General features: G+C 41.9%; 1 long non-coding RNA gene across 1 annotated transcript; it reads left to right on the top strand.

Annotated features, from left to right (window-relative positions):
• The first annotated feature begins 43566 nt into the window (after positions 1–43566).
• Positions 43567–71939, top strand: LOC121673016. Its single transcript, XR_006019115.1, has 7 exons — positions 43567–43702; positions 48166–48272; positions 54429–54600; positions 55410–60376; positions 61861–62047; positions 63762–63846; positions 69905–71939. It is a non-coding gene; the product is annotated as an uncharacterized LOC121673016 (long non-coding RNA).
• The last annotated feature ends 150 nt before the right edge of the window (positions 71940–72089 follow it).

The following is a 72089-nucleotide window of genomic DNA, read 5'->3' as shown; positions in this document are numbered from 1 at the left end:
GTAATTTTATTTAGTTATAAGAACTAGATCAGTTTACTAGGAAAAAAAAAACCCACTAGTGATGTTTGCATTTAATAAAAATTTGTTTTCCTAAACTATATTGGGCCAACATTGATTCAGCTACTTTGCTTTGTTATTTTTTTTTTTTTTTTGAAAGTGCATTACCTGTACTTTCTTACCTTAAAAGCTGCTGATGTGCTTGGGGAGGCTGATATCTGCATCCAGGTGAGGGGTTTGAGGTTTAGATTATTTCCTAAGAGCTACAATTCTTGTAAAACACCAGGTAAATTTATATGGAATTAATTGTCCTATCCCTACCAGCCTTCAAAATCTCAGAGAATACGTGGATTCAGACGAGAGTTTTATAACTCATGTTCAAATTTTGCTGGAGTTTTGGTGAAGGAAATGTTCAGCTTTTTTGTGTACTCCCTCTAGTGCTGAAGGTGCTGCATGGCTGAAAAAACAAACACAGATTTGTATTCACCAACCCAGGGGAAGAATTAATCTCATCTCTTATTTCTTTGTTGGTTTAGTTCCTTTTGGCTCTGCTCTTGTGGGAACTTTGGCCCATTTGAGCTGGTGGCAAATGTGTTGTGTGACCAGCTGCGCTTGAAAAATTAGGGTTAAGTTGGGCTTTAAAGATAGAATTGTTTCAAAATTTGCCAAATACAAAACAACAATGAGAAAAAGCCTTTGCTGTCGGTCGGTGCCTGATCGTTAGACAAAATGATTGGTCCCTAAATTAATCTTATATTCAGGCATCTATTTGTTGCAGTTCCTTGCAGCCACATTTAAACTGGGGCTGGAAAGAAAGACCTGGATGAAAGCAACTCGGATTTTTCAGTTACATAAAACTCTGAAAGGCTTTTACAAATTGCTTCTGTGTGGGAGGCAGCTTGCTGCAAAGCTGTCACTTGAAACTTTATCAATCAGAAGACAGTGCTGGTTTTAATTATGTAGATTTTCAAAGTAAAATAACTTTTTTTTTTTTTCCTTGCCTGAAAATGTAGAACAGAGTCAGGTGAGCTCTGGAACAATCTGAAAGATTTTTGAAGAGTTTGCTGGGCTTAATTGAAATAGCTTCAAAAAGCTGGCTTTTATGAAGTGTAGTGGAGTCGAAACGTTTTCAGCTTTCTTCTCTTTAAAAGAAAGATCTTTTTCTCCTTGTACATTGTGCAAATTGTCACTAACTTCTAATTATCTCTCTATCCAGCCATGGTGCCCATCTCAGTGCTGTAAAGATCTCCACTCTCTGCATTTTTATGGCCTAATTTCGGTGCCTTGAGCCCTAAAATAATGTGATGCTGTAGAATTTTGTGTCGGTCGAGGCGCAGCGGGGGCAGCGAGCGCTGGGCTCTTTGCAGAGCTCTGACAAATCCTCTCCTGGCACTGACATGCTGCAGTTGCCACCAAACAGGTAAAATCCCTGCAGACGTGCTGGAGTTTGCTAGGAAAGCTCCAGAGCTCCGTTAGAGATGCCATGAAGCTGCCTCTCCTGCATCTTCAGAGAGGAGAGACAATGAGCTGGATTTTATGCTGCTCTAGCAGGAGAGTCGGTGGGAAAGGAATGTGAATTAATCATGAACACTCCATTTTGCTAATGTGTTTGGTGATGGGGGAGAGAGACAGACAGAGTGTTTCCTTTTGCTCTTTTCCTTTTTGGGTTGTTTGACTTCATTAGGAGTTGGATTTTGCTGTTTGTTCTCACTCTGGGAAGCAGTCAGCACTAACATGTCATGTCGTGGTGACGGATATGTTCTCCAAAGCCTCTTCTCCAGTGTTTATTGTGCAACACAGTTGGCACCACTACCTGTGGAAATTGGATAAAATCATGATTTCTACCAGAAAAAGGCACTTGGGCTCTGATTTCTGCTGGTTTTGACACCGGCTCCTTCTTTTCCCAATTTTCACATCATCTTTCTTAATTCCCTCTCCTCTGGCAGTGCTGTCCTTTTTTTCAGCCTGGTGCTTGTAGGTTGTCTGAGAAATCTTCCTGCTGTGGGGGTGACTGAGCTGTGCAGGGAATAGCTGCTGATAAAAATGATGGATTGCAGCTCTCCCTCTGGGCTCCTTTCAAAGGCCTGGGTGACCCAGTGCTCAGCTGGGACAGGGTCACAGGTCCTCACCCCGACTTTTTGCAGATTCCCTTTTTGAGCTTCCGTTGCTTTTTCCGTGTCCTTTTCCCGCCTCTGCCTGGAGTCAGCCTTCTGGCCACTTCCCTTCCCCTGGCTGCTTTGTCTTCTCCTCCAGCTCTGTTTTAAATCACGTTGTATTTTTGGATTCCACACCTCCAAGGCTGTGACCTCTTCAGTGAACTTGAAGAATGGGCTTTTCTGTGGCTTGGAGTCTCTCAGGGTCACAACTGTCTGGGAGTGGGGCACATCAAAGTCAACTGTCCCAGTTTTTGGCATTCAGACTCGGAGCCAAAAAAAGAAATGTGGCTGTATCTTTGGGAATTTATGGCTCCCAAACCCTAGGTTCTTTTAGGTCACTCAAACAAAGGTGCCAACTGCTATGGATGAGCTCTTCTATCCCTCCTTTCCCCAAACTCCAGGTTCAGAAAAAAAATTAATCAGGAGTGTTGCAGATGTAGAGGCCAGTCCCTGAAGAGATTCCCACCATGCCAGAGATCCCAATCTCCATCTCTGCCCTTCCCTTTGTGCCCTAAGACCTCTGAGTGCAAGGACATTCCAAGAGAAGCTCATCTGAGTACTGGCTTCCCATTCTCAGACTGGCAGAGAAGTCCTTGACTCCATCCCAGGGAAGGGAAAGCTCAGCAGAGCCCTGCACCATCCTGAGACCAAGGAAAAGTTCCCAGGGGAGCCCTGGAGCAGCACATGGAGCTTGTGGGCCCTTGATGATCCATTTTATGCATTCCCATGTGGCCCTTGGTGCCTTCAGAGCAATTGTGCTTCTGCAGGAACCACATCCAGAAACTTCTCTGGAACAGAGTCATGGAGTCATTTAGGCTGGAAAAGCCCTCTAAGGTCAGAGCCCAACCATTCCCAGCACTGCCAAGGCCACCACTGACCCATGTGCCCAGGTGCCACATCCACACGGCTTTGAAATCCCTCCAGGGATGGGGACTCCATCCCTGCCCTGGGAAGAGGACCCTTTTGGGAAGGAATTGTTCCCAATATCTGATCTAAACCTCCCCTGGCACAGCTTGAGGCCGTTTCCTCTCATCCTGTCCCTTGTTCCTTGGGAGCAGAGCCCGACCCCCACGTTTCTTGCTTCTCTTCCATCTCCACCAAGATTTGAGGGAGAGATTCACCTTTGAGCCTGTTCTTGGTTTCTGAACCCAAGGAAGGATTGATGTTCTCACAACACTTCAGAAATCCATGTAGAAGCCAAATTCCACTCTCTTGTTTACTTGTCTATGAATTATGCCTGGAATTACCTAAATTTATTTGCAGCTAGTTGAGCATCTTGTGATTTATAGGTGTCTTCCCAGTAGTACTGCAGGAGATGGTTACTCACATCTAGCAAAGCCTCCAAATTTTATTTTCAAGCTGCAGGCTGTGAAGTGGGATTGACAGTTGCTGAAATTTGTGGCATTTGTAGTCGTAAAAGAAAATGTATTTGAAGTAGCACCCAACTGTGTTTGGATTACAGGTTATACACCCAAAGCACTTCTGACATTTCTGCACTACCCCAAATGCAGAAGGATGAGGAGAATTCACCATTTAAAGATTTGGGTCTAAAAGAAGGGGTCTAGAAGTTGACAAAATCTGCTCTTAAAATTCTCTCACCTCGTTTAGGAAAATGGGGTGATTTAAAATGCCATTCTGAGATTGACATGAAAATTTGAAGCCTGTATCAGCGACTGTTATGTAAATGGTTCTTGAAAAGTCTCTGGATCATTTACTCAGAGGTGTATTTAAAGGAGGAAATGACTTATTCATACATTGTTTCATGAACTCATACTGTGGGTTTTTTTTCCAAGCTACTTGAAAGGAAGCTCAAAGGATTATGAGAGTGTAGAAAGCCACGTGATAAACAAGGGCAGTGGAGTGGGTATGGAGGTGACAGGAAAACAAAGCCTGGCAATAAATACTGAACAAACAACTGAGACAACAAAACAAGCTGAACTAAATTGCTGAGACAAGTCTTGACTTGAGATGTTTTCACTGGGAACGTCAGAAATTCTTTCGGGACTTTGACTTGCAAACAAATGATCATTTCCAGGGAAGATGCACTGATAATATCCACCTGTCTTAGGCATTGCTCTGGGGTTAACTCTTGCTTAGGAAGGATTCTGGTCTTTTCATAGGGTACTGTGTGTCTTAATCCTTGAGAAATGATGATTTTTTTTTTACCCAGAAGGGCATTAGGAAGGACCAACCTGGGCAGCTGGGAGTCACCTGTGACCCATCAGATTATCTGGGTAACGAGCAAAGAAAGACCAATACAAAGATCCTTCCCATAATACCACTGCTGAGCCCAGGTTCCATCATAGTGTATTTGTGATTTGATTTATTCTTTCTAGAAATCTTTTTAATATGTTTTTATAGCTTCTGATTTAATTAATCCCTTTCCAGTTCTTCTTTATCTGGGTTGTTCTGTTTATCCATCAGCTCATGCAGCCTCAAGGTTATTGTAGCTCAGAGGAGCTTTATGTGTTTTGTACCTTTGCTTAGCAGGGTTTCTGTTGGTTTTTTTAATACTTTCTTAATTCCCATATGGTTCAGATCTATGGGAAACATCAAAACATCTCTGTTTTTAAAGTATTTGGTAGAGAAATGTTCATAAAGAAAACCCAGTTTGTTGTAGTGCATCAGGTTCGTGTTGGAAGCTGTGTCCATAGCAGAAAGGTACCATGGAATATGTTGGATTGGCTATTTCTGCTTTTATGAAACTGTAATTGAAATATTAAACTTACCATGGGCTTTTCTTTAGGCTCATATTAATTTCTAAGTTAAGAGATACAAGCACCATCTCTACTTTTGCATTTGGGCTTAACTTTAAGTATACCCTTCTTCTTTGTTCTCGAATTATTTTACTTTTTATTAATCATTGCAGATCAGTTTGACTGGATGGAAAATAAAGTCTGGAAAAGGCTTAATCTTGACTGCAATGAAAATATATCTTTATATCTGATGGAGCAAATGCCCAGAGGGAATAGATTTAATTCAGCAAGGAGGGTTTTTCAAAAGCTTTTGTCTTCTGCCCTCTCACAGACAAATTTTGGCAGAAAAAGAGGGTTCTGCAGCTCAGTATAATCAATAACTCAACTGCCTTTCTTCAGGCTCCTTCTGGCTGAGTTTTAATTTGGTGTCTTTCTGGAATCTGTGCAGACCCTGTCAGAATCACTAGGGTTAGAAAAGACCCCCCCCAAGATATCAAGGCCAACCTTTGGCCGAAGCCCTCCATGCCTGACCACAATTTCAGTGAACAAATTGTTCCTAATATCCAATCTAAACCTCCCCTGGCACAAGTTGAGAGAGGACCTTAGTCTGGAAAGAGAAGAAGTTTCCAGCAAGGCTGGGTTTGGCTTTGTGCAGGTTGGGGAAGATCAGTTTGTTCTGGCATTGACAGCACTGACCCTCAGGGAGAGTCTGACTGCTGCTCCTTCAACCTGAAAAAATATTACATTTCAGAGATGCCTGGCTGTTGCTATTGGGATATTCTCAGTTTTATCTGAGTTTTACCTGGCCATGAAAATTTCCCAGGATGTCAGGGTGACTCTGAAATGCTGATACCTCGGGGATACAAATTGGAATGAAACCGCTGCTGGCTATAGGTGCTGCTGTTGAGATAGAGAATAACACTGATAAATTTAATGTAGAGCTTCCACTCTTGCATTTTTATTTGATCTTGGGGTGACTAACTCCAGTTTGGATGTAGAGCTGCAGAAATCTTCATGGTTTGGTCATTCACATCTGTTAATGGCTTTGAATCAATAAACCAGAGTCCATGTATTTGCCACAGCCATGGCAGAAGAATTATGGCTCAGATCTCCTTGACTTTAATGTCTCTGTGTCCAGCTGGCTGTGGGCTTGAAGACAAAGGTGAATATTCAGGGTCATGAAAGTGAAAAGGTATCAGAGATTTTCTCCTATTTATCTTTGCCAGTTGTACAGAAAAGACACATTTGGACTGAAAACTCCTCTGTGCAGTGCAATGATTGATTGTGTTACATTGGGAGTTATTTTTCATAAAATGTAACTCAAAAAACTGAATTCTGAAAGTCTGTTTGCTCAGTGTCCCTTTTCTGGGGCTGGTTTAGAAATGTCCTTGGAGGAATCCTGTTGTTTTTTTGCCTCCCTGAGAGCTGTGGAGAAAAAGGGTGCCCTGAGCCTCTGTAGTTAGATTTAAACAAAGATTTACTCAATGCAGACAGTATGATTGGATTTTATGGTATTCTATGCCTGGGCCAAAGAAGAGAAATCTTGTGTTTGAAAACAGAGTTTGTGGCAGCAGGAAGAACTTAGTCATGGAACCTCGGAGTTGCAGGAGGCAGAAAAGCAGGAAAGTGGTGCATAGGAAAATTAAGCTTAAATCAAGGCATTGTGGTTAAGATTTAATCCTTGTTTTTCAGCAGAGAAAAAATGTGTAACTCAAACACTGAAGAAAGTACACTTATAAATCTGAATAATAAATCAGGCATGTGTTTAGGCAAAGAAATTGCTTGTGTCCCTCTTGAAATATATATCTGTGGTATTTCTTATTTGAGTTAGGAAATAAGAACTTCAGGACAGTAAAACCAAAATTCTTTGCTTGGCTCCACAAGGTAATAACTCACCCAGTCCATCTCCATGTGATCCACACGTTTAAGACAGATAAATCAAGTGATGATAAGAGTTATTAGTTGCCCACATAAAAGAGCTTGGGCCTGACCTCATGCTGGTGGAAGGGATGATCAAACCAGAGTGGAGTTTGCAGAGAAGGAGGCAAGAAAAAACCCTTTTTGTGTATCATCCCAGATGTGTTTTGCCCTTCCCTCTCCTGCCATCAGCTGTTTGTCTTTATGCATGGTGTGGGAAAAGTGGAATTAAACCTATTCCTTATTTTGCTGCCCTGTGTTTAGTCCCTTCAAACCCTGGTAAATGTCCATCTTACCTTTCCTCTGTGACCATGGATCACTTTTATTCAGAGTGCCCGGACAGCTGGTTGCCTTTGGGTCCTTTTAATTTACTGTCTGTGTGTGAGTATTTTGTTAGGATTGAGATGTGGCAGTGAAACAGATGCTGATCTGGACTCTGTGTTTCTTGCTCTGTATATTGAGGTAAAAAAGCAATAGATGTGCCTTGAGGCTTCAAATCCCACAAAACTGGATTTTCCTTCTGTTTTATTGGACTGTATCAGTGTTTTGTTGCTTATTTTTATTTGCTGTTCAGAAAGTGAAAATACGTAAGTGACTGTGAGTATAAACTTCACTAATTCTGATAGGCAGCTTAATAAATAATAAATCCTGTATTTTTCAGTGTGACCATCACTCTGAGGTCTGAGATGCCGAACACTTTAGAGGCAAAACAAGCTGGATCCTTTCTTCTGAGATTTGTGTGTGCAGTAGCCCCAAACCCTCCCTGCTCTGAAGAGCCTTTTGTGCACACAATCATGTCTTTTAGGTATTTAGATATTCTAAGTACCTTCTGTGCAGAAGCAGCAGAGATCAGGGCCTAATGGGACAAGAAGCAGAAGAAAGAGCTCATTGTCAGGAGGTAATAACTCCTTGTCATTCTCTGTGGGAGGCTGGTGGAGGTTAAAAAAAAATGGGAAAGAGTGTTGCTAAGCACTTGCCATATCATGTCTTGGTTAACCAGGATAGCCTGGTTTTAAGATCTCCTCTCCAGCAAGTTTTAAATAACTGTCCTGCAGCCTTTTGCTGGGAAGTGAAGCTGAATTTACTTAGTCAGTCTTCTGAGATTAATAGATAAATATTAAAAATACAGTGTTGTCTGACCCCTCTGAGACCCTTCTGGAATATTTTGTCTCCCTATTAAGGTTGTCCCATCAGTACCTAGTATTTGTCAGGCCATGTTGCTTTTGATCCTCTTGACCTTGAGCAGCACGTTGCTGGAATGTGATCCTGAACCCCCATTTTCCTGGAAATGCCCATTTTTCTGTAGATTACCCTTTTGGGGATGTGAGAGGGGACACTTTGGTGGGGGCAGTGTGGCCATTCCTCACCAACTCATCATTGGTTGCTCATTATTTGGACTCTTCCTTCACCTCCATCATGGAAACTCATTTCCCGACTTGAAATCTTATCAGAACCCCCTGCTGCAATCGAAGTCTGGTGACTGCCCTCCAAAGCCAGGAAGGCTCTTTGACATTTGTTAGCTGGCTGATCTGTTTGAGAAATCTTACATAAACTCCAGCAGGGGAGCTGCCAATTCCTGCACGTTGGAGGAGAAATGCTTCCTTATTTGGAGAGGTTTGCTCCTACTCGGGGCCACAGCAGTGGTTTCCAAACGCCTCTGGTATTTGATGACTGTGGCATAACTTTGGAGGTCTTTGTGTGCTTTGTGTGCCTCCTTTCAGCTGTTTTGAGATCATCGGGTGGCAGTCGGGGACAGTCCTTCTCTTTGCTGCCTTTGGAGTGGAGGGCAATGAAGGGAGGGATGGGCTTGTTCTATCCCAAAAGCAACCTACAGAAAACCCCCAAATTAAACCACCTCCTTCTTCCTTTTTGTCTGTATTTTTTTGTTTGTTTTGCTGAGGAATAGAAAAGAGCAAGATGAGAATCTCTCCAAATTTCTGGGAGACAGCAAGGGTGGCTGCTCAGCTTTGGGAAGGGTCCTCACCTTCACCATGGACAGGATGTCCTTGGGCAGCAGCAGCAGGGGCTGAGTCCTTGGCACGGTGTGGTCCTGCTGTGGTGTAGTGCTCGTGGTCCCTTGGGACAAGGATCCATGTCTGGGGAAGGGAATGGGACTGGGGAAGAGTCTGGAGCTCCAGGAGTGGCTGAGGAAGCTCAGCCTGGAGAAAAGGAGGCTCGGGGGGACCTTGTGGCTCTGCACAACTCCCTGATAGGAGGGGGCAGCTGGGGAGGTTGGGCCCTGCTCCCAGGGAACAGGGACAGGACAAGAAAAAGTGTCCTCCAGCTGTGCCAGGGGAGGTTTAGGTTGGATATTGAGAATAGTTTCTTCCCAAAAGGGTCTTCTGCCTAGGACAGTGGTGGAATTCCCATTTCTGAATGGATTTAAAAGCTGTGTGGATGTGGCTTTAAAGATGGTTTAAAGGTCTTTTCCTTTTGAGTCCATGATTCAGGTCCATGATTCCATGGCCACCAGGGTCACTCCTGCAGCACTGGTGTGAGGCCACGTTTGGGGGACGGAGCTGAGGCTACTTCCATGGTAACTTCCATCAGTGGATCAAGTGCAGAAATGCCAGTAATTAATCACTTTTGCAGTCTGGGGTGGTGATGCCAATTCTGTAATGGGGGGGGCTTCAGAAATACATTGGAAAAGAAAGGCTGAAAAATCCCTTTCCCTTTCCTCTGACCTCTGTTTATATTCAGTGCACCCCCTGCACAATGCTTTCCTCTCTACACCTATTTTTCTCCACAAAATGTTTGTTTAGGAATGCGAGTTACTTTGTGTTGCTGCTTCTCTGGAATTTATTTGTTGCCATCTCCAGAGTTGGTTTTACATGTTTAATTTTATGATGTTCATGAGGCAACGTTGGCAGGAACGGCGCTATAAAAAGCCTTCATTTCATGGAGTGGTACAAACATGTTTTCAGCTGAATTGATGACACTGAATATAAAACACTTCTCATTTGCTCTTCCCCTTAAGGTTTGTTTAATGAACTAAAGTTTTTCTTATTACTTAGAGGTGCAGTTCTTCCTACCCATCCAGAAAGGATACAAAGCATAATGTGCATTTATGGCTGCCATTTCTGTGAAATAACCTGCTTAAGGAACCTTTCTCTGTGCATCTTGGGGTGCTATGGAAATTACTCCACTCTCTTCTTTTTTCTTACTCTTTCTCCTTGAACTCTTTATTGTGAATAAAAATGACTCTGAATGAGATCTTTATTAAAAAGCCAGTTGGGAAGGTATCAAAATTTGGATGCAGATTTGTGTTCGCACTCGGGCAATGTGTTTGAGGTAATTTTAGGGGTCGAGACCACCCTTTCTGGTCTTCAGATTGCATCAATGCTGCCTGTGAGCAGCCATGATTTATTGAATTTACGTATAATATCTCTCCCTGGCAGTGGGGTGATATTAATTAAAGTGTTCATTACTGTTTATGATCTGATACTTTGCAGGAGGCACTTCCTTAGGGGATTAATAAGGGCTGGGATGGAAACACATGTGTTTCCAATGCTGTTTTCCATACATTGGTGTCTAGAGGCTCAGAGTGGTCCTGTCTCCATCCAGGACTCATCTTAATGCTTAATTAGCTTTCTGGCAGTGCTGTCCAGGTGTGCCAGGTCACGTGGGGAAGCTGGGAGGGGGAAGAGGGGTGAAGCAGAGCCTGAAGTGAGATAATCTGTGCTGCTTTCCCATGCACGGGTGTGGACATGCAGTTAATGCTTCATCAAGGACTTGGTCTCCTGCCCACCACTTCAGCTGACCTAGAATCCAGTGTAAATATTAAAAAGAGTTAGAACAAGCTGTTGCATAAAAGACTGTGCCATAGATGCTCACTCTTGTAACTCTTCATCTTCCGGCGTAGCTTCTTTTCCCACCACTTATTTATTGACACGGCTCCATATGGGACAGCTCCAGTTTGGGCAAAAATCAGTCATTTCTTCAACTTCCGCCACACCTGAAGTGAAAATTAATGTCACCAACCTCAGGGTGCCATGGCACACCAATGATGGGCACTTCAAGAAGGAGATGCCACACCTCTGACTGAGCATCTGATAGACATGGGAGACTTGGAAGAGAAGGTTTTGGAGCCAATGACTTACCAAAGCCTGTCAGAATAATCATTTTCCCCCCAATTTCAGTCAACTGCTGCCTGACAATTGAAAAGCAGGGATTCAGAGAGTGTTCACCCACGCTGGTGCCTGATCCCCAGTGCTCTGCAGCCATATCCTTGGAATAAAAAGGAAAAGTACACATATGAAGCACCAACTGGAGTTTGTTAAACATGGAGCATATGTGTTATTTAGAATTGGAATGTGGTGAGGTTATGAAACTATTCTTGGAAAAGAAGACAAATAAATTCCCTGTACATCAAAATAATTTGTAACAAATAGATTCATGAAAAGCTTGCTGGAAGATGGGGCACGAGGCACATGACAGAGCCCTGAAATTCAGCTTCCAGCTGGAGCCTCTCCATCCTCCAATGATGGAATTCAGGCAGTTTTAGGAAGGTGATTAAACACAGGGCATGCTAATGATTGGTAAAGGATTTTAATTTATTTTTGATGGACTTTGCAGTCTCCTGAGTATGACTTGGAATCAGACTTTCAGTTCTCACCAACATTATTGAGTCTGAACTCAGAATTACGTTACTTACAGTGATGAGTGAATTCCAGATTAGTCGAGTCCAATGGGAACTCAGAATTCCACTGAAGGATCGTGGTCTAGGTGTACCTGTCCATGTGATTCTCAAAACTGATGGTAGAACTCAGAATGCAACATGAATTCATTTTTTATTGTACAAGAGGGGGGCAAAGAAGATGCCAAAGGCTGCCCCCAACCCAAATATTGTACAGCGCATATCAAATGAGATCTGAACATCAGTGATTACATTTTTAGTAGGATGAGTGTTCTGACTGAAATGCAGCAATCTGTCACTTGGCCTTTCTGTGACATTCAGTGCATTGAAATTACCAGGCAAAGATTGCTTTTTGACATGCTAAATTAACTAAGTTGGAAATTGGAGCTTTATCATGGCTGCTAATTGTTACAGGGAGGGGGAAGAGTTGTTTGTCTTTTATATTCTGAGCAGGCTATTCAAACAGCAGTTAATAAAAAAATTAAAATAAAAGATATTCTCCAGAAGGGTCATCTCTGGAAGCAGTAGAATTAGTTGTTTAAGAGAAAGCACTTTTAATCTGAGCTGTGGCAGTGCTGAACACCTTCCCTTCAATTCCAGCCTAACCAGAACTAGGGCTTATTGTAAGGAGATGGAAGACCTGGAAACTCCATTAATAGGTGAAGCAAAAAGGATTTAAAAGACTATTTTAGACATTTAGAAGTTTTGGTTCCCTATGAATGATGTTTCACTCCTAAATTTTTTTCTCTTGGTGTTGTTTCTTCAGATATGTAAAAATCCAACTTAACCTACAGCTAAATGATGATGCTTCATATGCTTTGCAAAAGCTGCTGTAATCACAGCCCTTATGTTTTACTAAAAATTGAATAATGCTTTGTGCAATTATGTTTTCTTTAGAATGGGCTATGTTTTGTTTGCTCTCTACTGATTTTACCAAATGCAATTTTTGTTTCTGAGACACAAATGATAAATCCATGTAAATTGTGGCAGGTGATGGTATTGGGACCCTCTCTGTAAAGTTGTGATGTTTCAGATCTGAAATTCTGTTTATTCAAGCAGTCATTGTCTACAAATGTCAACAAATCCTTCTATTTTTAGCTCCCAGACAAACAGGAGTTCTGGATAAACATGCAAATGACATTTCTGGAGGCTTTTAATTGGTAGTTCAGTATCTACATCAGCGACCTTGTTGTGAAAGACAATTGATAAATATCAGTGAAATCTGAGAGGTCTCCAACCTTAGCTTCCTATTCCTAGGTGCGAGATTTAATTCCTGGGCTTTATGCTAAGCAAATAGTTAGAGAAATACTTGGCTGGTTTGTGTGGGAGAGTAACAGAATCAGAGAATCTTAAAATCCCAGACTGGTTTGGGTTGGAAGGGTCCTTAAAAGTCATCCCTGCCATGTGTAGGGACACTTTCCACTATCCCAGGTTACTCCAAGCCCCATCCAACCTGGCCTGGGACACTTCCAGGGCTGTGGTGAAATTAAGAAAGGATGAAATTAAAAGATTCCTGCCCATGAAGTCTGTTAATCTCACTTTTATTGTTTTTCAAGCAGAAAGAGTTACCAAAGTGCATGAGAGAGATTAGGTGATCCTACACGTTTTGGGTTAATACTGATTTCAGGACAAAGTGGTGAAGTTTTAAGCTGTCCTTGAATTTAAATGTTTATGTGCATGCCCAGAGGTTTTTGGCGCTCTCCAGCCCCAGGTGAGCAGCGTGGGCAGAGCAGTAATTGCAGCTGTGCACGTGGAATTGTGAGTAGAACATTCTGTGGGCAGCCTGACACTGCCAGGCAAAGGGAGATGAATGGAAGCATCAACTGCTGCGCTTCTGACAGGATGGGAGTGCGTGAATTAGGGAAGGCTCTGCTCATTCATCCCACTCCTGCTCTGGGAAGGAGTTTCAGGTACCAATGGCAGCTCGATGTCTGTTCATGGAATTCTGATTTATGAGGTGTTGCCAGTCCCGCTGCCCATCCTCCCTCTGGCAGTGCCACCCTGGGAGCACATGCTGAATTAAGGGAGTGGGATGATCAAAGGCAGGGAAAGCACAGCATGTGATTTGTGTGCAAACCACACAGGCCTGTATAAATCTGCTCGCTCCCCTGTTTGCATCCAAGGAAGTAACTCTGACCCAGGATGAAACCACGGGAATTCAGTGGGATGGTGTGAGCAGCATCCTTTCCCAATCCATGTGGTTAGGGATGGGCAGTGTGGGGACAGCTGCCTGCAGAGCTCCTGTTGGGACTGAGAGTCTAGCCGGGGATGTCAAGCTTGATGTGATGACAATGCATTTAATGGCTAATTCGGAAACATTAAAATTATAACTTTTAGGAAACTGTGAGGATGTTTCTTTGTCAAGTCTTTACTTTTTCCAAATCATATTTGGGGACAAAAGGAGCACAAGGCACTGACAACTTGATCCAACTGTAATTCAAAGTGTGTGCGAGGAGGAAATGTGCATGATCCAAGGAAAGTTTTGCCTTCCATTCCTTCCTGTGCATGCAGTGCTGCCTTCACAGGGTGTTAAATTCACATTAACACCTAAATGTCTGCAGCCCCGCTCCTGTCAGGGCATCCTTGGCTTCCCTGGGATCTTCCAGAGGGATGGAGCTCCTGTTGCCAAAGCTGTCCCAGGTGGGGGAAGACCAGAAGCTGGAGATGCCCCATCCCTGGAAGTGTCCAAGGCCAGGTTGGACAGAGCTTGGAGCAACCTGGGATAGTGGAAGGTGTCCCCCGTGGAAGGAGGATGGAACTGGATGAGATTTAAGGTCCCTTCCAACCCAAAGGATTCTAGAATTTCATGATTATTATACATCAACAAATACATTAAATAAATGAAATATAGTTTGTTAATTAGAAAAATTAATGGTGTGACATGGGTGGCACAACACAGGGAGAGAGGAAGTGAAGAGTAAAGCAGTTGTGTCGCTTTATTGCAAGGATTGCAGCTCTTTTAATTACAGACTAAGTTAGTTAATGCAAGTAAAGAGAGAAAATGAGACCCCTTGTGAGGAGGATGCAGAGCACTGTCAAACCCTCTCCCATTTCCTGGTAATTAGTGGGTAGGAGACCGTGGTGCTTCCCGTGCTGCTCACCTCCTGTTCCACAATCCGCGTTTGTACACACGGATTTAAATCAGGGAGCAAAGGAACTGGGTGTAGGTGGGAGTTGTGTCTCAGAAGTTCTGTCTCGAAGCTTTTGGATTGTGTGGCCTTGTAAAAGAAGTGAGAGACTGAGGACAGGTGTGTAATAATGTTCCCCAATATTTTGACTTGCAGTGTGAAGATACCTTTTTAAGGTAATTGTTATAATTAGAGTTTGCAAAACATTTAAAGTGATACAAAGGTGCCGTGAAGGAACGTGAGGTAGGAGAAACATTCTTGTATTTTAGGAAGATTTTTGATAAATTACGAATTTAGTTATTGATAATTTTCTTTTTTGAATTTGCTCATTATAACCTATTCTAATGCCTCTGAGGGGAACGAGGGTGGAGCTTGGTTCAGTGCCTGAATGGGCTCCAAGAGACTGCAGATGGACTTTGGACAAGGGATGGAGTGACAGGATGAGGGGGAATGAATTCACAGTGACAGAGGGCAGGGTGAGATGGGATATTGGGAAGGAATTGTTCCCTGGGAGGGTGGGCAGGCCCTGGCACAGGGTGCCCAGAGCAGCTGGGGCTGCCTCTGGATCCCTGGAAGTGTCCAAGGCCAGACTGGACATTGGGGCTTGGAGCAGCCTGGGTTATTGGAAGGTGTCAGGGGTGCAGCTGGATGACCCTTAAGGCCCCTTCCAACCCAAACCATTCCATGATTCTTTGTTGCCTTCCAATACAGGAATCCCTCTGGTTTCTGGGTCTTGCCTTTTCCAGCCTTGGTGCTCTGGCATTTGGGAGGGGGATCCCTCACCTCGGGGAGGTGCTGTGTCTCTGCACCCCACTGAGTCCAGCAGGACTGGGGGGGCTGAGTGCTGCTGGCATCACTTTATTTCCAGGACTTTTTGCCAAACCCTAAACCATCTGTGTGGTGGTAGATGAACATTCAGAATTTGATTGTGGCGTTTTCTGCAGTGCAAATTGAACAGGGTTGCAGGAAAGGCTGTTTTGCAGGAAATTGTTGTTTAGGTTTTGAACTAAATGTTTGACATCAGGAAGGAGTGGATTTAAGGCTGTGGGAAGCCCATCCAGTTCCCTTTGCTGCTCGGGGTGTTTTAGGCTGTAATTAAATTCCCTTTTCCACAGGAACCCCAGCTCATGTTCAGTGCACATGACAGCAGCAGGGAGGGGAGGATCACGATGCCAGAGCAAGCTCAATTTGACTCATTTAAGTTGTGATTTAAATATTGTAAATGTTTCTGTGTGCCGAAAAACTCCACTTGGCTGCTTTAGCCCCTATTTGGTAACGAATTATGTCAGAATAGGTTGGTGGGACACATTTGGGCTGCGTGGTTACACCCCTCTGTGTGGATATTTTCAAATCCTCTCTGGGGGACAGCAACATAACTTATGGGGCAAAATACAGAAGTTTCATGTCTCACATATTTCCAGGCTCAGCTTTATCTTACTCTTTGCCTGTGAATTTGATTGATATTACCATCTTGGTTTTCAGACAGAAATAATGCACCTCTCTGTTTTAACGATAAACTTCCTCTGTGTTCAAGTATAAACGAGGATAGTGTTACAAAAATGTACTTTTTTCTCCCCAGCTGAGGATTTCCTCTCTTCCCAGCTCTCCCAAGGCTTGGCTGGGATGATTTGGGATTTGTGAAGGACCGGGGTTTTGGCGTCCTCCTGGACCCACCGGTTCGTTCCTCCTTTGGTTTCCTCGCCCCTAAACGTGTGAATTTTTGAGGACAGGGCTCCCTCGCGTGGTGGCACCACACGAACCTCAGCTGCTTCCCCTGCAAGGAGAACCAAAATTCTCTTCTTTTCCCGCAGTTTTCACACAGTTGCGTAGGGATCTTTCCCACTGCTGGAGAGGCTGAGAAAAGAGAAAAACATCACTGAGCTCTTCTGTTCCTTCCAACCCAAACCACTCTGGGATTATAACCCCAAAACATCACAGGAGTTGTGTTATACAAAAGTCTAGAGAGCTTCAAGCTAAGCAAGGGTTTAAAGATTTTATTTTCATTTTTCTTTTGCTAAACCTTAACTCTTCCCGAGGCTCCAAATAAGTTTTTGACTTGGAGTTGTAGAAAATAGAGAGCAGGTTATTAATATGGTGTTGCAGGAAAAATCAGTGTTCCTAATGAAAATCAGTGTGCTCAGAATAGGACAAAAATTTGGCAATCAGCTACTGCTGCTTCATGAATATTAATTAAATTACATCAGTGTACATGGTGTATCTATATAGTATATATAGACACTATATATGAAGTGATAATATATTAAATACATATAAATAAAATTTATTTTTATTTATTATTTATAATCATTGAACTGCTATATAAATAGATACATATAAAATATATGTTTAATGTATTATCAGTTCAGATTGAAAACTTTGGCTGTGGTTATCCATGTGCACCTTCATGATGTGGAACTTGGGTCTACTCATTGTCCATTGCATGGGGCACTTCCAGTTTCTGTAGTGGAACTTTTTTCCTTAAAATTCAGCTGGTGAGCTCATCTCTCTTCTGCAGTCAGTGGGAATTAGTCCTGTCTCTATAAACTGAATTTTCATGGAGTTTAGCCTAGCTGAGACACAAAGGGAAGAAGGAATTTTCATCCTCTTCTCACTGTTTCAGTGTCATGAGGGGGCAGAGAGTGTTTTCATATTTCATAGCCAAAACTTGTATCATCTATTTTTTTTTAATTGTAGGTATTGTCTTCTTTTGAGAAGAAAACACTTGCTTTCACTCTCTCCTAATTCTACAAGTATTTTAAACTACATATATCTTAAAAAGTATTGGGCTGGGAGTATTTAATTAAGATTTTCAATTTTTATTTTCAGTTCAAGAACAGATATTTCACTGACAGATTAAAAACCTCTTTCTTTCTCTTTATGAACATTACAATTAAATGCTCAGCTGTAGAGTATTTAACCACCAACCCACCTCTTCCTGAGCTGATCCCTTTGGGGTGGGGCCTTCCAAGCATCCTCTTCCTCATGTTTAGAATTCCAGAATGGTTTGGGTTGGAAGGGATTAAAGCTCATCTCACTCCACTCCCTGCCATGGGCAGGGACACCTCCCACTATCCCAAGTTGTCACAAAAGCCATCACATTCCCAAAATATTGTCTGGATGAAGTCAGATCTGCTCTTTGGGATCATGGCTGCGGACAACCAGAATTTCCACATGTAGGGAATCATAAGCAAAGCTGCTTTTTCTTGCCTGATGGTAAATATGGAATATTGGAATTATTCTCCGTTTGCTTTTCTGCTGAAAATTATTCAGGGAGGAAGCTGAGCTTTTAACGCTGAGCTCAGGGCTTGTTTTGTCCTCTTTCCACTTGCCATGGGAGGGTGGAGAGGCTGCATAGATGGGACCCAGCACCCTCCAAGTGTCCCCACGGAGCGTCTGTGCTGCGCTGCCCGAGGCCAGGGGTCCCAGCCGAGACAGATGCCTTTGGAGGCGCAGACGTATGTGTTTCTGCTTTGTAAAAAAAATTAAAGTATTTTACAAAAAAAAAAAAAAAAAAAGCCACCAAAACTCTTGTGGTTTAGACAGCTGGTCTGGCAGTTGGTAATGTGAAGGCCTATTAAAATATTTATGCTGTTTGTTATTTAACTTCATTTGTTTTTTCCAAAGAATTTGGAAATGGGCTGATTAAATAAAATCGCGTGAGGCCGCCTGGGTCGGGAGTGACAAGTATTGGCAGGAATCTGGGAACACTGGCAGCACAGGGGACTAATATTCTGTCTTTCACTCTCCTGAAATCTCGTCGTTCTGTTTGCCTTCTGAGCGAGAGGAGGTGCTAATAAATACGCTGAAAATATTTTCACACTTCTGCTGGGTGGAATTTTGATTCGGGAGCTGGGGCACAAAGGCCTGGCTTCATGGAAACTTTGGAGTCGGTGACAAGGCTCCCTTTGACTCAGCCCCAGCAGTGGAAATCAATGTTGAAAATGACACCGCCACCTCAAAGTTTCAGTGGTTTGTTATTTTGGGTGCTCACAGAACTTGCTGTGTAGGTTTTAGTGAGGGATTCAACTTTCAACTTCTTAAACTTCTCAGCTGTTCAAACCGTGATGTCCCAGAGTTTGGACAAGTTTCAAGGAGCATTTAATTGTTTTCCAACAGGGAGCAGCTCTCATGGAAATGCAGAGTGGGGATTTGGATTGGAGAAAAGTAAAAAGAATAAAATCGAGTTTAGCATCCTCAGGGAATGATGACCGTAAAATCCCAGAACCATTCAGCTTGGAAAACCCTCTCAGATCATCGAGTCCAGCCATTCCCAGCACTGCCAAGGCCACCACTGCTCCATGTCCCCAAGTGCCACATCCACATGGCTTTGGAATCCCTCCAGGGATGGGGACTACCCCCCTGCCCTGGGCAGCTCTGCCAGGGCTGGACAGCCCTTTGAGGGAAGAAATTTGATATCCACCTGAACCTCCTCTGGCCAAACTTGAGGCTGTTTCCCCTTGCCCTAACCAGCAAACCTGACATTACACTTAAAAATTTACAAAAGGGAGGTTTTAAAAATCAGAGGGAGGCAATCCATATGTCTACTCTGGGTAAAAGTTGAACAAATTGGATTTTTCCCTGTGTTCAGGGGAGCCCGTGCTGGAGGTGCACATCCTCATGTTCAGGAGATGGGGCACTCCATATACAGTAGGAAAATGGGGAAAAATTCATGATGGAATGGCAATTAAAAAGGTGTTTTCACAATAATGAAAACCAAAAGAACTGATCACCAACAATGGCCAAGTTTTGAAATGTAGAAAGAAGAGTGGTGAGAATGAAAAGAGGGGGAAAAGAGGATAATGAAATTCCAAAATTGCTTCTTTTCCAGTGCCTCCCTGGAAGGACAAACTACCTTGAAAAATGATGTAAATTCATTAAAAAATAAGGATTATCTAATCTATCTGCAATTCAGCTGGACACTTTCTCAGTCTCAATACTGGGTTTTGTTCAACCCTTGGCTTTGGACAACCGAGGGTGCTGTGAGAGCTTTAGGACTGAGCCCAAGAGGTCAAACGCAGGCTGTGCTCAGAGGTGGTGACAGAGCATGAACAAATGGTGCCAGACATGGGGAGATCAAATTAGTAAAGCTTGGTTTCATGTTAACCAGAGATAATATGGTGTGAAATCATTTAATTAGGGAAAATCCCCAGATATTCTGGGAAACACAAAGGAGCAGACTGGAAGGGAGGCAATGTCAAAGTGGTCAAGGAGCGAGTGTGGGAGTCTCCATGGCCTTGTGTTGTTGCTGGAGGAGTGAGGAAAAGGGTAAATTGTGTTCCCTGGTGGGCTGGAGTCCTGTTGGATCTGCTGTGTGTGGCTCGTTTTGGAGAGCTGCTGTTTAAAGACTGATCTTTATTAGGGCTTTTGCACTGTGGCAAGTTGTTGTTGAACCTTTATTTTAAGACTGAGAGTCTCTAACATGTTCTCACAGCAAGCTGTTTCCCAGACTCGCATGTATTTCCCCCAGAGTTTGTGCAGAACCTTTTTTGGGAAGCTCAGCTCTTTGGTGTGTTTTGCTCTACCAGCCCCTTGGATGGGTTGGTCCCACAATATCTGACACTAAAGTCTGGTTCAAGTTGCAGCAGCAGGAAAAGCTCTTCCCTCTTGCTCTTTCCTTGCTCTATTAATTTTAAACTTTTGTAGAATCCTTGGATAGTTTGGGTTGGAAGGGTTTTACTCATAGTGAAAATAATCTGGAGACACTGGCTTTTATAGGAAGTGTAAATCTTTGTTTTTAAGTCATTTTAGTGGAGCTGCATTTCCTGTCTCTTCATCCCTTTTGCTCCTGTGAAGTTTGGAAAAGCAATTCATAGCCTGAAAATCTCTCAGGGTTTTTAATGGTTCTCCTGAACCTTTGATTCCTTCTTCCTTAATTGCTTGTGGTCATTTGAACCCACAGAAACTAATTGAAGGGAGAGTGGATGCAAACCCCGTACCTGGATTGTCATTTGTGGGGTTCAAATATATAACATTTGTATTTTTGCGTTTGTTACTAATTTTCTTTAGGAATAGATTTTTTTTAAATACTGAGAAACTATAATTTACATATATATATGTATGTGTGTGTATATATATATATAAAAGACTTTAAACTACTTATGTGTTTTCCTTTCATACATAAAGGATAGAGGAAGGCTGATGACCAAGGTAGTTGGCTAGGGAAAGAAGAACTGAACTTTTTTCTTTTACCTCAAAAGAAAACCTTCCGAGCAGCTCAGGGAGCTCTATATTTTCAATTATTGAGAAGAAACTGATATTTGCCTTTTGCCAAGTTACTGAGGAGAACAGTGGCCTGAAAAGGGGTTGATTTGGTTAAAAAATGAACAGAAAATGTGATGATGCATGGCCCTGACAATGCTTGTCTGTGTAAGGCAGTGTGATGTGTGTCAGCAATTCCTCCTCAAATCCGCCAATATAAAAGCTTAAAAATTCTCTCCTGATCCCATGTGCTGCATAATTCACTTTTAGGATCTAAAAATAAAGCCAGGCTCTTTACAACACTGTGCACATGCTGGAGTGGAGTAAACACGTGTTCAATCTGTTCCGAGTTGTCTGATTAAAATAATCGTGGTGTGAAGGAAGGAGGCAGGAGGGGCACAGCCGAGCATTTCAGAGAGCAGAGAGGTGTTGAAATGCCCTTGAAAATTAAAACTGTGGAGGCTCTGCATGTTAAAATTATTAGGGTTCACGTGGGTGCAAAGATGTTGACAACTTGAACTTGAAATTTCTTACAAGCGTGGCCTTAAATAAATTTGGATTAAATAAGCAACAGGAGGTGAAACTGTGTTTGATGAAATTGTCTGGCAAATTGGTTTTAAGTCTGGAATTTCATTTTCCGAACAGAACACTGTGGAGAGGGCAGCAACAAGCAAAAATGAACTGCAAGTTATTTTACTGTTCAGGGAGACAAGTGACTCTTTATAGTTCTGCTCTAAAGCTTAATTTTTAGGACCTGTATAAATAGAATCAAATCCACCAACTGATTTGGAGAGGATAATCCATCAATATTTAATTTGGTGAGAAAGAAAAGGCTTTAAAATAATAAATGTAGTTCATGAATCAGATGCGCCGTTGGGTTCCATTATTAAATGTAGATGTATAATATTGGTGGCCTCGTGTTTGTTATTTTAATAATTCTAATTAACTTCTGGTAATTGTGGTGGACCTGCTGCCAACTATCCCGGCTATGATCATTACTCAGGGTTGTTATTTTCTGTAGACAGTCAGCCAGTGAATAGACGAAGTTTTCAGGCAAACTAGACTTAAATAGCACAAGGTTTTTTTGTTGAAGAAAAATGCCTCGTGGTGAACTTCATCATGATCTGTCTGTGGAGAGATCCAGGCAATCTTTAGGATAATGCAGTAATTTCCAAACTCCCCATAAACAATATTTCATCCTTTCTCCTTGATTGGGGATGATGACTGAGATTTGTGTGGAGAAGCAGAAGCTCTCTCCCTCACAATTAGCCTGCTCCTCTTGTCTCTGTCTCTTTATGGCCCCACACTCCATTTTTCATGCCGTGGTTGTAATGGTGATAAACCAGGACACTCCAGCCTGAACTGGTGCAAACTCTGAGAGAGAAAATGAATCCACTGGTGGATGCAGAGACAAATCCTTCACTTACCTGAAAGACACTTTAGTGCCCAAGAAATCCATTGGAGTATGGAGCTGCCGGTGAAGAAGGATCTGTGACATGAACGTGTGATTTTGTCCTTCCCCTTGGTAGCCTGGGAGGCTTCTCCCACATTGCAGATGGCACTCGGGAGCAATTTTCTGTGTCTGGATGGGGTCTTTCTGCAGCTGCAAAAATTCTGCCCCATTTCAGCTGGGGAAGTGTCACAGGTTGGAGTTTCCCATCAAAGATGTGTTCTGTGCAGGAGAGAACCCCCAAAATGTTATGATATCCAATTTCCAATTAATTGAAAACGTTGCTATCTCAGAAAGTTGGAAAGATTTATTCCTCTGCTGCAGCAGTTTTTCCATGGGAAGGAACAGTTGAAAATGCAGACTTTCATTGAAACAGACGTTTCATTGAAACAAAACCCCACGAAGTTTGAATTTGAAGAAGAAATTTTAAAGGCAAATTTTCAGTGGTCTTCAGGGTAGATTGTTCTTGTGCCTCTTCAGAGCAGAGTGAGTGCAACACAGCACCAATTCCTTCTAGAACAATTGGCTTTTAAGAATCCATCACATTCCTTGGTGGAAGGTTGGTAATCTCCAAAATGTTGTTCTCATCTTTTTAGCTGAACAGATGAAGGCAGGAATAACGTGGAAAAATGTGGAATAGAGGCAGAGCAGAGCTGGGATGTGTGGGAGCATCAAGCCATGGATAAGTACTTTAGGACAGTCTAAACATTGCAAACATCCTGTGGCAAGACCTGAAATCTGGTGCTGGGAAAAGGAAAATAAAACCACTTTTCTAGCAGTTTGTGTGAGTGGATTTAAAGGACAGATACGGTCTAATTTAAATTTGGAAATAGAAAATTTTGTAAGGAATTACAATTAATCCCCGAAGTGAGTTTGCGGTGTAATTGAAGACTCAAATAAAAAGGCAACTCAGAGTGGATTTAGGGATTGCAGCTGCTGAGGGAGATGCGTTTGTGACTCCCTACGAGTACAAAGTCAGGCTCTCATCAGATGGAATTACTGGCACTGAGGGATAGTGCCCATTAAAATAACTGCTAATTCCTTGTGCCAACTGCACTTCCTTCAAAGCACACTGCGTTGGGAGAGAGTTACCAAACTCCTTCTCTGAGCCTCATCTTCAATTTGCCCATCAGAACATCCACACGGTTATTTGGGGCATCTTCAAAGCGTTGCAGTGCTTTGGAGTAGATCCTGGAGATAACTTGCTCTCCTTTGATAGTTCCATGTGCCTCTGGATGACACTGGGGGAAAAGGAAGCCCCCACCTCCCAGGGATCTTTCCTTTTCTTCCTGCCCATCCTACCAGTGAGTGCAAACTCCGAGATCACACAGAACCTATGGATTCCTCAAAAGAAATTAATCCCAGGTGGTTTCATCTCATTTTCTGTGTATTGCCTACTGCAATTTGGGCTCTTAATTTGTTTTTGCAAACGATGAATTTGATTTCCTGCTGTCAGTGAGTGTCTGCCTGTCGGAAGGCTCCAAGCATGACTGGCATAATGAAAAGTGTTTCTTGCATTGGAGTTGGAACTTTGTGTATTAAGAACTTCCCTCTGTCTAATAACTAAGATCAGACAGCAGATCTTTCTATTCCTTCACTCCAAATTGTAGTTAATCTTTATCATCAAAGGGAATAAGAATGATGTTCATCAGGGTACAGAGAGAGCAGAAAAAAGAGGTGGAAAATTTAGTAAATGGCAAATTTCAGTAATTTTCTTTGTTTGACTCACTGTAAGAACCAGGAGTTTAAAGTTCTGTTCTTAAAGAAACATTTGTGACCTATTTGGTTGCTGGAAATGGGTGTGGGTGGATCTTGAGCTTTTTTCTCTGCTTGAAGCATAAATCTGGTTTGTTGTCATTTGGAAAGTGTTCCTGTCAGATCTACAACAGAATTCTGCTTTTTAGTTGGTGGGGACAGCACAGGATAAAACACGATACCCTTGGTTGCTCTAAGGAGGTGGGAGAGTTATTCTGAGTGGATTTTTAGGTGTCCAGGTAAAGTGTGTTTTGTTCTCAGGTAGGTGCAGTGGAATTAGCCTGGTCTTCCCCACAGTGGAAGGAATGGAATTGCCCCTGGGGGCTGTTTGTGGCTCCTCTGTGTAAAAATGCTGCTTCCCAGTTCAAATATTTCTTGCAGACAGATAGGAGGCATCCATGGAATTGTTCATCTTGGAGAACCCCTCCAAGGCCATCAAGCCCATCCCTAAACCACGTCCCCAAGTGCCGCACCCACAAACAAACACACCTCGAACCAACGAGGTTCTCAAATTTCCAGCAGTTCCCCCTCAACAGCTTATTTTTTAAAATTTTTTTTAATCTCCATCTCAATTACACAGCGAGATGTTCTTTTTAAAACTTGTTTGTTATTAAGATATAAATCTACTTATTTTAGTCGTGTAGTGCACGGCGGCGTAATGCAATACAAGAAGATTACAAGCTGATGGTGAGATGTTAATAACAGTAACACAAAACATTAAGGCAAGTGACATTTACATAAGTATCTTGATCTTAATACATGTAATTTACATATGAAAATTTAATCACCATAGAGATAAACAGCTGCAATGTTTAATTAAACTCTCCACACAAAATCAGCCTGCAAGAAGTAGTTTGTCACTGCTAATTTATCACAATTCTCATAAGTATTCTTTAAAATAAAAATGCAAAATAAATGACTCTTATTGATAATTTAACTTCTGGTTACTTTATCGTATTCTCAACAGGCTTTGATGATACAATTACAATATGAAGATTCCAGGCTCATTTTCTCACCATTTAGAAGACAAAACATAAATATATGGAGAACAAATGTATTTGTTTACAGACTTAAGGGTCAGCAGTGTGGCAGCACTGGAGCACAATTTAGGCAAATTTAATGCTGTGATAAGTTATGTGTAATGAAGGACTGGGAGACTCTCTCTGTGGGGCTGTTTGAGGAGGAAACAATTAGAGGTGAAAATTAATGCTGGAATTATCCTGGAGTCGGAACGGGCTCCATATCCCTCCCTAAACCACGTATTTTGGGAATCAGAGATGTGCTGACATTCAGGAGTTATTGAAGCCCAGACTTTGCTCCTAGTGATGGGTTTTAAAGTCAAACAAAGCACTCTGGGTTCTGAAAGAAACAATTTCCGTGTCTTTCTCGGGATTCTTCAAGAAAATTAAAAATAGAAGGTTGGCTGAATCCTCTTCACAGCCCTAACGGCAAAAAAAGAGCTTTTTGGTAACTTCAGGGCAGGTGGATAACAGCAGAAAAAGAGATTTTGGTAGTGTCAGGGTAGGTGGGAACAAAGAACAGATATTTAACATTTAGTACCTGAAAATACATATTTTTAGGTGTGAAATTTATTCTCTTCCCAGAAGAACAAACTGTGTAATGAGGCTGTGTCAGATGGAGCTTCTGCATATGCTGAGAATTTCTATATTGTTTATTTATCCATTTCCTGAATTTCCTATCCCAGGGCACCCCCAGAACTCTGGGGAGCCTTGCTCTGCATTTGGCAAATTCACTTTTAGGGACCCATGGCAAAGACGAGCCTTGGAATATCCTATTTTTGCCTTGGGTTTTGATTTTGTTCTATTTATTTCTCATATCTCTTTTTGTATAAGTTTTGTTTAAGGATGTGAACATTAAAGGTTATTTTCATGCCTAAAGATGATGCCCAGATCACAGAGAGAAAATGGGATTATCTGGTTCTGAGTTCAAAAATCCTTATATATTCTTATATTATGAACCTGTTAATTTAAAGTAAAACTGGGTTAAATTCAGCTTTTTATTTAAAAATGAACCTTGTAGGAGAACTAGATGTGAGGAAAAACCCTCATAAGTAGAAATTAGGTCTCACTATAAGGATAAATCAATACCATGCTGGAAAAAAAAAAATCAATTTTAAAACAATGTAACTTTTTGTTTGTTTGTTTTATTCCGAATTTGAATTTTGCAACATAGCTGGAATTAAAAATGAAGAAAGGGATACATTAGAAAATGAAAATCATGGGAGAGAGGCAAAAGTTTCCCTCTTAGTGATGTTCTGCTTCACAAAAAACATTTAAAATTAGAGAGGAAATATTCTCAATATGAGGAAAATTCCATTCCACCTTTGATTTTGGTGTGGTTTGAATGTGTTGGTGGCAGCTGATCTAAGGGGCAATTTCTGGCTCTGCTGTTAATTGCTCTGGGTTACAATACTCAGGATTTGAGCTAGAACAGAGAGACTCAGGCACAGTTCCCCAGCAATTCCAATCTTTGTGTCCAGCAAAGCAACTGGGATGAGGGTCCAGGGAATAATTCTGTATTCCCAACATTTTCAATTCCGGGTTCGGACAGTTTGGTGAGAAACATGAGATCTGTAGGTGTAGAATCTGTCAGTGCTGAGAGAAGAGGTGCTAATAAAAAAGGAGTTTTGAATAGATATATTTGTATACGTATACTTGGAAATATATAATTGCAGTCAGAAAGAAAAGGTGCAAATCTTTATAAAAATAACATTTTTCGCTCTTGTTTTGCAGTCAATATAAACGCATATGTTTCACGTTATCACCTGAGTGCCTTTGTAAAGTTACTTAATTCAGTGATTTGGGCTGTCATTGACTTATTACTGACAAGGAATTGTGTAAAATTCAGTAACTGTCCCTCTATGAATTATTTTTTACCTTGTTACCACCCAAAACGTAGAAAAATGAATAGAAATCCACTCAGTGAGATCTGCTTGCTGGAAGGGCAACATCTATTCCAGTAGAAAAAAATGGCCAATTCCAAGTAGAATTCAAAATATTATCCTCACATCCCAAAATTTTTTCCATATTTTTTCCATAGTTCTTTTTTTTTTTTTTTACCAAACCATGATCTCTTTCTAGATATTAATTTCTTCAAAGTTCTTTGTCAGGGCAGGGATGTCTTTTTTTCCATTTTGAAGGATTGCAGGGTGAGGGTTTTCTGCCCTTCAACCATTATTAAGCACTATTTTAACTAAATTTTGGATACCCTCTTGGGTCCAAGTGAACCTCCTACCTCCAAGCTACCCTGGCTATTTGGAAAGCCTCCATTTAGATTATTGATGGGGATGTGTTAATTATAAATTTATAATGTTTTATTGGGGTAGGGGACATTTTTCCAAGTGGGGACATGGGATTTCTCCTTCTGGATGGTCAATGGCTGTACAGAGAGACAGAAACCTTGGGCATCAGCTCACATGGGGCCATCAAGGATTTAGGAGCTCCAGCATCCTGCAAAATCGGGTCTGGCTGCACAAATCCATCGGTCCCTGAGCTAATGATGACCAAGAGATAGATATTTTAGATTGGTTTTGGTTTATTGCCTTGTGGCTGTGCAGCGTGGTGCTGAGCTGGACTTGAGGGTGCTGTAAGAAGGGACTGTGGGAGGTGTGTGAGAGGGAATGTCCTCTGGCTTTCCAAATGGATCATGGGATCATGGAATCATTTAGGATGGAAAAGACCTTTAGGATCAAGTCCTACCTAGCAGGTGGGTTTTGTTAAATTGATGCCTGGACTGTGGAAGGACTGTGCAGGCAGCATCCTATTTCCAAATATAAAATACATCCCCACGGAAAGTGATTCAGGGTTTCAAGGCTCGTTTTTGGGGTATGAGGGACCTCAGTCCCTGCTTCTTCCTCTTCCTTGTTGGTGACTGCCTTCTCTCAGTGTTAATGAGCTGTGGGATGTTCCCCACCCACACCTTGTGCTGGAAACACCCCTGCAGTTCCAGGGGGGATCCCTTAAATCCCACCCAGGGCAGGCTCTAGGCTGGACTGACAGACAGACCAGCTGCCGCTGCTCCTGGGCAGAGCCAGAGATGCTCAGCAGGACGTTCCCTTCTCTCTTGGTGAGGGAAACATGTCGCTTTGGGAAACTTCTTGCATGATACAGGCTCAGTTTTTCCATCTCTGATCCCTGTAGATCCCATGTAATCCTGGAAATTCGGGTGTACAACACCCCAGCCCCTGGCCAGCATCCTTTGCTGTGCCCTGGGGACCCCAGGCTGATGGGGTGACCCCTCCATGTCCCTGCCCTTTTGGTAGCACTGTAAAAGACACATCTCTATCCTGCTTAAAAGGGGCTTTCTGTTGGCTGTAGATGAATTAACTGCTGTGTTGATTAGATTTACAAAATCTTTCGGGATCAAAGTATTAAGGAAATACAGAATGATTAAAATCCAACTCTGAAAAATGCAGCATCCCTTGTATTTCCTCCTCTGCCTGGGAAACCAGCGAATTAATAAAGCTGTGGGCCAGGAGTCAGCAAGGAGATGATTTTCTTGTGTCTTTTAAGTGACAAAGTATGAGACAAAGTCTGAAAGGGTTGGACTCTCAAGGACTGTCTCCTTTAACAATGATCTCCATCATGCTGGGTATAAATCTTTGTTGCCAACAGCATAAACATAAATTGAAGCACTGATTATAATGCAAACCCACTTTATTTATCTGCAAAATCTGCTCACGCTGGCGGTGGAAGTGTAGATTTTCTCCTGTGAGAAGTGATCGGTCCCTCGGGACATCTTTTCTCCCTGTCCCTTGATGATGTCAGTGAGTGGCTGATTAGCTGCTGACACATGAAATTATGGGGGATCAGGAAGGTTAATGAAAGGCTTCTCTCTCCAGCCATGCCCATGCACTGTCTCCCTCTCTCCTCCTTGGCTTTGGGTGGTTTGGTGACCTCGGTGACAAAGTCAAGAGAGAAAATACACACTATCATAGCAGTGCAGCCTAATCAGTGGTTCTCTGTTAATATCTAATTATTTAATAAAGGGGAGATGAATTATTTGTGGCCCAGAGTTTCTCCCAACAAGGGCTGCTCCACGGAAGTGCTGTTCTGCTGTCCCCACAGTGTTGTCATTGATTAGTCTGTCATGTTGAATGTATTTTTGCCCGTGTGATTTGCATAGGAAATCCTGGTTTGTGTTGAAGACAGAGGGTTTGTCACTCCCAGGAAGAGCACAGGGCTGTGTTAGAGTCACCAGAGGGACAGACTGACTTGTGCAGGTCCAGTGGGATTGTCTGTGCCCTCGGTGGTGGTGGCTGGAGCTCAGCTTGGAGAGCGGTCATTGCCAGCCTGCTGTGAGACCTTGATCCCTGCAACTCCCCTGTGCTCTTCCCAAATATCCTGTAGCAGGAATATCTGGTGTAGAACTCCTGATTTTACAGTTCCCCAACTCCATCTCTGTGTCCAGAGGTTGGATTTTCAAGGAACACCCGTTCTTTGTACTTCCTGTGAGTTGGAAGGGGCCCACAAGGATCGTAAAGTCCAACTCCTGTCCCTGCAGAGAACAACCCCAAGTCCACACATCAAGAGGGTGCTGTTGGGTCAAACTATGCCTTGTCTAATCCTCTTGCTTCTCTCCTGGCCTCTGCCTCTGATTGCAGTCCCTAGGAGCTGAGGGTATTTGTACCTATTAATTGAAATCATCCTCCTTTAAGGATTCAGCTTAGAAAAGATTTTCTGAGTTAGCTTGTGCCTGACCTTAACATATGTCAGGCTTTCCACAGGGTGGGTGAAGATTGTTTCCATGCTAATTACTGTTCCAAAAGCCTTTCCTTCTCAGTTGCACCCAATTCCTGCAGCTCTTTCCTCTTTGGGCTTTCCTTTGTATCACGCTCCAACCATTTTGAGCTTTTATCTTCCTGTGGGGAAAACAAAATCGTTGAAAATTTGTTTTACTGAAAGAATTGTTCTGAATATAAATTTAAAAATTTATTTCAGAATATGAATTTCAGTTCTGAAACTCAGCTCAGAATTTCAGTTTTGGCTGCCCCATCCCTGGAAGTGTTCAAGGCCAGGTGGGGATGGGACTTGGAGCAACCTGGTTGGGAGATAAAACGAGACAGGTTTTAGTGTCCCGGCAGAGAAATATCTGCTGCATGGCTCCTTTGCTACTTCCTTGTGTCTTTGGACCACACTGACCTCAAGGCACTCCCTGGGGTTGCTGGGAAGTGAATCCTGAGACAGGAATTGGAGCTGAGGGTTCCTTTCACCCCTCTGCAATGAGTGAGTGATACAAGCGTTGCAGTGTTGGCCAGAGAAAGGGAATTATTTGACAGGCAAAGGTGTGGGAATAATTCAGCCAGGCTGCATTAGTAATGTCATTGTGCAATTCTGGGTGCTGAAGGATGGCAATGTCAGTGGCACAAACCTCCAGTTCTGGGTGTGATCCAGAGGAAGCCACAGATATTTACTGTGGCCAAAGCATTCCTGCAGTGGCTTCGATTTCTCTTTGATTTTGATTTTGCCTGTGCTCATTTTAACCCTGTTGTTGAGCAGCTCCAGAAGCCTTTGGCTGTGTTTGTGTGTGATTAAAACGAGCCAGATCCATGGCCCTGCTGGGCTCCTGATAAAGATGGATCTTTCTGCTCAGGGGAGGATGTGGAACCCCTCTCTTATTTCCCGATCTGTGGCAAAGACAGCCTTTGGCTCAGCTGCAGGACCAGGGGCCTCCACACCCACCCTGGAGCCAGCTTTTTCCAGAAGGGCTAATTTAGAGAGGGGAGAAAATGCCTCCTGTCCTTGGGCTGCAGGCAGGACCTGGTGCCATGGAGAAGAGCTCCAGAGGTGCCACCTGGACAGTGGGACTGTGGGATTTAAAAACTTATCTGGCTGTGTGTTTTTGGTTCAACATTTGTTCCCCTGGCACCTTAGCAGGTGTGTGAACTTAATTATTTTTTAAGTGCAATAGTATGAAAAGGTAAAGCCCACAAAAAAATAGGAGCAATCTTGTTTTCTTCTTGTCATTTACGATAGAGCTATAAAAGCAGATAACTTTCTTTTAGTTTTATTTTTAATTTATTTTATGTCCTGTGTATATTTTATTTTTTATTTCAAAGTAAAAAACACATGGAAAGTGAAGCTATGGAGGTTTTTAAAGCTGAACTCTCAGGGCCAACCCTTCCTCTATGTCCCATCTTGTCTGGTTGGGATGGAGAGTTTGGAGCAGGATATTCACAAAATTTCCATAGATAAAGTGCTTCTCCTTGTGCTGTTTCAGTCACCTGAAACAACATCCACAAATAACAAGTCCAAGTTGTCAGTATCCTGCTTTTATACCCTTCAGTTCCTGACTGGAGCAATGGGACAGGGTCCTTTCTAAATATTGTGATTTTTCACTGCATCCTGAATTAAGCACATGAGGTGATTTAGGCTTGAAGCTTCTAGGGAAGAGCTAATTGTTCTTTTATTATTATAATAGACCACAATAAACTCAGTTTGCACTTCTGCAATGGGGAGATTTTTAGCTGGAGGAGCGTACAATAATTCTTTTACAGTGTTATCAAATGGCATCGTAGAAAAGCAAAAAGCAATCTCATTTTCTAGGTTGTTTCTTTTGCATATCCTCTTTGAGCTGATAAATATTTATATTGAAATCTGGGATTCTGTTTGGAGCATCAGCAACAACAATGATACAGTGAGTATCACTTGATCTTAAATGAGCTGATTTTTGTGTGTGCAAAAGTTGTCCAGCCTGAGTTTGCACAACCTTACAATTCTGGATTAAAAACAAATATTAATTCATGCTGATGGCATCTGAAGCGCCACTTCTGTGTGAAAATATCAGAATATTGATGTTAAAAGAGTTGCTGTATCACTCAGTACCTGTGGAATCTGACACACAGCTGAAATAATTGTACACAAACCTCCACAATCCTCTGCACATTTTTATCAAAAATACTTCTGGATTGTTTGAAGAAAAGCTTATGGAACTTGATATTGTTGGAAAAGTTCTGCCTTTATCCACTTTATGGATTTAAGCTGAAAAAAAAGATTTAGATTGGATTTTAGGAAGAAATTGTTGGTTGTGAGGGTGGCGAGGCCCTGGCACAGGGTGCCCAGAGAAGCTGTGGCTGCTCCTGGATCCCTGGGAGTGTCCAAGGCCAGGTTGGAGCACCTTGGGACAGTGAAAGTTGTCCCTGGACGATGTGCTGGATGATGATCTTTAAGGTCCCTTCCCACCCAAACCATCCTGGAATTCCATGGTTCTACAAACCTTTTAACTTTCCCCACTCTCTGTGACACCTTTGAAGGACAGGGAAGAACAGCCCCCTCCTGTTCCAGTGCTCACTTGCCATTCCCAGAATGGTGGCTGATTTAAAAAAATGACAAAAAAAAAAAAAAAAGAGATTCACACAGATTTTGTGCCCCAATTAGCACTGCTAATTGGGGCACACAAGTAAATTGCACTCTACCCTGTGGAGATTGTCAGGCAGTCAACCAGAGCACTGAGTCACTGAGAGCATGACTCTAACCCTGAGTTATGGCTTAATCAGGTGCAAAATCCGAGGAGGTCCCTCCAGGAAGGACACAGTCCTCTCCTGGGTATCAATGAGAGAAGCTGCTTCAGGGATTTTGCTTCATTTTAATTTTTTTCCTTCTTTTTTTTTTTAAAGGCCAGAGTTTAAAATAAAACCTTGGGGTAGCTGGGAAGGAGACTGGTAATTCAGCATTTCAAATTAGAAGCGGGTTGGTTTAGGTTAGATAAAGTTGGAAAGTTTTTACTGTGACGATGGTGAAACACTGGCAAAAGTTTTCCAGACAGGTGGTGAATGCCCCATCCCTGAAAATGTTCAAGGCCAGCTTGGATGGGGCTTGGAGCAACCTGGAAGAAGGCTGGAAGGAAATCTTGAGTTAAATTGGTTTTGGAGGTGTGTTTTTTGACCTGTCAGGTATCACAAAAGGCCAGTGTTGTGAGAGGGAATTGCAGGTGATGCTGCCCATCTCTTTCCTGAGGGAAGAAATCTGAAAAGTGCCTGGGCCACTTGGCTCTTCAGGGATTAAATATTAGCCCATATTTTTTGGTGTCATGTAAGGCACAGGAATCAATTTGAGTCCATCCTGCTGCATGTGGAGAAAGAGAAACCTATTTTCCTAGCTGCCAAACAATTATTTATTTGAAAAAATACGATTAAATCAGTCAAATCTTTTCTACTTTTTCCACCATGGGGGGGGGGATCTCCTTATATAATGGAGGTATTTTTTCCAATATGCAGATAAGAGAACATAATCCAAAAATCATGTCTCAAAAATCAAATCTGGATCCTGTAGCACAAAGAAAAGCCAGACTTCTATCACTAAATTCAGCATGGAAAACTCCCTCCTCTTTCCCACCTCCAGGTCATGGGCAGCAGTGTCCATTTGAAAAATCGTTTTGGGGGGGGTTGGAGTCCATTTTGATAAGATGGGGGGAAAAATTTGTCATTCAGAGGCATGGTTTAGGTGTAGATGTTTTTGCTGCTTGAGGGAAAAAGTGACCAGGCATTTTGCAGAGGAGAATATGGAATCAGGGAATGGTTTGGGTTGGAAAAGCCCTCTCAGACCATCCAGTCCAACCATTCCCAGCACTGCCAAGGCCACCACTGACCCATGTCCCCAAGTGTCACATCCACACAGAAGACAAATCCCTCCAGGGATGGGGCTCCCCCACTGCCCTGGGCAGCTGTGCCAGGGATGGACAACCCTTTCCATGAAGAAATTTTCCCTAACAGCCAAACTAAACCTCCCCTTGAGGTCATTTTCTCCTGTCCTATTGCTTGTCTCAGTGAGTCACTGATTCAGAATTTGGTTTTGTCCATTTTTAGAGAGGGTTGTACTACAAGCCACAACACACATGAATGCACACAATGTGATAAATAATGCCATATTTGCCATAAAATAGATAAATTCCAGCTACATCACAGATTAAATATTTTTATCCCTATTTTTTGATATAACTGTGGATGTTGTGAGGCATTCAATCCACTAGATGGTGGTAAAGACCACCGACTTTATCCTCCTGCTGCAAGAAAACAAAACGAAGACGTGAAAAAAGTTAGGAGTAGGTAAAAAACCCCAAATCCAACCCCGAACCCATATTCATCTCTCTGTGGTGTGTATTGCAAGCATGAGAAAGTAGTGATGCTTTTGGGCAGCATTATCACGTGAGGAGGAGCTCCCCAAATGAAAATGTTTTGTCAGGATAAATATGGAGCCAGATGATTATGAATCATTGTGGCAAGTTTTAATACAGATCAGAACCTAAATTAATCCTGCTGCAGCTCATGGATCGTGGCTCTCCTTTGCCTCGGATACAAATGGATGGTAAACAATATTTTGGCAATATTTAGGTTAATCATGTAGAACTGATTACTCGAGAAGAATGCTATCATCATTTAGCCAATTTATACCCTGCTCTGTGACAAATGAAAATTAATGTTGCTGTTTTTAAGATATCAAATGGGTCATGATTTTAAGAAAAATGATTGCCCCTAAAGATAACTGATAATGATGGCTAAAGGCAAGGAGATCCGAGCAAGTTAGCAACATCCATAATTCCCTAAGCAAATTCAGTGGAAAAGCAAACAGAGCTTAGTGTGTCGGGTGGCTAAACAGGCAGCACTTTAGGTGTTGTTTGTTGGGTCTTTTTGTTGTTGTTTTAAGTGTAACATTCCCCATTAATTATTTGTTAGTCATTTCTCATTAAAACGGGCATGATTGATGGTTTTTCCCACATTTAGTAACCGAAAGCAGATTTCTGGAGTTGAGCACTGCGTGCTTTTGGTGCAGATGTAATGATTTATATCCCAGAACTGGTTATTCTTGCTGGTAGGGAGTTGTTGAGTGGATCTCTGCTGTCTTGGTGCTGTGCATTGATAAAGAAATGTTTTGTGATGAACACTAGAGGTGATGTGATGAAAATTGCTGCAGGCATTTGCAACAAGTGAGGGGTGAAAAATCCAACCAAAACAGGCAGGGAATGAAGGCTCGTAAGGAAAAGAAAATGTTCCTTATTCTAGAAAGATGTGTTTTATATCACAGGACTGTCTTGTAATTAGGCCATGCAAAGGGGTGTTGAAAAGATGTTAAACGTCATCAAAGGTATGAACCTATCCTCCATCATTCCCAGTGCCCTCACGGAGAGAGCTGATCCCTGTGTGCCTCAGTGCAAGGCTGGAGTCACTCCAGAGCTCCAACTACCTGCACCTCTCCTGTGTGCACAGCAAGTGTTGCTCTACTTTCCCCATAACATAATTTTAAAAGGTCTTGATCTTTTGCAGGACCAGAAAAATCTCCACCGGTCCTGTTCCTCCTCTGTAACTCGTCCGTCTTTGGGAATGATTAATGGGTGCTCTGAAATCTGTGTGTGAGCTTCCCGATGGAGACAGAGCACAAAGTGATTTCAAACAACGTTCCCATGCTTGCTGGAAAAGCCTTCTCTCATTTTTAAAAATTACATTGCGTGCTGTGCTTTAACCATACACTATGTACTGATTATCAGAACAAAACTTTATTGATTTTAACAACTTTTGAAAGTGTAGGCATTTAAAAAAGGGTTTTTTTGGGGATTATGTGGTGTTTATGGACCTTTTAGGATGGCAGACAAGTTCTTGACTGCTGACTTTCCTGTGTTCCAAGACAGAGGGATTTGGACTGTTTTCAGAGCCACTTCTTTGCTTGTCCCCAGCCCAGCCCCAGTCTGGGCGACAGAGAGGGCCCATTACAGCCAGTACCAAGTGGGACGGATCAGGATCAAGCCCAAGCTGACCTTTGTGACCTGGTGGTGATTTGTGGAGCCTTGTTAAAGCCAGGAATCTGCATTTCTCATGGCTTACAGTGGTGTTTTCACTTCCATTTCTTTTCCAGCTGGGTGCTGACCAGCTCTGGTACCCAGGCAGAGCACTTGGAAAGGTTAGGATTTTTAAAAGGCTGTAAAGGAGCACTCGTGGTCAGAGAAGTGCTTAAATCCCAGTTTCTTTGGAGGATTGGTCCTGGCAAAGTTTCCTTTGCAAGTTACTCAGGGATGGGGGAAGGGTTTGTTTTGTGGGGAAGACTTTTTCTTAGGTGTTTAAAATGAAGGCAAGAGAAGGGTCCAGGTAAACCTTAGAGCTCCTTCCAGTGCCTAAAGGGAGCTCCAGGAGAGCTGGAAAGTGACCTGGGACAAGGGCCTGGAGTGACAGGACAAGGGGGAACGGCTTTAAGCTGCAGGACGGTGGATTTAGATGGGATATTGGGAAGAAATTGTCGGCTGTGGGGGTGGTGAGGCCTTGGTGAGTGTTCATGGCCAGGTTGGAGCAGCCAGGTCTAGTGGAAGGTGTCCCTGCCTGTGGTGAGGTGGGACCAGATGGGCTTTTAGGTCCCTGCTGCTTCATCAATGGAGTGTCCTTTTTGAACATTCAGCCCTATCCATTGTTTCTGGGTCTCTTGCTGAAGTTGTGTTAATGGCAGTGAAAAAGAAAAACAGTTGGTCATAATGGTTGTCAGGAAAATTGGGAGATGGTTTCATTTGTTCCTCAATGGCCATGGGGGAAAAGCCTTAACAGTAAGGGGATTTTAAGGAGGAAGTGATGTCAGATTTCATTGTCAAATTCTTGCTTTGGAGAGCAAACCCTCCAGACGTGTGGCTGAGGAGGGTGTCCCTGGGAGCCCAAGGAGGGCCAGGGCACTCCCAAACTGGTGGCCACCAATGCCCAAGTGGGGTGGGACAAACCATGGAGCCACAGCAGAACAAAGAATGAGGTTAGGGTTTGCTCAGCAAAGGATATGGCACTGCAAACCAGCTGAGAAATGCCAGAGAAATAGATAGAAATATATGGAGATAAAGGTGAGGTGAGGGAAAGCTGCTGTGAGCAGTGCAGAGGTGGCCGGGAAATAAACCAGTTCAAAAAGTCCTCATTAGTCCATTTAATGGGACATATCCCATAATTATATATGTATATATATATGATGGGTTTATATACCCACACACAGAACAGAATTGCCATTGTTTTATTTTAAAAATTTCATTGTTATTAGTGTATGTTTTTTGGTGGTGGTGCAATGCCAGATTTTCCCAGACCTTTTTTTTTAATCAAGAAAGAGTTTCTTGAAGTATTTTCTCCTCTTCTGTACTGCATGCATGCTGCAGAAGCAAGGTGACCCCTAGAAAGCAGCATCTGATCTTCCCATCCTTACGATTCCTGGAGGAATGACTGAGGTTTTCCTCTTCCAGGAGATTTTTACATGTTATATGTAATCTGCCAGACTTGAGTTGATGACAATTTCTAGTTCATGTCCTGCCTCTGAGTTGTTGCTGAAAGTGCCAAGTGGCTCCCAAGCCCACAGATTTACAAAAGGGAGTTTTGGAAAATGCACCCCGAGATTTCTTTCCTGAGCCAGTCTGTCTTTGCAGACTTACTCTGCTCCTAAATATGAAAATTAGAGCCTTGCTTGTATCACTTAACCAGCAAGTGCAGATTTTAGTTAGCACTGAACCAGTTAAAAGAAAAACAAAGTATTTCTTTAACCAACTCTAGCTCCACTCAGGCCTAAATTATTATTTTTTCTTCAGAAATGGGCATTTTAATGTGTCACTTTTCAGTTCCAGCTCAATAAACAACCATTTATTTACAATTTTAAAGCAATCTTCAGCCTAGTCAGGTAAGAATTATTTCAAAAGTATAAAAACATTTTCATTTCCCATCACTGCCAAAAATGAAAAGAACATGAGTTATGAGTCTTGCTGTGTTGTCTTAAGTTGATTACTATGGAATGATTAAAAAACTAGCTGTGCTGTCATAGCAGAGGAGTACATTATAAGTGTAATAACAGTTTAGGGATACAATCCATCAATGCCGTACTTGGGAGAAGAAAAAAAACTTGATCTATTTCTTTGGTCATCATTTTCAGCATATTAGATGACAAATAATTGTACATTCATCAATAACAATAGATTAAAGTTGAAATGATTTATTGCCATTACGCTGCGGGATGATGGAGCGCTGGGTCACTCGAGCAGGGATGGGGGCTGTATTTAATTTTCACGGGTCTCTTGGCAGAGATAATAGACAGAGGAGAAACCACCTGAAACAAGGTAGATCAAAGTTGGTGACAAGTGATTTGTAGGTTTGTTCTGCGGGAGTGGTGGGCTGGAGGTGGTGATGGTTGGACTTGATGATCCTAAAGGTCTTTTCCAACCTTGATGTTCCTGTGATCCCGAACCAGGCGGCCCCTCACATCCTCGCCCAGCCGAGCAGCCTCCCAAGAAAATCCTCAATGCCAGTCCTGAGGTCAGGCCAGCTAATAAGGAGAAAATGATCTTGAAACTTCTTTTTGATGTGAAAATTCTTCTATGAAGCGTTTTTATTTACTCTTAAAATACCAGAGAAGGGAAAACAGCTCCATTTGTCAATTATCACACAATTTTAGTGCTCCTGGGAAAAAGCAGAGAACACTCATTTGGAGAGGAGCAATACCAAGTTTTAAGCTCAAACTTAGTTTTTTCCTGAAGGCTTCTCCGAACAAACTTTGTGTGCAAATCTGACAATAATATCAGATTTTGATTTGTCAATTCCTGCCCTGCTCCCATGTTTGTTTTTCTGGAGTTATGGCTAAGAACTGGGAGAACACCTCTGTTGCCTTTTATTGAAGAGCTCCCAGTTTCCTTCACTCCAAGAATCACCTGTGGAGTGTAATTCCTTTGTGGATACCCCTCAGCTGCAGTTTTTACAAGGAAATAGTGAGATTTCACTTGAACAAAATGTTTGGAGCTCTTTGACAGTGATGCAATTTTCACGAAACAGAAACTCTGTCTAAAAGAAGGTTTGAAGTCAGCTTAAGTTTAAAATGATTTCTGCTCTTGTGCTGATTTTAGGAGGAGGCAGCTTTTGTTGGTAAGATCAGCATTAAAGATGTTTAGGAGTTTTCTCTGCATTTGTATTATGGAAAACACCACCAAACATAATGGTGAGAGAAGGGACCAGCAAGAGTCAAGATCTGTATCCCTCATGAGCCAGTAATGAAAAAAACCCCCTGTTTTGATAACATTTATAATTATGGAATTCCAAAGTGATAATTTTCTTGATGAAATGAGAGAGAAGACACAGACACCATGTCTTGCTCTCATACTGAAAATTATCACAGCTGGGAAGAAGTCAGGAGTTCTCTGTGTATCCTATGCTGCCTAAAACTTACGACAGGTGTTAAAAATACTGCCTAAATTAAAGTGCATCAGAAATTCCCTAATTAGAATATCTCCAAAATGCTCCAAGGTATTTTTTTTCCAGGATATTTATAATCTTGTCTTAATGCTGTTGATATTTCTATGCATGACAGTTGTGAATTCAGCACTGCATGGCTTAGAAATAATTTTGTAATAATAATAATGCTAATAATTAATTCATGGGCTAAGACATTTTCCTTAAATTAGGAAAATTCATTGCCTGCCTAAATAATCTCTTTCATGGTGTTTGTAACTTTTAAAGCCGCTCCAATGCATGACAATGTCCTGATAACTTGGGATAAGAGGAGTACCACTTTACTTTAGAGAACCAATTGAATCCACATGATTTTTCCAGCTAAAACTCCATGGACATGAATTTCCACTCTGTCTCTCTGGGAGGCACAGGCAGAACCTGCACACTTAAATGCCATTAAAAGTTAGAAGGAGTTATTTGGGGTCTCTAAACTACAGAAGCCTCTGGATTCCCACTCCTTGGATAAACCTTACCTGCCAAGGAGTTGCCAAGAGCAAGTGACACGAACAGCAAACCAGTTTTAATTTTCTGTCCAGTCAAATCTTAGTATTTCACACTCAATTCTCCTTCCTCAGTAATCTCAATAATTTCCCACCTTGCTCATGATGAATGTCTTGCCAGTTCCTACTCAGTCCTTCCACTTTACACAACCTAATTAAAGAAAACATTCCATGATTGCCTATTTTTCCTCATGCATGACAACCTATTATTTTTTCTACCACCTGATTAGGGCTTTATTATCCTTGGATTTAGATTGATTTGCTGGGCACTTTAATAAAACACTACTTAGTTTGATTTAAAGGGCTACAGGTTTCAGTCACTCACAGAATTACTCTTATAAGTAACTCACATTCCAAATGCTGCAGAATGTCCATGAAAGGGGATCTGAGCCTGAAAAAATGAGGATCACAGGTGGTTTTCCAGTAGTGTGTGTTGTTAATATTCCTGTTGTAAGCAGCCAGGAGAGGACGTTTTGCAATATAATTTGTCAAGGGTGATAAATCTCTTTCATCATTTCTGTCAAGAACGGATCCCGTGTATTAAAACTACCATAAATATTTTCTCAAGATAAACCAAAAGTTTCATATGATTAAATAATAATACGTTTATGGTGACAAATTGCATTTACTGTGTGTTATCTGAAATGCAAGACAAAATTAGGTAGTTAAAGTTCAAATGGATGGAGATCAGTTTTGATTTCAAATCAAAGGAATTTTATTAAGCAAATGAGATTTTCATCGTTATTTTGTTATATCTACCAGTCTCTTCTTTCAGAAATATTACTTATGAGCTTAGATAATGATTTTAAAAAAACCCAAACCACCACAAGTGAGCATATTTTATAGCAAAATGTAGCCTAGTGAAAAAGTTCAGGGGTAGTTAAACCCATGGTTATTCCTGTCACTTTGCTGATGGTTTCCAGGGTTAGGAAGGTGAGGAGTGGCCCAGGGGCTGCTGTCTGCTGTCCCCCCTCAGTGCAGTGATGCTTTGGGGTCACTCTTCTCACACCTTATTTGGTTATTTTTTGTCGTTTGGGCTTTTCTTCCGGAGCACTTTCTGATGCCTGAAGGTGCAGCTCTGTTTCCTGGGGCTCCATGCAGGTGTGGAGAAGCTTGGGAAGCACAGCAGAGCTTTTCCCTCCAAAGGTTCAGCGCAACAAAACAGATTTTTGCAGCTAAATATTGGCTTTTCTCTTGGTTTTGTAAATGTGGTTGCTTCAGCTTTTTCTACTGTATGCTTCTTTTTTTCCTGGAAGTTTTCCTCGAATGGAATGAAAATTTCCTAGTTAAAAATGTCTGCAGGATAGCTGCCACCAAATCCTCATGTTTTAGGGTTTGCTTCATCTTGTAGGAGATGTGCACGGTAGGACTTAGGACTTTGGGTTAGGAGCCTGGTCCACTCAATGTCCCCACTTGGAGCCCTGTGTCCCACTCAGGCACCCCAGAATAAGGACATGGAGCTGCTGGAGTGAATCCACAGGAGGCCATGGAACTGCTCTGAGGGCTGGAACTGCTGTGGAGCCAGGCTGGGAGAGCTGGGAATGTTCAGCTGGAGAGGAGAAGGATCCAGGGAGAGCTCAGAGCCCTTTCCAGGGCCTGAAGGGGCTCCAGGAGAGCTGGAGAGGGACCTGGGACAAGGGCTGGAGGGACAGGACACAGGGAATGGCTTCCCAGTGCCAGAGGGCAGGGATGGATGGGAGATTGGGAAGGAATTCCTGGCTGGGAGGGTGAGGAGGGTCTGGGATGGAATTCCCAGAGAAGCTGTGGCTGCCCCTGGATCCCTGGCAGTGTCCAAGGCCAGGCTGGATGGGGCTGGGAGCAGCCTGGGACAGTGGGAGGTGTCCCTGCCCATGGCAGGGGGTGGGATGGGATGGGCTTTAAGGTCCCTTCCATCCCAACCCCAGTCTATGATTCCAGATTTATTTAACTTAATCTTGGCTTTATGTCTTGCTCCATGGGAATTTTGCTGGTTGACACGTAAGGTTTATTTATTATGAAATTATCGATCATTCATTTATTATGAAATAATCTTGTCCTGCCAGGCTGGTACCACATGGAAGTGTCTGTGAAGCTGTGCCAGACTGAGGGATCAGCCTGAGCTGCAAAGATCCTTTGTCCCAAGCTCAGATGTGCTACTGCAGCTGCTCCACCTGCAGATGGACAACAGCTCCTTGTGCTATGGAAAATCTTGGATCCACTGCAGCATTTAGGAACTTGTTCGAAGGGAATCATGTGAAAACCTCATTTTGCATCCACATGCTGTGAAATTGCTTCATCCTCCTGGTGTGGGATTGCTCCGGCAATGGAACAGCATCCATTTCTTACTGGAATGGGACAAAAGAAGCTGTAGTCTCTCTTTCCATGAGACATAAAATCCTGGAGGAGCCAGGTGTGTGTGGATGTCCCTTACACTCCTGCTCATCCCAGTAAATCTCTTCACACAATTAGTCATATGCTTAAATTTAATCACTTTTGCAGCTGGAGAATTGAAAGAGCTTCCTTGAAGGGGAAATATTTTTTTTTTTTTCTGTGGCCAACTAGTTTCCCTGGATTTTGAGTTCTTTAAGGAGTGGAGGAGAAGGGGGTTGTGTTTGCATGGAAGCATCTGCAGAGACAATTACAATGAAAATAAACAAAAGGATCACATAAAAGCCAAGTTGGAGTGCTGAAGAGACTTAATAGCTATAAACTGGTAGCTATTAGCTTCTAATTACTCTCAGATAATTACTGAATAGAATAGTAAATGTTATTATCTTACTTTAATATTCAGCATAAAACATTGCTTCCAACAATAATTTATTGTTTCTTCAGCTTTAATACAAACACATGTAAAACTGGGCTGCTTCATAAACATTTGTGATAAATGAAACTATTCTGAGGGTTTTGTAGAGACTTGTACACTGTAGGCCAATGGAATTATTAAGGTGATGGGAAAGACCCCCAAGATCACATTCCCTGCTTGTATTGGAGTTAAAATACTCATCCATTTAGTGTAGAAGCAGATTTGGGTACTAAAAGACAAATCAAAATCCCCACACCAAGAAGAAAAATAGGAGTTAGATGTGTAACTATGGTTCTGATTTCCAGAATTAGAGGCCTAATTTATATTCTAATAATATTGGAATTATCTTCATTATTCATTCATCATATTAGTACTTACATTCATCATCATCTTTGGAGAGTTTTTACATATCTTTTCCCTCTGCAACTGACTTGAGACCCCATTTTTTCCCTGAAGGAAAAGGGTTTAGGGTTTGATGTATCGAGTGTAAAATCCTGCTATAGTTTAGAGAATAATATCCAGAAAAATTTGTGAAGTCCCCACAGGAGAGTTCTGTTTATAAGAGCTGTTAGTTGTGAATTTACATTTTAATCCTTTGCCAAGGGTGTTTTGCTCTAGATTAAAGGATGTTTGATAAATAACTAAAGACTAAACTTTGAGAGGTTGGTGCCTAATTTGTGTGGGGCAAGAGAGGCCCATCAGGCATCTTCACATGGTGATGCAGGGGTGTGTGTGTACCTGTGCATGGTCATTGCTACACCTCCAATCCCCAAATTCTAATTGATATCCATGCTGGAGGATGGAAAAGGGGAGAGAGAGGAAAAGGGGCTCTGAGCTCAATGCCAGCTCTCCCAAAGACGTCTCTTTCTGCCGCTCACCTGCGTTCATCTGCTTTTCTTTGATTTGGTCTGACAGTGGGAACGGGAAACTTTCTGCTTTTCTGTTTGCAGTAATGGAGCTCTCCTGACATGGATAATTAGTGACTTTTTATTTTTTTGGAAATTGCTGGGGTGCCTCACTCGGCACAGCTGCATCACCCGTGGGTAATCTGGGAAGGGAATCAACTCAATCTCATATTTCTTTCCTTCATTTATTTATTTTTCTGTAATTCCAGCTTGCTCAGGAAGTGTGTGTCAAGCAGGAGTCAGAACATGAGGGCAATCGTGATGGGATTGGGATCTGCCATTGCCTCAGAGCCCAAGTGGCTCTTATTCCTTTGAACATCCTGAGAATTATCACGGGATACAGTTTTTTTGTAAGTGTTGTTTGTCACTGAAAAACTCCAAAAAAACCCCCCGTATTTTGAAAGGTTCTTGTGTCAGACAGATTCTGGCCTCTGAAGTTGTTTCAAAAGTGGGCAGATCGAAAATCTACATTTAAATTTCATATATTGTATATTCATAACCCAATCGTTCCTTCAGCGCTGGGTAAATGCAACATTTCAGTGCTCCACCATTTTTAAACTTCATTGCTGCAGATAATCACCCCAAACCATAATAACAACATCATCCAAGTACAAGAAAATATGTTTGAAATGTCCTTTTTTTTTATTGTGCCATAAGATAGCGCTTCCAAAATCCCAAACTGAATTGCTTTTCAGCAGATAAGCATCAAAAACTACATTTCCTGCTTTCGGGGAAGGTGCAATAAGGTGCTCTATCAGTGTAATAGTTCCCAATGATATGCTCTAGTAGTATTTTGATGAATTACATGATTACAGCTAAAATGAACACTTTCATCATGCCTGAATTAATAATGGTGGTATGATTTGGCAAGTACTCCTGCGGTGTTCTTTAACTCACCACTTCAGAAGACAAGAGTTTGCGAGCCCATCCTTTGTCTCGGGGAAACACAGGGATCCTTCACTGCTAAAAACACAGGGAGCAGGAGAAATGTGACAGCTTTAAAAGGGAAGAGGAAACTGATGCTCGCTTACCTTGCCAAGCTCATCGTGACTCAATTGCTTTATTTTTCACTGCCTTATTCCGGTGTCTGAGGCACCTTTGACTGTGTCAAAACAGGAAAAAAATCAGTATTTTTTTGTGTGTGAGAACAGGCTTGTGAATTTTATTTGCAAATGTTTGTTGTAGGAAGGTGGGGGTTGGACTCTTTTCCCAGGCAGCCAGTGACAGGAAAAGAGGAATTGTCCCCTCAAGCTGCATAAGGGGAGTTCAGGTTGGACACCAGGAGGCATTTCTCCAAGGAAAGGGTGCTCAGGCTTTGGAAGGAGCTGCCCAGGGAGGTTTGGAGTCCCGAGCCCTGGAGGTGTCCAAGGAATTCCTGGATGTGGCACTCAGAGCTCTGGGCTGGGGACAAGGTAGGGACTGCTCACAGCTTGGACTCCATGGTCCTGGAGGGCTTTTCCAACCCAAATGATTCCACGATTCTATAAAATGCTTTGTTTCCAAATGACTTTAAAGCCTCATAAAAACATCGTTTTCTCTTAAATCACTGGGTTTACTGTAGAACCTGGATGATCAGGATGTTCCTTTCTGTGGGTTCCATGTCAGACAACATTTGATTGAACCCTCACCAGGCCTTGAGTGAAGCCATGGATTGGTGAGACCATTCCAGGGCTCCTTGGGGGATCCAGCCATGTCCATGAAAACTTCCCACACCGAGGATTCCGTAATTTTGTGCAGATGTGCACAGCGTTGAGAAAAACCTGTACTGCTGAAGCTGTTACAGCATCATTTGTCTGACAATAAATGAAGGCTCTCAGTCTTTACAGCTGTCATCTAATCCCTTTAATGAGCATTAATTTTACTGGAAATAATAAGAATAATAACCAGCCTGCTGCAGATAAGGAATGTAAACTTTTGCAGGCTATTGTGAGAAACGGCGAGGCACAGCACCAACATCTGGGCAGGTGTGTCTGTAATCGTGACCCACCTGATGCTTATTCTGTGCTCACCAGCCTTTGCTGGCACCTGTGATGTTACAGCCTCGTGCTGGGGCACTGAACTGGAGGACAGGACTGGCTGGGGTAAGAGCTTCCTTTCTCTTTTCCTGAGTGCTTTCTGTCCGTGGAATTTTTGCTCTTGGTTAATTATGATCCTCTAGGCCTGTACCAAATAGTAATTTTATGCCGTGAAATAGCTCAGGGGTGCTTGATGCAGGAAGCCAAGGGAAAACATAAGCACGGTGTTTGTGAACCTAAGCTATAGGAAAAGTAATATTTGGAGCAAATGATGTTATCAGACCATCTTGTGGGGAGACTTAAGACATCATGGAATGGTTTGGGTTGGAAGGGAGCTCGAAACTCATCCAGTCCCACCCCGTGTCATGGGCAGGGACACCTGCCACTATTCCAGGCTGCTCCAAGCCCCATCCAACCTGGCCTTGGACACTTCCAGGGATCCAGGGGCAGCCACAGCTGCTCTGGGCACCCTGTGCCAGGGCCTCCCCACCCTCACAGGGAAGGACTTCTTCCCAGTATCCAAGTAGGTCACCTCAAATGAGAGCAGAGGAAGGGGAACTCAAGAGAACTTTTTCTGTCTCTCCACTAGAGCCGTTAAAAATCTCAGTACCAGGGGCTTCTGCCCCTTCTCCTGGGGTAGGTAGGTAGGTAAAATATCATGCAAACTGTACAGTCACATTTGTGTCCACACAAAAGAAGTGACTTAACTGCTTTTTTTAAAGGTTTTGGTGCACAATATATTATTTTTTTGGCACTCAAACAGTGTAAAATCTGTTAATAGCCTGTGTGTAGAGACAGAGCCCCTGCTTAGCTCCTGTTATAAGGAAAGAAATTGTAATTCTTAATTGAATTCTCCTATGGAACTACCAGCAATATAAATTACAATGTCACTGGAATAAGAGGGGGGAAAGCCCTTTTTACAAGCCTCAAGATGATAATTTATAAATAAAGTAAAACCAAGAAGCCTTAACGAAAAGTCCCTACGGACTCTGACATTAATAGCCTTTACTTTTAATCTGATACAATAAATCTTGCAGCCATGTATCCAGAACAGAAATAACAGAAACCAGGCCAAGCTGGAGGAGATGTGGGGGAGTTGAAGAGAAACATTCTCTTTCTTTAATTAAAAATACATGGTGATTTTCTGGTATTTCAGAGTCAAAAAGTCATTGCTGCCAATCACTTTGCTCCAAAGAGAGGATTTTTGGTTGGATTCTCTGCCTAAAATCTTCCAGATCCACATGTGCTTTGCAATTTTCAATATTCATTTTGGGAGATTGTGTTCTGGCCCCACTGCCATCATTGCATGAGAATCTCAGATTTTCAGCTGCCTTGTGAGGTGCTGTGGTTTAAAAGGAAATCTGAACTTTCAATATTAATTATCTTAATAATATTATGAATTTTTGAGAGGTTTTTTTTTTTTTTACTGGAGCAAGGATATTTCAGAAATTTGTCTAGAGAGAGGATGCAGTAAATGGTAACCAAGAGGAGAGAGCAAAGTGTGGTGCCCTGTGACATCTCTCCCAAAGAAGGGATTCCATATGTCACACACCAGTGATGGGAACCAGGGATTTTCATGGCCTCTGAGTATTGCCAGCACTCTACATTCAAAGATATTTATTTAGAAATGAAAAGAATAATGGAAAAAAATCTTAAAATTGTGACAAAAATCAGCACATATTTGCCTCTTTGTCTACTTTGAGGATGTCACTGAGAGTATTGAGATCGGGACTGATTTGCTCCATAGAGATCACATTTATTTTTTCAGAGACCAGTAGCATTTTGTCCAGTCTGGGTTTTTTTCAAGTCTTAACTTTATTAAAGAGAAGTTCTACCTTCTTTTTTTTCTTCTTGATTTTAAATGGTATGAATCAGCACAGAATATGCACAGATCTCCAGTGTAAATGGCATGAAAAAGCACAGAGTACGTACAGGTTTCCAGTCATGCCAAGGCTTTTTTGTGGATAATTTTTAATAACAGTAACAGAAAAGTGGCAGTCTCAAGTCTGCTCCTAAACCAGAGCAAACTGAGAAACCCACAAAATAAGCAGCTGCCATGACTTGTGCTTTCTGGAATGTAAAAACATTGGACAAAAACCATATTAACTGAAGAAAAAGTATTTTAAAAAGTTAGAAATTCCCTGTTTTCCCAGCACTGCCAGGAGCAAGCATCACCCCACTGTCATGCACTGGGCTGTAATTGCCCATGGAGCTCAGAAATCATCCCAGTCCTTAAATCACGGCTGTGAGCAAGACCCATCAGCCTGCAGTGTTCCTAAACACTCTCATTTTTAGGCCAGGCAGATGCAGCTCATCCCAAATATTTCTCTGGACAACTCATGGCCACCTTGTTTGAAATCTGGACGTTTCCCGTGTGCTGCATCTGATGGTGATTTTTTGTTTTAAAAAGCAATACAGGCAATAATCTGAAGCTCACTTATGAGGCCTGCATAAAATGCTGTCTAACAACCAAGTACAGTAAATTAAACATAATCCTCATTACATAAATACAATTATATTTATCAGCCTTTTATAACCACACAAAGCATTTACCAGTAAGAGTTATTTTGGAGTAGATAATTCCCAATTAACTTTTACTACTTTATTTTTGCTAATTTAGTTAGAGTTAATTTTTCAAATAAAATAATAAAAAAAAAGCTGTATCAAATGGCATCTCTAACTATTATACTGGAGATGAGATATAATTAAAATGTTATGTATATGGAATTGCAGCTGATGGGAACCTCAGCTTAAACTCTTATTTTTGTCTTTATTTGATTGTTGCTTGCTCTGCACAGAGAGCATGATTGAATTGCAAGATGGCTGTGTGCCCACAGTGCCAGGATTTGGAGAGGGAAAGGAAGAGCTTGGACAGAAAATGACCTGGAAAATCAAACAGGTCGAGGTATGACCTTAAATGTGCTGAGAAATCCTGTGAAAGCCCTTCTCTGATATTGCCATTTTTTTTCTGCAGTGCTGGTCATGTCTGTGGGGTTGGGAATCTTGGAATTTCATGGTGGGAATGGCAGTGGTGAAGGTGCCTTTCTGCTCTGTGGGATTGATGGAGCTCATGCATGAATTATTCACCTGTTAATGAATTTATTCACCTGTTAATCACCCTTGTGATTCCACTGCCCGGTTTGTCCCCAAACTGAGCATCACCCAAAGCTTTGGATGTTGGCTCTATACCATGGACTGACCTCAGTCCAACCCAGTGAAGGCTCTGTCTAAAATTGCCACCAAAACCCAAAGTCCAACGAGCTGCATCACTTGGGTGAGGTGTCCTTTCCAGTTTTTCATGCCCTTTTCAGTTCCTTGTCTTCCCGAGGATAGTGGTGAGTGACTCATGGGATGAGGAATACACAGGGAATCCATTGGCACTGTAATTTTGTGCTTTTTAAAGAAACCCCTCAAGGCAAAAAGGAGGACAAATCTGAGAAGCCTTCCTACCTACATTTTGCTTCTCTGGTTTTCACTTTATCTTGAAACATGAGGTTTAAAACCAGCTGGAATTGAGGCTGTTGGATTTATCCATTGGAATCCTGCTGGAGACATGCTCTGTGTTCATTTCCCTGTCCCTAAACCAGGAATAGTCCGAGTGTCCTCCCAAAGAATCCCCCTCTGTCAGGGTTAAACCTGCTGACGGCCGTGTGCCGCTGGTGTGGCCGCACAAGTTCTAGCTGAGGACTCAGCTCGGGCTCCAGGGGGTCTCCACACCGTGGAGTATCAGGAAAATGTGTGATTTTCACAGGGAGAGGTGCGCTGGGAACACATGGGGTGTCATTAAACCAAACCTCTCTTGATTTCATCTGTCACCGCTAATTAACACACAAACGCAAGGTCACTAATTGTGTTCAGGACAATGTGGCTGGAAAAGAAAGGAAATGTGAACTGGGAGCATCCTGCGGCACTTAGAGCCAGGAATTTATGTATTCCAGGCTGGAAGGGGGGCTTGGCTGGCGGGAAATATCAGCTCTTTCTGAGGGCGAGGGCAGTCACAGCCCCACTGTTCATTACTTTGGATGTGTCACATTTGCCAGTGTGACAAGATGTATTACGGACGAGGAGTTTTACAGATGGAGAGGAATATCCATGGAAGTTGTTTATTTGATTTTTTTCAATATTTTTATTTTTTCCTTTTCTGCACTACCCTGTCCAACCTTGGGATAATGGAATTATTTTATGCCTTTTGCACTATCATCAGGCTTTGGATGGCTGCACAAGGGCCACTGGCAACAGAATAAGATGGCTGTAAAAAAATGCAAAAAATTGGGGTAGGAAAAAAAAAAAAAAAAAGGTACATCCAATAACTTGCCCTTAAATTTAAAAGGAACTAAATGAGGAACTTCTGGACAATTTATCTTGCTGTTTACAGATAACAAGTCACTTTGTTTTTATGTGCTCAGTCTAGTATTCCATAATTTATTTGAAAGAAGATGAGAAATAATGTAGATAAATGATGAAGTGTCAGGGTCTGACGCTCTTAAATGAAGCTATTATGGTCAAAGAGAAAACGTAAAACCTGCGGCTCATTATGAGAGCGTTCTACTTGTCAGTTAAGTGAAAAGGCCTGGAATGATTTCCAGTTTATTTGTCATTGCAGTTATTAAAGCTGTCTTTTTGGTGCCATGAAAATGAATTGAAGACTTTATTTGAAGTAAATTTGTACTAAAGCTTTCAGATGTATCTTATGTGAGCTCAGTGAGGCAAGAAAACAGCTTAAAAGCTGAAATATTACAAGAAGGCAACTACTGAAGTCCTGAAATGCACAAGAATATAAAGTCTGAGGAAGTTACACAAATAAGTGAAGTATCTCATCTCTTGGGAAATAAAGCTTAGTTTGACTATATTGTACACTTAGACAAAGAAATCAGCCCTTGTTAGTGGCAGCAAAATATTGTCTTTCACAGCCTTGTGCCTGGTGCTTACTTTTATATCAGGCTATTAATTTTGGGACCAGTTTATCAGAGAAGTGGGGATTCTCTGTTCCAGAGTACCTTCAGAAATGCAGCCTCTGAGTCAAAGAGGAGATGTGGCATCCATGGCAAGATGAGGCTTTTTATTGCCATCCTTTATGGAGAGACTCAATGATCTCAAAGGTCTTTTCAAACCCTGATGATGCTCTGGTCCCAGTGTGGTTCAAGAGCAGGCCAAAATATGGGAGATAACAGGACTGGGGAGACCCACCCAGGAGATCCCTCTCCTTAATTGAACAACCAAAGCATCACATCTGACTACGTGGGATGTGAGATACTATTGGCATTTTTATTCCTCTGGAAACTGGCTTAAAGTACTTGAACCTTGTGCAGCTGGGGGGTCACAGTGAAATGTTAGACTGAAATCCAGCCAGCCCTGCCACTGAGGTGGTCATTGACACTCCTTTTATTGCCATCCCCTCTTAAGATCATTCCTACTGAACTGTAAATCCCCAATTTAGGTAGAGACGATTGATAAGTTTATTTTATTCCTTTCTGTTCCTCTGGATTTCCTTTCCAGAAGTCATGTTCCCCACTACCACTTCATATTTGCCAAGACAAATTAGTGCAGTTCTACTGGGCTTGGACTGTCCAAAAGGAAATTAAGAGTCTTTTTTTATTTGAAATTGAAAGCTGTAGGAGCACTAAACCAAATGCTTAACTCCAAGCTCCAGCAGTCTTAGAGCAGTATAGCTGACACTTTATTGCAGATATTACAAATGTTATGACATGTCTTCAGGGTCAAGTTAAAAACAAAAAGGGTTCCACATTCTCATCAGAAGTAATCTGTCAGTTTTGTCATCAGATATTATAGCAGCCCTCAGTAGCAGTGTCACAGTCAAGGGTTTATCAGGCTCGGTGGTAGATGTATACATACTCTGATTTCCAGGGGTTTATATCTGCAATAAAAATTCCCTCCAGGCTAAAACTTGGCATTCATAGCCCAAAGGGATTTTTTTAATTAAAAAAAAAGTATCGGTGAAGGTTTTTCTTGAATGATAAGAGCGCACAAAACCCAAATCTATTCTGCATTTAAAAAATACTTTAAATCTTTTAAACTGGCAGACTTCAAATATTTAAGCAGCCAACTCTACATAAGAGACCATTAAAAAGGACATCCCAGGAAGGGGATAGGTGGTGGAGCAGACAAGTGCTTTGTGCTCATCACGAGTTTAAGTGGTGAGCATTTGATGAGATGTATAATTAGCCACACATTTCTAAAGCTCTTGGTGTCTCTCTCCATTGAAACTGTGCATGAGGGAATTAGGATGTCTGATGCACAAACATAAATCACTTCTTGCTCGCCACCCCCTGACACGGTCCTGCAGGACGGGGCTGATACGGCGTAAGCTGCTCGGATCAAGGCAGCCCCTCTGACATCCATGGCACAGCTGCTCCCTGGGGAGACACAGGACTTCATTTCCTGCAGCTTTTCTCCCGTTTCCTTTATGGAAGCGACCAAAAGATTCCAGGCATGGCAGGGATCTTTAGAGGGAAAATAAGGCAAACAGAAATGCCCATGCAAATTTTGGTTGAGACCATTGACCCTGAACGCTCGTTTATCGCTCAGTGATGTTGTGGGGTTTCTCTTTGAAAAATTAGGAGCCACACATTTGATGCACAGATATTTGCGCAAAAACCTGATGAAATGTCATCTCTTATCACTTTAAAAAGTCCATCTTTACTCAGGGAGTGGTGAGGCCCTGGCACAAGTTCCCTGGAAGTATCCAGGGCCAGGTTAGACAGGGGTTGGAGCAACCTGGGATATTAGAAGGTGTCCCTGCCCATGGCAGAGCGTGGAATGGGATGGTCTTTAACCTTCAACCCAACCCTTTCTGGGATTCCATGATTTTAACCAGCACTTGGATCCCAAGCCCAAACTTTATGTGCAAATGCTTTGTGTAACAGAATGTTAAATACTGCAGGTCCCACCTGGTTTTATTTCTAACCTGTGGCTCAGGGACAGGGATAACAAACAGGGTGTGTTAAAGGGTCACCAGGGTTCTCCATAAAATCCCAGTAAAGCAGCAGAGAACAAGCACTGCTGTGTAACAGGAAAGGGGGGAACATGGCTGTGGGGCATGTTTTCTGCCTTTATATTGTAATTCATTTGACTTCCTAGGGGGAAAATAAAGGAACGTGAGGAAAGAAAACCAGCCCTGGGGGGGTTCACTGCCCTGTCCAGGGGGAAATTGTCCTTAAAGAAACCTGCACGTGCTCCTTTAGTGCTCTCATGGAGGCAGAGCTAAGATTTTCCATTGGAAAATTGGATGGACTTCAAAGATGCTTCCTATTCTCCCTATCTGAATTCTCCATGTGGGAATTCAGGTTGAGTTGGCACTGTCCCTTTGCCACCAGGAGCTGCTTCTGAGAGTCACAAAGAGACTGCCAGGAAATGAGATTGGTGCCCAGGATATTCTCATTTGGGGGTGGTTTGTTGCATATTTTTATTATTTTCTTTATGTCTGATGGTCATCAACCTCCTCCACAAATTTGAGGTATTCCAGGAGCCTTTGTGGGCACTGGATGTGGGTGAGCACAATTTCTTATATTTTCATTGAGCACTGTCACCTATTTCTTACCTGCCCTGTGGCACAAATTCCCCTAATTTTGGGTGACAGCTGCCTACTTCCTGCTATAAGATCCCTGGAAGCACCTAATACTCCCTAAATCTTCCTGAGAAGTTTTGTGTATCAATCAGACCAGGACTGATAATGACAGGTTTGATGCCCTGTATTGGGCCATGAGACTGATGAGATGGAAGAAAGAAGAATTGTCTCAGGGGAAGCAAATGGTTTCAGTAAAGGGCCATAAATGCAAATCTAAGTACTCTTTTTACTAATGCTGCTCTATTATTACAGTTTAAAGGAAGTTCATTCAGTTAATAATTAAGCTCTTCAAGTTACTCTTAGCATGAATTTTGGTGTCAGGAATGGCCTGGAATTTGCTTTGTGATGTGGCCACGAGTGAGAAGTGACAACAGCATAAAAAAGGTGAAACTTCTGTGAAAATCACACACCAAAAAATGCCAAAATAATATACCAAAAATTACCAAAATCACACACCAAAAACCACCAGAATCCTGTGTTTTGGGAAGTTTCAGCAAGTCCGGTGTGCTGATTAAAGACAGAGAGAAGGAACAAAATCCCCGTTAGATCCGGTGTCAAACAGCCACCACCGTTACCCTTTGCTTTAACAGGACGGCATAGAGGTGATAATTATATTTCAGAGAAATTCTCTGCCTGCAAAACTCCTCCTGGCTCCAGGTGATCTTTGGCAGGCTCTCCAATTCCACAAATTCCTTGTGCTGCAATGAGAATTAAAACCCCTGTTTCCAGGTCCTCCTTGCCCAGTGGGTGCCATGGGTGGGATGTTCTGGAGCAGCATCCTGGACAGCACCGGGATCCAGCTGGGGCACTGCCTCCCTCTGCAACTGGGTTTTCCTGTGCTCTGGGCAAAGTTTGTCCCCTTCCTGTTGCTTTTTCCAAACCATAGTGGTGATGGTTATCCCACTGGGAATATCAGGATCATAACCCACAGAGGTATCAATAAGTGCTTTGGATTTTCTGCTACAGAAATGCAAAATTTTGTTGATGATATATTTTTTCCTCAGATTTTCTTTTCTATTTAACAATTTAAATGATTAGGAATGACTTGGTGTTGTGCCCTGTTCTATCCATGCTCCTGTTTCCTCCTCCTGTGTTATCTGGGTGTTGTGGTTCTCAACTTTATCCAGTTTTCTCTTTAATCCCTGATTTAACTTGGCTCAAAACCTCTTTGTGTGTTTACGCCATGTGACTCACAGCAATTCTGTCTCACATCTCTGTGTAGAGGTAAACAGTTGTGTCTTCAGAGTGCAGAAAGAAGAAGATATTAATTTATGTTATTAATTGAAATGTATTAATTTCTGAGGCTGATTGATTTCTGCCCACCTGAGTGAATATTTTGGACCATAAACATAATGCTATTGTTGACGAAAAATATTCACATACTCTATAATTCACAGTAATTAATAAATTATCATATATTTTTATTATTGCTATAAATGTAAGATCTAAAAGATTAATAAAATTTGTGTTTTCCAGGATTTTTTGCTGGATGGGGCTATGAAAATCTGGTTTTGGGGAGCTGAGCACCCACCCTCGCTGCTGTGCTCTCTGACTGATCCGAGGAATGGGAAGATTTTGGTTGTGTTCTCGTGAGCTGTGAGACCATGAGCAGTCTGACTGCACAAAATTAACAGCCCACATGCTCAGGGTCAGGATCAAGGAGAGCTTTTTATTTTATTCCATGATGTCATCAGAGAAGGGACATAACAAGTTGTTATTTTTTTTGCCCACCTAGGTGAACAAAAGCAGAATAAAATCAGAGTTGTTGTACAAGAGGAAAATGTTCCAATAGTTCAGAGTAAAAGAATAAAAATATGGGTAGAATAATAGAATATCCTGAATTGGAAGGGACTCTTAAGGATCATGGATGTCCAGCTCCTGGCCCTGCACAAGGCAGCCCCAAGAATTCCACCAACAATAAGTTCTAATAATTCTAATAACTTGTGACAGCATAATTTTGAGAGTTTTCCTACCAAAATACTTGAGGGGAAAAATATTCTGGATCTTACTGTCTAATAGATGTTCCTTAGTGTTGGCTTGCTTTGGGGACTTTGAACACCATGGGGTGGCTTTTTGGGAAGGGTGAGGAAGCTGCTCCTTCCCAGGGTAATCTCCTCTGTCTGGTCTTTCTCAGACACCCCCTCTGGTCCAGCCTTTCTCACCAATTCCATTGCCCGTGTGCACAGGCATCATTCAAAATAGAAGGCAAAGTGCTATTTAAGAATTTCTTACCTTTGAAAGCTTGAAACTTCCTTCTCTACAGCCTTTCTTAGCATTGAACAAATAATTAGTGACATGGACAGTGTGGTCTTATATGTGTCCCTGTGAAGTATTTTTAGGATGTAAAATACAATAATTTTTCAAAAGTTTGGAAAGCCCTAACACAAAATTTGAAGGTAATTTTCCAGGCAAAATTTCAAGACAGAATGCATCTAAAATTTCATTTTTTTCTGACAGCATTTCCATGGAGAAGGGGATTTGTATCATGGAGATAACATTGTGAAAAATGTAAATGATCTCGTTAGTGATTTCATGTAAAAATTATTTGTTATTTCAGTGCACTGAGTGGAGCCCCAGTGGCGCTGGCTGCCCTAAAAAATGCCAAATGAATGGGGTGAACACCAGTAAAAACCAGTTCCAGAGGCGCCCATCTCACAACGACAGGAAGGAGTGAACTATAAAAATCTGTGACATTTGACTGTTGCTGATTTATCTCCAATTCAGGCTGCTTAACTTAACTTAACTTAACCACAGCCAGAGTATTTGCTCAAGCCCTGAGCTGACAAGAACAGAGCACCAGCCATTATTCCTGCCGGAGAGTCGGGGGGTTGAGCCATCCATCCTGCAATTCCTTGAATTCCCAAAGCTTTTCACGCGGCTTCCTCAAGGACAGCGCTCATGTCTCAGGCGCTGCGGTGACAGATGGGATACAACGTGTCATGTGATGGATAACGCCGGAGCCACAGCACTTAATCCTTCTAATACTAATAGCAGCATTATCATAGAGATTTATGAGAATGTCAGTTCCAAGTTCCCAGTTCCATTCATGGGTTTTTAAAACTTCAGCTGCAAAAAACATGCATCCATCCCATTAATTCTAATTATCATGGTTCATCTTCTCAGCAGTTTTGTACTCCGGAACCTTTCAGTGCAAATTAACGTACCAAAAAAGTGTATTAATTAATATTTGTAGCTTTTAATTTCTGCGAGAGTGTTGTCTGGAAGCAGCTGGCAGTACAGGGCCGCTGCTATTGAATCTTTGCCAAACAAGTGCAGATGTAATTTTGTTATCTCTTGCTTAGTCATTTACGCAAATTAATTTGAACAATTAGCCTTTTACTGGTCCTTCATGAATCATGCAAAAGGGATCTGCCAAAAAATTGCTACTTGACAGAAAAGAATTGGTTAACGTTGTACGTCTTCCAAAAAGGTATTAGTGTGTTTGGGATAAAGGAGAACTTCAGGAACAATCTTAGCAATTTTATTTTTCTTTTGTATGCCTTATCTATTCCACTTTACACTGTTGATTATTGCTGGGGAACAAAAATTCTGAAAGAAGAGTAAGCAGCAGGAATTTGGGAACTTTTGGATGAATACCAAATAAAAGTGAAGTTCCTTGCCTGGATATTGCCTTGAGTTCACTGCTTGCAGAGCTGTGCTGAGCTGGTACAGAGAGGAGGTCGGTGCTGAGGTCACTCCAAAAAGAGCAGATTTACTCATTATCTGAAAAAATACCCAAATCTTTCATTTCTTTGGACATCAATGTAAAGGAAGTCTGTTACCTCACCCAAATGTCTCTCGTCTTAGTAAAAGTGGCTCCCATATAAGAGCTGAAACTTTTATTTAACTCAAGTGGAGAATGTCAACTCCTCTGTGAAGGCTGGGTTTGAATGACAGGAAGCTCAGACGTTTCATTGCTCTTTTCTTTAAGATCAAACTGATTTTTCACCAGATAATCAAACTTACCAGCAGACGGTGCCATCCAGAGATTTTGAGTAATGCTGTCAATGGAAATCTGTCTCAGTTGCTGTTATTGTAAACACCCTCTTTAATTTTTTTCCTCAACATTTTTACATACATCCTTTTAATTTAAATTGTATTGCATAAATCTGAGCTTAGTGATGGGTATTCCTAATTCTCAGCCAAACTAATTGTTACCTGTCCCTCTGATTTCACTGCTGAGAAAGTTCTTGCAATTTTGAAAGGTTCCTGGATGTGCTGTAGTGTTCTCTAGGTGAATTAAATAGAATTAATGGTTGGCAGCATCCAGAACCAAGGGATTGGGTTGACATAGTAATAATACATAGATCTATAAATAATGATAATACTGATCTATTTAAATAACACATTACAATTTGGTCCATCTGCTCACCCATCTCGACAGGACGTTGATCCCTCAGAACAGGGAAAGTTTTTCCCAGGGCAGTAACAGGACCATCCCATTTTGCCTGAAAATTTGACTGCAGCTGTGGAAACAACTTCAGAATTCAATATTTCTTTTGTGGCAATCACACTAGAGCTCAAACAAGTGCTGACTCTTCGTTAGCTGAGCCAGGCAGCCCTGTGCAAATTCCATCACTCCAGCAGGGTAAGGTAGGGGTCCCTTTCCCTCTAATTGTTTTTTCCAAGCTGCGATTTCACAGCCTGTATTGTTATTTCCATTTGTCCATTTGATTGTGGAGAGAAGAGACCAGATGTTGTGTGACAAATCATAGCTATTTGCAATCTGTTGGAATTCTTATAAATTGTACCGGGGATCATTTTCTGATAACTGATCCTGCAATCACTTGTGCACGTGCATCACTTAGAGCACGAGATGTCCTATTGAAGATTGTGGATCTATTCATGTGCCTCAATTAAACACCCACCACGGGCATTTGTGGGAATGTTTGTGGTGGGAAATACGCGGATATTTGGAACTCGCCCGTTTGATTCACCGTCGCGTCAATTTACATTTCATCAAATCCCACGTTATTGTTACACCGTAAAACTTGAAATCGGCTCATGGTTTTTATTGTAATTAGGGTATGTAGGGCTCAAAATTTGGCTGAAGTTTATCCTGCAGCAGAGTGATCCAATTTTGTTTACTAAATCGTAATTCGCAACAAATAGTTCCTTCAGGAAAGTGCATCCAGCCCAGCCTTTTTATCCATCTGTTTTTAGGGGCTGTGGCTAATCAGAGAAGTGGTCTCTCTCTGCCACACTGAGAAGAATGAAGTTAGTTCCTCTGTAATTGAAAGTATCAGTAGTAAACTTGGCTGGAGCTTGATTAATGGTATATTAAAATCAGAGTCTTCGTGGTGAGTGCTAGATAAGGAGTTTTGGGCAAATTACTTGGTTACTGGGAAACCTTTAAATTTTAATCATGGAGACACTTCAGCATCATTAGGAACTGAAAAAGACAATGGGCACTGGGAGGAAGTTATGTGAATTGATGTGCTTTTCAATCTCTTCTTCTGTGGGGCTGTTGAGTGATGCATGGGCTGCAATCGAGGATCCTCTTGCTCCCCATGTCCCTGATTGCTGTTGTTATAATTTAGTGTTATCCAGTTCTTTATGATCATGGAAATCAGATGAGTTACTTGCAAAAGATGGAAGGTTTTAGCATAAGAAGATGTGGCTTAAGGACCTGGATTGCGTCTGCTGTTTGGCTGGATATGGGGGGAGGCTGTACCCTGTGTTTAGAACGAGTGGAAATAGCAAAACATCCTCTTTTACACACATTTATTGTTTAATGTGATAATAACACGAATCTCAAACCTACATTTACACCTCACTTTGAGATCCATCCTTGTCTACAGAGCATGTGAATGCCTGAGCTGTGTATGGGTTCATGTATGTGGTACCTGTGATTATTTATATTTCTTATCTGTATTCATTAGCTATATATTCATCTGTATTTACAGAGACATGAGGTGCTGCAATAGCACTTTATGAGGATCCATGTGGGATGTAAACCTCTCTCCTGGCTGACAGATCCAATTTAAAGAGTGCCAATAAAACTGGTGCACCCAACACCCCACACCTGTTGGTCCTGCCTGGGATTTTGAAGCAACTCTAAGAATGTCAGGCTCTCATCTCCAGTGTAATGGAATAGACAAAAAATGCTCAACATACTCAAAGTCACAGCAGCAAGGGCTACAAAATCCCCTAGCTTTTCCAGGGAAGCATGCAATGGAATTGGGTTTGACCACTGTAATTCAAAATAACTTTTTGCCTTCTCTATTCCTGTTGGAAAACCTTTCTCCTGCCAAAAGATGTTATTTACACGTATTCTTTTAATAAGCTGAATTTATTTATAGCCTGTTCATGTTGGCACCAACCTTTCCTAGCGATTTCAAGTAGTTTTATCCAAGTCTTCATTCATTTTACTGCTAAATAAGTGACTTTGTTTCTTTCTCATCACTTAAGTGAGGTTGGACTTTTTCCTGAGTATTCCATATTTTGATGAATTTTCCTCCTGCCTGTGAATAGAGTGCAGCACTAGGCAGTCCCAACACGGTGCTTGTAGAAGAGTGGGAATATTCTCCTATTTATAATGAGAATATTATTTCTTCCCCATCAGAAGATGTTCCCACCATTTGTGTTCATGGGGCTGTTGCATCAGTGATTTATGTTCAAGCATATCATGAAATCTTTGCCTTCTTCTTCCATTTCCAAAACCAGCCTCAAAAGTAGCAATTATTCACTCCTAAGTTCCTGAACTTGCAGTTTTGTGTTGCTAGATGTTATCCTACTTCTGTCATTGAAATCCCCAGATCATTTCATTTACCTGTCGTCTGATATTCCTTGGAGTCGGCACTGCCTTCCAAATTCATGTCAGGAAAAACAATGTAATTGGTGTCCTCACATCCTCTGTCAAATTAATTATTAAAATTGTTAAATAAGATCAGTTCTGACACCTGAGCAATGTAGGATTAACAGCGATTTGTCCAAAGTCACTTTGGAGTTCCGTGAAGGAAAAGGTCTAAATCCCAGTGTGTTCTCCAGAGGAACATCCATTTTCTGCCTAAAATGAAATATGTACTTGGAAATTTTAGGCTGGGAAAAGTAGTTTACTTCTAGCAAAGACAGAAGCTGCTTCAACAAAATATTTGCAGGAAAAGAAACTTCTTTTTTGCATTATTGGAGAAGCTGGTTGGGAATGGTCCTCATTCATATGGGATGCAGGAATCCCAAATCCAAGCTGCTGGCCTTAAAAAGGCACAGTAACCATCTACAAGGAGATTCTTTCCCTGGGAATATCCCATTCACCTATTCACTGGGTTTCTTGTTGATGCAGATTAGAAACATTATTAAAATGAAGGAAATTTTCATTTAGGAGGACACAATTTTCTATCCAAAATAGCCACAGGGTGGAATTCCTGCCACAGAAAACAAACTGCCAGACCAAAATGTGAGAGGAAGAGACATACCCTGGCATGGTGAGTTGTGCTTTTTTATTTTATTTTTTTAATAGATAATGTGTACTCAGGAATTGGGAATAGTAGAACAAGTCCTAGGGGGTTATGGATTTAATGGAAGGGGATGAAGTTGTTGTGGGAACATGTTGTTTAATGAATTTTCTCTTTCAGATGTTTATTGTATGATTTATGGTGACTTAAGCTTATTATGTGCCCCTTTTTAATTTACCATGGAATGATTGTGCATATGTGTACAGCCAATTAATACATCCAGAACAGATAAAAACACTGGGAGAAGGCCCCTCTGATGAACCAATTCACCTTTGTTTATAGTGCAAGACTTAAATTTCACCAGTATCAGGTCATTCCATATCTCTGTATCTACAGAATATGGAAATATGGAATGTGAAGAACGTATTTCACAAATATTTTTGAAGTTCAGGATTTTAAAGGTGGCACTGTGTCATTTACAGGGAGTTTTGGATCTCACACACCTCGTTTTATGCTTGCAGAGCCCAGTGGTGAGCTGAGAACCAGAGACAAATCTGAGGCCTCTAAAAATGCAATGTTTATCTATATGTGGTATAGATTTGCCTTATCAGCCTTGCAGAAGAGGAGTGTCTGTGGGACAGGCTCGGGTTATTTATCAGCTTCAAAATGTTCATAAAGATGTCTGAAAAGCTGAAAAGAGAGTCTGTGTGGGGGGGATGTTCAGCAGCTGTAGGAGGGGCTGGAATTCTGCCTGGTGGGAAGGCCTGGAATCAAGGGCCAGTACATGGCATTACATGGGGTCCCTTCCCAAAGCCACCTCTCTTTTTATAATCATGGCAATTCAGAGCTTATCCTTCCCTTCCCTTCCCTTCCCTTCCCTTCCCTTCCCTTCCCTTCCCTCTCTTCATTACTATTATTATTAATAATAACATTATCATAATTGATTTCAATTATTAATCTGGTCTTATCTAACCCACAGGTTTCTCCAGTTCTCCTCCCCATCCCACAGAGGGAGGGAGCAGGTGGCTGTGTGGGATTTAGTTGCTGGCTGAGTTGAAGCCACGACAATCTCTTTCTCTCTCAATTTTTTTGTCTTCCTTTGTCACCTCCTCCATGGGAGAGGAGAGAAATCAGGAAAAAGAAAATCTGATTAAAGATCCATCACAAATTAATGAACAAAAGTGCAATCCTGGCACTTCATGCTAGAATGGAACATTTTAAAAAGTCACGAAGTGAGACATAAGAACACTAGAAAAGTTTGGATTGGGGCATAAAAATTCTTTGGAAGGCTGTGTGCTAATCAACAGCAAATGTAAGAATCCCTCAGGCTGAAAGGGCAGTGAGTGACTGTATTTTTTACATTGGAGTTTTTCAATCAGCGTTTTCGGAGTGTGGCTTCTCATTATGATAATGATGATGGGATTAATTATCACCATGAGAACAAGTGATAATGGCACTTTGAACTGTGTTTGTCACCACATGACACAGGCTATTGCTTGTTTTTACATTCCCAGAACGTGTGGGCATGGAGAGGTGCTGGCTTTGGCTCTGGAAAAGGGCCCAGCTGGGCAGGAGATGTCACAGGAGGACAAGCAGCAACCTGGCAGCTTCCTTACCTGGTTGCATTGGGATATCACCAGGAAAACAATTGGAATTAGTCCTTGGGATTAATGTTCAGCTGCAGCAGGTGATTTAAACGTGGTAAGTGTAAATATGTGCTTGCTTTCTAAGAAATAATGTTGTCACATCAGCCAAATTTCCAAAATTGATAAAACAATTGTCAGATTTAGAAAGTTTGTTTCAGCCTGTGCTGGAGAGGGAACATAAATCAGAGTGGTGGGAAAAGTGAGGCAACCGAGGGCACTTTTCATCCCAGGAATAAATCCATGAATCCCAGAACATTTCCCTGCAGCAGGAGCAGTGTGGGGTGGCTGGCAGAGCAAAACACTGACAATATTCAGTATTTTCCATTAGTGAGCTGTGCCCAGTGAATATTTTAGAGTAATATTTAATTAGAGAATGAAAATATAAAGAGATATAGTGGGCCATAACTGAGAGTTATTGGGAATTGGAAATGTATGATGTAATCTGGTCATAGCATGGGATGTCCATCTTTACAACCAAACTGTTCCTAAGTCACAGCATGGATAATTTTGGAAAAAAGGAAGCTTCTGACTCCTGCATACACTTGATAAAGTTGTTGTCAAAAAAATTACTTGGATTTTTTTTTAAAATGAAGTTTAAGCATTTATCTGCTGCTTATGTGACTTCCAGAAGCCATTTTTTGTCTGAAGACCTCACTATTTGTTGCAATTTGTTTTCATATGAATGGTTACCCATGTGGAAGAATGTGCTCTGGAAGTTTTTCCTTGTAATTAAATTGATTCTGGGGACATGTAAGCAGCTCTTGGTGCTCTTTAAGTTCTCTTACTTTAGTAACTAATTAATGTACAACTGACACACACGTACTCAGCTTTCATAATGTTATCTGATTAATAAGCAATAACCACCTCAGTAAATCAAAATTAAATGCCTACTTATGGCAGTGAGTTTAGAACCCTCCTGCCTAGAGACTTTCCATTGATTGATTCATTAAATATTTCATTGACAGATGAAAAGAAGAGGAAAGAATCCTCGTGAGCAGCTTTGCCTTTTGTTTTATAGGGAAAGCTTTATACCATTGGTTCACTGAAGAAGTAAAAGTTCTGCAAAGGGTCTTGGGTGGCTGAAAAACCAGCAGTGGGCAGGGATGGGTTGTGCTGGAGAGGGAAAGAGGGATCCCAGAGCAATATATCACTCTCTGAATTTACGAGCCCATTTTTTGGATAATTATTGCCCTGCTGGAGCTGCCCAAAGTCCTGCTGGTGGTTTCATGAAAGGGACTGGAAGCTTGATGAAGGGCGAGGGAATAAAATATCTCCAAGAAGTTGGAAGAAGAGAGGGGCAGCCTTCTTCTGCAAAGGCAAATGCTTCTGGAGAAGAAATGTAAGCACTTAATTCCCAACAAAATTCACTAAATCCTGCTTTCCCCATGGACCTCCCAGTCAGCAGCATCAAATGAGATGACAACTCTCGGTTTTAAGTCACAGATGAAAGTTCAGAAAAGAAGCACTTCTCAAACTGTTCTTTCTAGGGGGAAGCTTTCCCTTCCAGCTATACCAGACTATTCTGGCTACTTCCTGATGCTTAATGAAAAATGGACTTGTTCTTTAATAAAGACGTTGTTTTCTGGTGCAAAGAAACCAGTCCCAAGGGAGAGATACGTATTCAGGATTATATTATTATTTTTTAGTACCACATTTCTCATGAACTTGCAGACGTACAGCCAGGTTCACCACTTAAGAACTAAATTTGTCACTCAGAGATTTTTCATAAGTTCCCATTCCCATTTTTTTGCCATTTTATTCTCATTAAGTTGCACGAAGTGTTGGTTACACCAAGATACCTCGAAGAATGAAGGCCAAATGTGCAGCATGATCAGTTCATGGAGCTGTAGGCGGGTGAGTGAAGGAGTGTGTGGGATTGGGAAGGCAGAGGGTTAATAGTGTATCTTACTTCAGGAATAGAAATGGTTTCACAGAGAAAATGAGAAGTAATTACATGAAAATAGATAGTTCTTTGTGTTTCAAATGTAGCAAGTTAGAAAAAAATTTAATTTTTTTTTTTTGCTGGTCTGGTTTTTAATGTTTCTTTGACTTGGCACTTATTTACAGTCTGCTTTCTATCTTCAGTTTTTTACCTGCTGTTGAAGGCTATTCATTAGGAAATAAAGTAAAATCAGTGAAATAGAATATGCAAATTGCATTTCAGTTCAGAGTAGCTTCCGCTTATGGTAAACTTTTGTATAATAAAATGTTTTGGCTCTGAGCTTACTTCTACACTAAGGAGTTTTTTGGCTGTAAAAAAAGCTGTTCTGAGGACCAGAATCTAACACAAAGATTATTTTTTTTTACTATACGGTGAAACTTTATCTTTTTGTCGCTGCGTTAACCTGAAAACCATAAAGATACATCTTCCTTTTCCTTTAAACTTCTTTTCCCAGTGGTTCCTTTTTAACTCATTCCTATAGCAGTCTGTTTTAAGCAACACCAGTGACAGCAAAACCTATGAGGGTTTTCAAATTCAATAACCAGGCCTGGAAAGGAGGCATCCCTCATCTCAGCTTCAGCTGAGTAACTGCAGATCCTTAACATTACCCTCTACACTGGAGGTCTTCAGAGCCATCAATCTGCTGGAAATGTGCTGACAGCTCCGAGCGGTTCCGCGGTGTCTGAGCCGCGCTGTGCTGCTCCAGGAGCTCTGAGATCACTGCAGAGCCATGACTGACGAGCACAGGGGTGAGGATGCTGCCCCTGCAGCATTGAACACACGTGTTGGGCAGCTCTGGGCACGTGTGAGAGCTCTGGGGGGATGGCACAGCTTTGGTCCTTCTCCTCTTCTCCCCAAGGCTGGGAAATGCTGGCGGGAGGGTGGAATTGTAAGTGCGTGAGGAAAATGGGAATGGTTTTTAAGGCTTTGTAGAATATAACTGAGATTCAAACTTGTGCATCCTCTACCTCATCCTCCTACATCCCCAAAACACCCTTCTGCAGTCTCACTTTCCTGATGTGGAAATCGCAGGATCGTTGAGGTTGGGAAAGAGCTCCAAGGTCATGGAGTCCCAGCTGTGCCCGGTGCCCACCTTGTCCCCAGCCCAGAGCACTGAGTGCCATGTCCAGGCATTCCTCGCACACTTCCAGGGATGGGCACTCCAAACCTCCCTGGGCAGCCCCTGGCAATGTTTCGCAACCCTTTCCTTGTAGAAATTCCTTCTGGAGATGGTTGTTCTGTGGGTTGTCTCTGGGTCTTGCATTGGCCAAAACAGAGCTGTGAGTCCTCAGCAGGACATTTTCTGTGTCACCTCTGCCTTTGCCTTCCTCTTGAGCAGGTTTCTGCCCGGCTCACAGACCACCTGCAAAGACACAGGAATTATTTTGGAATCAAGTATTCATATAACAAAAATGAAGCTTCCCTGTTTTTCAGTTTGGATGATCTTTCATTGTTTCTTGAAATTAGTTTTTAACCGTATGTACAATAATTGTAACGATACAATCATTGCAATAACTTATAACAATGTTACAATAATTTCCTCATATAACATTTCTATTTTTAACGATGCCAAAGGAAGCTGAGTACACACAGTAGGGAGATTATATGAATATATCGGGATTGTTGATGTGTCCCATTTATTCCTGGACCTGATGAATGTTTCCCTTGCAAATATGTGAAGGGGATGCATCCTGATATTTCGTAGAGTACAGACCAAAGCCAGGAGTTTAAGGCTTTGTGAATCAGTTAAATACCCAAAGAGCATCAAAATGTAGTGGGAATTGGGTCTTTAAACCCCTTCAGCTACAGTCTTCTGCCTGAAGAATTCCACCACAGACCAATGGTTTCTGCCAAGTAGGAATAATTCTTAGGTTCAGTACAGAGACCTCTCCTCTCCTCTCCTTTTTTCCTTCCCCCTTTTTTGCTTTCTGTCTCCTCTGCCTTTGATGTCTTTACTTTGTCTGGTCACAAAACACAGTTTTATTTCCACCTGCCCTGTACCACTGTCCTGCTCCAGCAATTCTGGGCCACACTCCGCCTGCCTTAGGCCTGGAGCCGCTCCCATTCCCTCTGTGTGAGCCAAGGATGATTCTCTGCCCTCTGTGCAAGGTCGTGCGGCCGCTGAGTGGCTCTGAGATGCTAATGCCATTCTCCAGCTCAGTGGAGCTGCTCCACCAGCAGCCCTGATGAGTGAGAGACACGGTGGCACTGCAGCAAGGCTGGTGCTGACCCCAGCCTCTGGTTGCTGCTCTGCGATACCTTTGGGCAAAGCTGCTCAACCGCATCGCAAACGACTCGCCCCAAGGCTGGAGCACTCGCTGTTCGCTGCATACTCCTCTCTAATGCTCGATTTTTTCCTTCCTTGAGAAAAGATTAAAGAAGAGAATTACATTGGAACTGGTGGAGGCATGATCCGTGCTCTCTTGATTATATGGAAACATTAAAATATCATCAGCATGTTAATTTTATCAACTGAACTGGATGAGATTTATTCCTCTCTCTTATCTATTGCATTAGGCTGGAAATACAATTTATTCTGATGGTGGGAATGTCAGACAGAGAGACCAAAAACATCTGGACATCTTAATATGAGACAAATTTTCTAGGATGTACATTGACCCTTTAAAATTAATTCTGCTAATAAAGAGGCAGGAATTTCATGGCCTATTCATCTTTCCGAATCGAGCCCCAGTTCTTTATGGGGGTAAAACAGGTGGGAGCAGTGAAGGTTCCTTTGAGGGCTTGTGGTTCTCATGTCTTTTGTTGCATATTTGAGAATCAAATACAATAGGTTAAATACAAATATAAATATAAACCACACAACATCATATAAAACCCAGCCATTGCAAACTACAGGATTAATAAAAATCACTGAAAATTCTCCTGGGAAAACAACGTATCTTAAACATTCTCCAGGTCTGCATTGCTGGATTTTCTTTCTAAACGTATAAAACCGTTATTAATTAAAAGCAGCCGTAAAGAAACCACTCAAAAAATCAACTCCTTGCTCATTGAAAAGTAGTTTTCATTTAAAAAAAATATCCTGTATCATAGGATGTAGATTATCCCAGAATCTTCTCAGCCTGTGGAGGAGGATGGGTGACATTTCTCCTCTGATATTTGGGGTCCTTGTCCTGGGAAGCACACGGAAGCAAAGACACACCTGCGGCTCTGTGCCCGCCTGGCACCCTCCGATTCCCATTTTCCTGGGAGCACAGAGGAGGAAAGCAGAGCAGTGAGCTCTAATTCAGTACTTCCCTTTCAGCCTGCTCCGGGTTGGCTGCATTTTCATGTGGCTTCCCCTGGAAGTTCCAGGCTCGCCCGTAGCAATAACTTGATAATTGTTCTGGGAAGAGACTCAGCGCTGCTATCTTATGCACAAGTAAACAGGCATCTATAAGATTAAGAATTATAAGACAGGGCTTTGACACAACCATCAGTTATGCCAGATGCAAATAATTTATTCTTTGTCAGTTCAAATACACAGCCTTGTTTGGATGGCTGAAATTTATACTGGCACCAGAATGCAGCGCGATGTTATTTCAGCGGGGTGTCGGAACCGCAGAGATGCAGCCCAGATGACCCAAAAAGAGGGAGGAAAATGTTATTTATACTTCCTGAGGGTAACTCATCATTGTGATGTGGTAATAGGTGACGTAATAACTTCTCCTTGTTGTGTGATGATATGTGGGGAGGCCCTGGCACAGGGTGCCCAGAGAAGCTGTGGTTGCTCCTGGACCCCTGGAAGTGTCCAAGGCCAGGCTGGACGGGGCTTGGAGCAGCCTGGGATAGTGGAAGGTGTTGGGGGTGGAAGGAGATGAGCTTTAAGATCCCTTCCACCCCAAACCATTCTGTTATTCTATGATTCTGCATATCCTCCTTGACATGGAATCGTGGAATTGTTTAGACTGGAAAGAACTCTCCCTACCAGGGTCCTAAACTGTTCAGGTTTTCCAAAGGAAAGCAAAGTGTGTAGAGAAGGAGCCTGAGTGAAATAGAACTGCAGTTCTGCCAAGGTGAAGCTGGGTTCGTGCTCAGCTTGCTCAGGATGCTCAGAGGGTGCTCAGGCATTTCCTTAGCTTTGGAAGCTGGAGGTACGGAGATGTTCAGCCAGGATTTATCCGCTGGTGAGGCACCTCCAGTGCTGGGGTCATTTCTGGGCCCCTTCTAACAAGAAGGACACTGAGGGGCTGGAGCATATCCAGGAAAGGGAACGCAGCTGGGAAGGGCCTGGAGCCCCAGGAGCGGCTGAGGGAGCTGGGAAGGGGCTGGAGAATTCCTTAGGGAGCTGGAAAGGGGCTCAGCCTGGAGCAAAGGAGCTCAGGGGGGACCTTGTGGCTCTGCACAAGTCCCTGACAGGAGGGGGCAGCCGGGGAGGTCGGGCTCTGCTGGCAGGGAACAGGGACAGGAGGAGAGGGAACGGCCCCAGGCTGGGCCAGGGGAGGGTTGGGTTGGACAGTATCAGGAATTTCTCCATGGAAAGGGTGCTCAGGCACTGGAAAGAGCTGCCCAGGGAGGTTTAGAGTCCCCATCCCTGGAGGTGTCCAAGGAATTCTTGGATGTGACACTCAGTGCTCTGAGCTGTTGACAAGGTGGGAATTGGGCACAGGCTGGACTCCATGGTCTTGGAGAGCTTTTCTAACCTGAAAGATTCCATGATTCTGTGAACCACTTTGTGCACAGTAAAGTCAGACACATCTCCAGGATTATTTGGCACCATAAACATTGAGTTAAAGTTTGGTGAGACAGTCAAATAATTTTTTTCCCCTGCCATCAGCTGAGAATTCTGCTCATTTTGTAGGACTTCAGCTCACAAGGATTTACTGGACAACAGAAAAAATGGAATTTGAGCCACACATCCTAAGCAGAGTTCATAACAGCCCCCATTTCCAATAACAAAACCAGCAGTGACAGTGATATATGGCTTTTTTTATGAGACCTGATAACTGATGGATATGTGATCTTATAAATGCTTAGACAAACTAATGCACATAATTATATTTTCCATTTGAAGTCTATTGCTCGGCATTCTAATACAATATCATTAGTCGGAATGGCCACAATGATACAGCTTGGGCAGTTTGTCACAGTAATTACGGGGTGATTATTTTTGACTAGAATAAAGATTTCAGTTTTAGTATGGTAGAAAGCATAATCACAAATTAGAAACAGTCTCAGAATAAAGAAATATCAGGGAGAGGGACTTTAAATATGGATTACAGTGCAATTCTAAAACAATTTCTTTAAAGAAGTGCACTCATTTGGCTGAAAGTGGGACTACTTTTAGGTTCATAGCAAGTTCCTTCCCAAAAGGATGACAATTACCTAATTAACAGCTCCTGTGTGTAAGGTTTTTGTAAAAGGGAAAATCTGGGCATTGTAAGGAAGGCTTGACTTGTAATTTACATAACTGCTAAAACGGGCTTTGTTTTTTCAGTCGACTCAAAAATACATCATTTGTCTTCACCATGTTCAGGAGGGTTGATTAAAGTAGACACTGTCCTCACATCTGTATTGAAAACTGTATTAATCAATTGATTAATCACGAGGCATTAATCAAAATCTTCCTTAAGTGTTTTACTTTTGGAGCAGCTCTTAGTATTTCCTATCAGATTCCTTTTAAGGTGTCCATTATAAAGATTAAATTTGGGTGGTAAATATTGAGGGGTTGAAGCACACGTGGCTTTCCCCTTGAAGGTCACAGCCATTGCTCATTAGTGTTACTTTTAATGGGATAAGAAGCAAAAGTTTTTAATATGTGACTACACCAATTAATCAAACCCACATTTGATTTCCTTTCCAGTAAGCAGAAATTTCTGGTGGTGTAAAAACTTTGAATACTTCAGGCTATGCTTAAAAATATTCCAAGAATTTAAGGAATTTAAGCCGTACGTGCAGATATAATGAACTGATGCTCTAATTATAACTGCTGGCTTTTAAATATTCTGCTTTACAAATATTGATTTTAAGGTATCCTGGACAGTTTTCATGAAGGTTATATTTAAATAATCTAATTTTCCCATGGAGTGAATGAATGCCAAACTTCAGACCACTGTCATGAAGCTTCTTAGAAGTTATATTTGAGTACTTAGTGAATTCAAGTGAGCCAAAGAGGACCTTTACAAGGAAGCTGATCATCTGAGCATTCTGCTCTGTTTTTGCTCGTTCCTGTTTGTTTTTTCAGTCTGAAGCATTAAACACCGGCGCTCCAGCAAATGTACTTTTGGAAGCATCAATCCAGCACAAAAGAACACCACTGATTACAAATCTCTTCAAGTGCAGGCAAATGTCTCTTCATCTCCCAATCCCTCTGTAAGTGATTCTTTAAGAGAGATTTGCTGATTCCTCGTTGTGGCTGCTCTCATGACAGACTGGAAATACCTATTTTCCTACTGACTGCTTTTTCTACTGGGGGAAAAAAAAATTTGTAGGGGAAACACCAAACCCAAGCATATGTTATTTGTATTTATTTGGATTTTAAAGTACACCAAAAAAATGTGCGTTTGGCATCCCCATCACCTCTGGCAAAAGTTTAAAGAAACAAGAAATCAAACAGCGCAAATTAAATCCTGCAGCCACTTCCCTTTGCCTGAAGAAGCTGCCTTAAAAAATTTCCAGTGCTTTTCTAGGTAGTCCTGTATGTAGAGATTGCCAGCTACTGATTTTATAGTGCTCCTAAGCACTCGTTTTTAGGGGATGGGTTCAAAGTGAACAAAGTACAGACAGAGCTCTATTAAATCTCTTGTATTAAGGGGTATTTAATGATTTGAACAGCAGCAGCCCCTGAGGCTGGGCAGCCTCAGGACCCCCTTGTGCTGCTGACTCTAAAGAGGGGCCCTGAAAATTGGCAGGCAAAGGAACCCAGGAGATCCTCAGGAAGTTTATCCCAACCCAGGGATGGGACATCAGCAGGAGGAGTGGGATTGGGAATGTCTGAATGGAGGCAGAGCTTTTAGAACAGCCTTTCTCATCAGATGATGATGTTATACAGCAGTAGAGTTATTCTGCCTTTAAAGCCATTAAAATCCATGAAAAATTTTGTGTGCCTTTAAAAATGATGCTGGGCTGCTTGTCCTGTAATGATGTGGAAGAGAAACTTGTGCTCTAAATCTTGAAGCAATCAACAATTTGGAAATAAATTCAAACCTGAGTGGCTCTTCCACAGCTGAAAAAAACCTGCTTAGGTTTTGCTCTGGGTGGTGGAGGTTGGTTGCCTTCAGCAGGAAAGGGAATGCAATCTGCACAATTCCCATTAGTCCTTCCTCCTGCAAAGAGATCCCAATAATAATTCCGTGGTGCTTTAGTTTGGGGCTGATCATCTTTATCTTGAGCTGCTGTGGCAGCATTGGGAAAAGTGGGATGGGGTTTAGAAATTCCTGCTGGGTGATTTATCCCTAGAGCACCTTCCTTTTTAACAGAATTATGTTCACCAGTCCCTCAGTTTGGGTCATGGAGAACACTCATCCCGTGACACTGATCCCATGACGCTGATGTGGTGGATTTATCGGTGGTTTGTTACCACTGATGGCTTTTTGTTGCTGTTTTGGTTTGCTTTTTATTTTATGGAAATATGGGCCAGAGAAAGAAAATATTGAAATATGTGAATTATAATATATATGATATAAAATACATACTAAAAATATAATAATAATAATATAAAGGATTATTGATTCACAAAACCCTAAATGGTTTGGGTTGGAAGGCACCATAAAGCCCATCTTGTCCCACCCCTGCCAAGGGCAGGGACACCTTCCACTATCCCAGCTTGCCTCAAACCCTGTCCAACCTTGCCCTAAACACTTGGAAAATAAAATATTTAATGTTTAGTACTTAATATTACAATTATATGTAATAGTTATTATAAATATTGGTAAATTAAGCATTTTATTATATTCACAAAAATAAAAATACAATGTGGAAAATATATAATTAAAATTATTATCATTTGTCTGTAGCACCACCAGGATGTTTGGTGTGAGATCTTTCTCTGAACATTGAAAATATATTTCTGTGGGTTTTAAGAAGATGAAATTTATCTAAAATTTTGTTCTGAATTAAATTTTTATGTTTTGCCATGGATTATATTCCTTTCCTTTCCTTTCCTTTCTTTTCCTTTCCTTTCCTTTCCTTTCCTTTCCTTTCCTTTCCTTTCCTT

This window comes from Corvus kubaryi, unplaced genomic scaffold (genome assembly GCF_017639235.1).
Source record: "Corvus kubaryi isolate FWS band 111438036 unplaced genomic scaffold, C.kubaryi_AGA036_p1.0 65098, whole genome shotgun sequence".
Taxonomy (NCBI): Eukaryota; Metazoa; Chordata; class Aves; order Passeriformes; family Corvidae; genus Corvus; species Corvus kubaryi.
This window is presented reverse-complemented; position numbering and strand designations above follow the sequence as displayed.